The sequence below is a fragment of the Pan paniscus genome, chromosome 1, assembly GCF_029289425.2.
Source record: "Pan paniscus chromosome 1, NHGRI_mPanPan1-v2.0_pri, whole genome shotgun sequence".
Taxonomy (NCBI): domain Eukaryota; kingdom Metazoa; phylum Chordata; class Mammalia; order Primates; family Hominidae; genus Pan; species Pan paniscus.
Window position 1 is genome coordinate 142,585,984 of NC_073249.2, and position 72,089 is coordinate 142,658,072.

General features: G+C 38.8%; 1 protein-coding gene across 1 annotated transcript; it reads right to left on the reverse strand.

Annotated features, from left to right (window-relative positions):
* Positions 1–6,235: 6,235 nt before the first annotated feature.
* On the reverse strand, positions 6,236–58,586 carry SAMD13 (sterile alpha motif domain containing 13). The gene is made up of 4 exons (XM_003805277.3): positions 58,473–58,586; positions 53,738–53,822; positions 31,276–31,387; positions 6,236–7,408 (listed from the first exon to the last, which is right to left on the reverse strand). Exons 1-4 carry the CDS (start codon positions 58,480–58,482, stop codon positions 7,265–7,267), a joined length of 351 nt encoding a protein of 116 aa, XP_003805325.1. The 5' UTR covers positions 58,483–58,586; the 3' UTR covers positions 6,236–7,264.
* Positions 58,587–72,089: the final 13,503 nt, after the last annotated feature.

Consider the following 72,089-nt stretch of genomic DNA (forward strand, 5'->3'; position numbering starts at 1 on the left):
AGAATGTGACAGTGCTGTGAGTTTTAATTGAATGGTGGAGGGGGCCAGTGACACATATAACTCAGATCATTGCATTTTTAGAAAATCATAGAAATTGAGTGCTGAAATAAACCTCTAATTGGACATGTTTATTTTAGTAGCAACTGAAGCAAGAGAGGTTAAGACTTGTACAAAGTCTTGTGGATATGTTAACAGGAGATCTGGGACCAGAACCCAGGTCTTCTGACCCCTAGTGCAGGATTCCCTGCATCCACCATTGTGGATGCATAGCTCCACAGTTTTCCTTTTTAACTATGTGTGGATTAGACCAATGTTAACTTACTTTGCATTCTGTATACACACCATACGGAAGGCTGATCAATAACCTGCAGACATTCTGGTGGCAAGAAGTCACCTTAGCATTAAAAATTCACAATAGAAATTTGCCCAAATAGACAATTTAGCAGACTAGTGTCAACCTAATTGGCTCAAATTAATGAATGCAGCTCCACTCAGGTTTTTTCAATTTTATTAAAATTTTTTTCTGTTTGTTTATGACCCACGTATACCTTCATTAAAATCACAACAGTATCAGGACCTCCCTTTCATTAGTCTCACAAAACCATTTTGAATGTCATTGAACACTCATTTTGGATTGGGGACAGGATCCATTTGAAATTCACCAATGCCTCAAACCAACTTCTGTAAGTCTTTGGGGACCAATAAAAATGTATATGCATTTTGCTTAGCACATTTCCCTTAACTCAACATAACAATTTTTCAGGGAGCTTAAATGATGCAAGTTTTTTTTTTTTTTTTTTTTTTTTTTTTTTTTTTTTTTTTGGTTTATGTGGCCTTTTGAAAACAAAGCATCTAGAACCAACCAATATCCATTTTCATCCACTTATAAAAATAATTTTGTTTTTTAGCAGTATTAGGATGCACCCAATCAGCAGTATTTAGGTTCAGCGTACATTAATTCTGTGACAGTACTGAGCTTGAAATGGAATGAGATCATAGTAATAAAACTGTATTTTTAATGCACTTTTAATGTAATACAAACAACTATACAGTGTACTCTCATTCAGTCCTCCATCACCTTATGAGACTGGTACTATAGAAGAACTGCCGGCTTCTTCAAAGTATCCACCCTCCTGTCCTTGTTTATCTGGATACTTGGCTTCCTGAAATAAAGACTACAGTTCCAACCTCCCCTACAGCTAGGTATCACCAAATGACTAAGTTCTTGTTAAAGGGATGTCAGGGAAAGAGATAAGCACAGTTTCTCATATGAGGTGTCCTTCTTTATCTCTTTTTCTTGGCTGGAATGCAGTTGTGATAACTGAAGCCCAAGCAGCCATGTTGGACTACATAGGGAACTATGTGTTGAGGATGGTGGAGCCACACAAGAGGAATGAGACCCAACCATTATGTAGCAGCCCTGCCATCCCTGAACTGCTTACCTTCAACTCATATGCATCATAGAGAATTTCTATCTTAAGTCACTGTTGTTTTTATCAACTAAAACTAACCCTGAATGATACACTTGAGCTACATTGTCCTAACTGAGGTGTGCAGTAAGTATGAAATACACACTGGATTTCAGAGGCAAATGAAAAGATTTTATAAAGTATATGATCAATAATTTTTGCATTGATTATATATTAAAACTATAATATTTGGATAAATTGGCTTAAAATTGTATTATTTAAATTATTTTTTCCTGGGTCACCTTTCCAAATGTGATGACTGGAAAATTTTAATTTAAATAAATGGCTCACATTCTGTTTATTTTGGGCACTGCTAGGCTGGTGCTGCTCCACTCTGTTTCTGCATCTGCACTAGAGAATAGATGAAGTTCCTGAGGCTAAGAGGAGCCATAGGACTTACCCAAGTTCCCATGTCAAGTAAACGTCAGGACTGGATTCAAGCTCAAGTCTATCTGGTGCAACCTCAGTGACTTCACCCACTACCTACTGTGTATCTCAACTGGTGTCGTTGGGTTCAGGTATAGCAGACAGAATACTATCCCAAACACTAATTATTATAGGCAGAAACTGCTGGTGGCTTGGAGTTTTACTGACTTTCACTCAAAATGTGCTTATAATCTGATGAATTCTATAGTATTATTCCCAAATCACATATTCCCCAGCACATAAAAATAGAATGTAATCATTGAAAAAGGCTATGAAACACAATTTGCTGAATGCTTCTGCTGAATGCTTCTGCTGCCTTTGATTCAGAAAGAAGACATTTAATTTGGAAAACTTTGCCACAGATATCCAGTGACAGAACTGGAGGCCCTCATGGCAAAACTTTCCTTGGTTGCTTTATCTCACTTTGCTGGAAGCTTAAGGCCTCTAACCCCTCTGACCAAAGATGCCCCATGGATGGTGCCTGGGTAATAACATCAAACATTTTGCAGCATATTTCCCTTTACCTCTGGTTGAGTGAGGCATCCTCTGCAGGTAACGAGTATGTTCAGTAATATTTACACCTTTACTTACCCTTTTCCCACTTCTTTAAAAAAGGTGGTAGTTTGGCTCGTGTACTTGTCCTGTGGAAGAGGGGCACAGTTTCTATTTGGAAATGGCCTGGCATCCCCAGCTTTCTTGATTTCTCCCTGAAGACAGTTGTGGACAGGAACACTCTGACTTAACTGAAGTGCAGGGACATCAACTTGCTTTAGCCACAAGATCCTCCATTATTATGCTCCAGTGCTAGGCTAGACACAATTCTTCCTTGGGGTTCACCACCTCCAAGGGATTCTAAGATGTAAGACAGCCACACTCACCAAATGAACTTGGATGTGATCATTTTAATCTTCTTGCTGTATAGTACTGCCATGACTGGCTAGAAATGGTACCCAGACTCCTTAATTGCCCATGGAGCTACAGCATGAAACTAACGAGCTGTTCATTAATGCATCCATTGCTCGCTCTCTCCTTCCTGTGGCTTCTGTTCCTGGTTTAGAAGCAGAATTAACAAGTTTTCTCCTAAGAGGCATATCTGTCCTGCAGCAGTCAGCTCTTTGAACATTTAACTTCATCTTCCAAATCATTCCAAAAAACACTTAATGGCTCTGGGCCCAGACCTGACCCCTGCAGATCCCATTTACAAGGACTGTCAAAGACAGATGAATCACCACCAGTAAGTCCTTTTTGCATTTGGCTTCCAAATATGGGAGTGGCTGGGCAACTGTGGGTCATTAGACTTTTGCAAATTAAATTCCCCCAAAGATATATTTCACTAATGCAACTGAAGGACAGTGTGTGTCCCTGACTGCAGATGCTAATCTCAGAGGGACAAAAACCTGTATTCGGCCCGTGCGGTGGCTCACGCCTGTAATCCCAGCACTTTGGGAGGCCAAGGCAGGTGGATCACGAGGTCAGGAATTCAAGACCAGCCTGGCCAAGATGGTAAATCCCTGTCTCTAATAAAAATACAAAAATCAGCCGGGTGTGGTAGCGGGTGCCTGTAATCCCAGCTACTCGGGAGGCTGAGGCAGAGAATTGCTTGAACCCGGGAGGCGGAGGTTACAGTGAGCTGAGATCGTGCCACTGCACTCCAGCCTGGGCAACAGAGGGAGACTCCGTCTCAAACAAACAAACAAACAAACAACAACAAAAACAAACAAACAAAAAAACCACCCTGTATTCACGTAGGATATTTGTTGAGGACAGAAAGAAAAGACTGCTACCAATTGGCCTTTTTTTCCTCATATTCATCATGCCCACTAGGTATAAAAAATGATGCTCAAATCTGCTGCACATTCTAATGTGATATGCTAGCTTGTTTTCTTTTCAGTTGAATCTATTTGCAATTTTCAATTCCTGAATGAACTCACTGTTTTTCTGTTTTTTGTTTTAGATCGGGTTGGGTGTGTGTTTGCGGGAGGGTGTCTAAAATTGATGTCTCAATTGCCTTCAGGGGCCCATTAACTTAAGTGTGAAGTTGCTGGTTTTAAGAAATTAGGGAATGGAAGAGTAACAAATTGGAGTTTTCAGCCTCACTAGAAGTGTGTAAATGTGGTTTTTAAAACACACACATACTGCATTGGCCAAAGTAAAACATGTTGGCTTAGATTCCACTGAAAAGTGGCCAGTTTGTGACCTCACCTTTAAATCAATTCATTCAATCTCCTCTGCAGAGTCTGAATCAGAGGTTCAAATGTGGGGGCAGCGGGGAGTAGCAATTACTTTCTTAAATTCCTTCTGATTCTGATATCCTGTCTGCTTCTCTGGTTGAGAATAATCAAATTCAACATTAGCCAATTCTCATATAAACCTTCACCATTAAATATATTGCCATCAGGGCACATCACAGCCATGAAGTGCTTCCCCTCACAGCACATGTGTCTGCTACTCATTGCAGATCTAGATCACATGAATAGAAATCCAGTGTGATTTGAAAAGAAATCAGACGTCTCTGGTTTTCACAGCTGTCTGGAGACAAAGGCTGCCTACCTGCTGAATTTCAAGTACTTCCAGCCTCTCTTTTTGGCCTATTTTGATCACATTGGTTTTCCCCTAAATAGAGGAAGATGAAATCACCTTGAGCTATTGCCAAGGTGTGCAGGCCTGCCTGTCCTAGGCCTTTATGCTGACTGTAGGAAAGGCAGACTATCTTTAAATTGCTAATTTTGCCTGAAAGCTCTTATCAGAGACTGAGGGATGATTTTATACTTTTCTGTTTGCTTTTCAATTCCCCTCACCCCCAAGTACTCATACAGCAGTCCAAATCTGAGGTTTAGTTGACTTAGTTGAACGCGAGTTCAAATCTCGAGAAAAATACCACCAAAGAAACCCTTTTAGTGTCATTTGCTATGAGTGTTTAGTGGTCAGCTGACATCGGTAACAGCAAGTTGTCCCTCAATATCCACTTTCCTTTATCTACAGAATAATGGAACTTTGAATTTTGATTGGGCTCATGGTTTCCAATAAAAACATGAAATATTTCAAGTAATGTGATTGACTTCCAGTCCACAAGATATGAAAGGAAGTAGTATGTACAATTTCCTGGAAGTATCCTTAAAGGAAGGCCTGTTCCTTTCCCCTTTCTTCTCCCCACTGGTTGGAATTCAAATGATGATGGCAAAGAAGCAGCATCTATTTATGAAATGATTCTGGGAATGGATGTCATGCATGGTGGAAAAAAAACATAGGCGGAAACTGTGTTCCTACCATCATGTAGGGCCACACCACCTCTGGTCCCCCTATCTGGACATTTCCATGAGAGGGAAGTAGGTGTCTATCTAGTTTATTAATTGGTGGGGGTGGGAGAGACAGTTTCCATCACTCACAACCAAACCTATTCCAAACGACGACAGAAGGTATCAGGTGGGTGCACAAAAGTTAGGGCTCAGAAATACCTCATACTATCCCTTTGAGGTAGAGACGGGTCAAACATCATCAGATTTTACAGCAGGACACTCCTTCACAGAGGTTTTCATCAAGATCCTCATTCCATCTTCCTTCTGCTTGATCCAGGAATCCCTTCTTTCCTATCCAGGTCTCCAGCAGCTGCAGTTGTCACCTTTTGTCTCCATCACTCCTCACAACACTTAACTATATATTTTGCCTTTTACTTGCGTTTTCTGTCTTAGGTAGACTGTGGGAACTTGGAGATTTAAAAAAAAGTCTCTTTTGTAACCACTTTTCCCAGTTACAGTGAAAACAAAGCATTACTTAAATTTCAGATACTCCGTACGCTCTATAATTGAATTAATTTGGAATGCATTTTTAAACCCACCTACTATCTATACCACTTCCTGTGTTTTTTTTCACTGTCATCTTCAGACTTTCTGTTCTTTCAAGAAATTATCTCCACAGGGGACTGAATTATGATATTCTCTAAAATAGGAACTCTTAACTTGAGGAGGAGGAAGAGGGAAATTATGAGTCCACCAACTCTCTGCAAGTTTTGTGTGTGGAAATGTGAGCTTTTGTCTGCAGAGAAAGTCAGTAGCTTTTATTAGAATTTCAAAAAAATCATGACCCCCACTGGCCTACAGCAAACAAAAAAATCTTTGGCTAAAATAATACCTAAAATTGGGGATGAGAGAAGAAATGAGATCTACTCGAATGATTCACTTTAAAAAGAAGATAAATCCACACATAGATTTGTATAATTTCTACCTCTAAAGTTTTTTCCCCCAAAAATGCTTAATTTTCTTTCCCTGGTTTCCAGGAGACCTTAATCCTTAATCCCAACTGAAGAAGCAACCAAACAGAAAAGATCAAAGATACACTGGCAATAAACTGAAGCAATGCTTTATTGCAACCACAAAGCACCAATTCAACAAGGCGTTGACACACAGAGATTGAACAAATGTCTCTTTGAACAGAGATGTAGCAAGCCCACTTTCTCCAAGCTCTTAAAAACAAGTACTTAACCCAGGAACTGAACAAAGCATAGGACAATTTAAAAAAATTACACCATCATGAAGGAATATATATAAAAATATTCTGTACTAGTAACAAGGCTTTTTGACCTGTAACTCTCAGCAAATTTCTTCAGAAACAAATTATTATAAATAAAACCATGAAGTTAAAAAAAATTCTTTCTTCAGAAACAAAGAACCAATTTAAAAGAAAATCTATGCAGAAAATATCATTACCCCATTTGAAAGCTAGCTGAATATGGATGGATATCCTCAGTACACAACGGAGCTTCTCTTTTCAGAGCTATGATTCTGCTCCTGAAGGGGCCATGATGCATGTTCATTTCAAACACTGCAGCATATCCCAATAAAACCTTAATAAGGTCAAGTGGAGAACCCTCTATAAAAAAGGGTGTCGGCAATTCCGTCCAAGTAACACAAGCTCTAAGGAACAGAGGAATTCAAGGGAGACAGCAATCCCTTTCTTCTTTCTCCCCCTCCCCAAATTTTCTTGTTTTTACTCATCCTAAGTCTGTAACCAAAAGACTGTCATTTAATTAAATTCTTTTTTAAAAGATTTTGGGAAAGCTATCTACAAAGAGATGAGGAAAATCCTTATGATTTCAAAGCCTTTGTGGGGAGGAGTGTCTAATCGTGTCAAAGATCATTCTATTTGACAAAATCCATGAGGAAAACCACCCTGTGCGCATCTTGTCCTTGCTCCTCCTGGCTGATTTCAGGTGAGCTGATGAATTGCCTAGTCTATCCAATAGGATAACGTTTCATTTGATTGAAATTCTTTACATATACACATGTATGTATTCTGTTTACAAAGTTTCATTACATGAAACTAAATTATGTCATTATGTATTTTTTGAGGTCAAAGACCCCAATTTGACTGTACTATGAAGAGTTGTTCTTTAAATGCTTTGTCTGCAGAGGTTTTACATGATATTCGTAGATTTTCAGAGCAGGCCCCAATTTTAACTGAAGTCCTGTCAACACATCATTTCTTGTCATCAATAGCAGGGATTTTCCATCAATTTCCTATAATGGAAGCAGAAGGTAAAGCCAACATGTGAGTCCAAAAGCTCAAGGATAATGAAGACAAAAGGAAGTTCAGAGGTAAAAGTCACACCAATTGTGCCCAAGCTAAAAACATTACATTTGTAGTAGTGCCAAAATGGAAAAAATGCAATCCTCTATTTTTATCTTACATCTTTTAGCTATACTTTGGCATTAAACACAATCTATAGCTGATCTTGCTTTCAAGATCCTATCACAAACATCACATCTTAAAAAAACAGATCGCAAGCTTACTGCATGTACCCTTAAGGATCAAAGATGTTGCTTCTGAAAAGAATAATGACACTTTCCATTTATAAAGTCTATTAAAGTTTATGCAGAATTTTCCATGAACTTAATTTCTAAAACAACTCTGTAAATTAGAACGGGCAGAGATGATCATTTCTATTTTTCAGGCAAGCCAAGGATCAAGCAAGAAGTTCACCCTCTAAGATCAAGAAGTTAGGAAAGGGGTGCATAGAATTTGAACTCTCATATACCTGCAGCCAAAGCCAATGTTCTTTTTATAATCCCCCTCTGCTTCTCTTGATACTTAAATATATGTTTTTTAGAAGGTCCGATGGGGACTAGAGTCTTAGGTTTCCTGGAGTCTTCACAATTGCAACATTGGGCATTAGAAAAATGACTCACCCTCTGGGAGACTTTCCTGCCCTTTAAAGGGGGAACCATCCTGCCTCAACCCAAAAATCAACCTCTCCAAGATAAGTTCCCCTACCACACTCTCTCTCAATGGATCCTGAAACTTCCAAATAAGGTAGTGAGGGGTAGGGCCCTGCCAGCTGAAAATCCCTTCCCTGTTCTGCTCAGAGTCCATTCCCTGCACCCTTAGGCACAGAGTCAGGTACACTGCACTCCAGGTATTCTGGAGAGACTACAAAGCTTTGGGGTGAAATAAAAACAGGCTTCTCACAAAAGAGATGGGGATCCCAAATATACAAAGTGGTTTGAAACTTTTGGAAAGGAAGCACTGAGAAGAATGCTGAATGCCACATTATTTTTGTTATTGTTTGCTATGGGGACCTTACGTCTCTTAAGAACCTGAGCTGGTTCCTAGGTGACTTGGATTCAAGAGTTAAACCAGCTGTGCATGGTCGGTGAGTCACGACATTTCTGTGCATGGTTATACCCACATACTTCTGTAACTACCTCCTCCACTGACCGACAGACATGGGGACACCGTGTGTAGCTGCAACTACGTAAAACGGACTCCCTCCCACACCATCCCCAGGGCGGCTCCTCCAACTCTCATGTGCCTTGCTTGCCAGGCTGGGAAGAAAATGTGCTTTGAGTTCCTGAGAGTGTGGGAGAAATAGCAGCAGGCTAGGCGGCTGAAGAAACACCCACTTTGTGACCTTAGGCAAGTCCCTTCTCTTCTCTTTCCTCCTTGGCGGGGTTTCTGACAAGATTCTGTGAGAAACCGCTCTTGCAAATGCTCCCTGAGCTATGAGTTATACAATCACTTGTCATTATCCCTTCCATCATTCTCGACAGGACCAGGTCCTCATTTTACTTGTCAACCACCTAATATGAACCAGAGCAGAACAAGGAATTACTTCTACCTGGTCTATGGTGGTTTTGAGTTTGGGAAATCTTTATTCTGTCAGCTACCAGAACACAAAATGTCTCACATTAATTTGTGAGAGACTATAACATTAAAAAGCAGCTGATTCATAGTACAAAGAACAGAAAATTCCTTAAGGACACAGGAATTGACTCGATAATCCTAAAGTACTTTGCTTCCTATTTAGGCAAGTAGTAATCCTAGAGATTGCTGATTAGTGAAACCTGCATGTCTGAGAGTTGGGAGAGGAGCCTCTGGCCCCTGGAAACCACAGTAGCCGTGCTGAAGACACTGTGAGGTCAGAGACCAAATTAGATGTAACCTTAAAGCTCACGCTGTGTCTTGCACACGGGCTGGGAATGTTTTACTGAACGGTAAAGCCCTCCTACCCTCCATCTTTCCTCGGCTGTTGTGTGCTCACACTTCACTTACTACATGTTTTAAACAGGCATCAGGAAGAGATGACACTGCTTTCATTTCTATACACCAAGAAAACTTCCTCGACTAACTCAAAGTGAATTTTTAAAAAATCTTTGCTGGCAAAAAGTCCTTTGACAACTCAGCATTTCTGTCAAAAGCCAAGTATGCCTGTGAAAAATGCTGAAATTTGGATTTTACTTAAGACAAAATGGAAAAATCATGTTTCATGCTCCAATCTGATTTTCCCTTTGTTCAGTAGACACACTGCAGTTCACCTCAGACCAGGGTTGGTAAAAGAAAGCTCCATCTGGAAATCCTCATTTTAGAAATGTTGAAATAAATATAGTTAATTCATACATACAACCAAACATTCCTCTTAAACCCTGACTAGAGCAGCTCAAAGGAATGACAGTGGAATAGAGAATAATGGAAATGAAGCTTACGGTCAGGCAAACCGCAATCTGAATCCTGTCTCCACAAACTGCTATGTGACCCTGGGTAGGGGACTTAACTGCCCTGAGTCTCAATTTCCTCACCTTAAGATGGAAATAAACCAGTAAAGGACTTTAGGGATTAGAAATGTTGGATGCAAAGCACCGCACACAGTGCCTGACATGTAGGAGGTTCTCAGTGACTACTAAGTGGAAATGGATAGGCTTCGAAAGAAATGGGATGTGTTCTGATTCCAAATCCACCTTCTGCTTCCTTTCTGCCAGTGTGGTCCCCTTTGCCAGGAAGATGTAGGCATGTTCCTATTTAGGCTCAGAAAATTTACTGAGATTAAAGAGTTCAAAGACTACATAAAACATTCATTTCATAAAAACTGTACACACAGGAAAGTTCCTTGATTAAGAAAGCTAATAATTTGATACATAACGTCCATGGGATGCAAGTGAAATCCAAATTCTACCAACAGCATGCTGTGCTACAATGAGCTTGGGACTGGAAACTGAAGACAGGTTCTTGCAGACTCTATCAGTAACTTTCCATAAGGAACAACTCCTCTGGATCCCAGTCTGTGTATTAATATAAATGAAGTGGTTGGAGTGTGACCAATTCCAGCTAAACAAAACAAAACCAAGACTTTGCATGTACATCATGATGAAGTCCAAAACAAAAAGATATTTCACATCTTTGGAATTGTGTGTTAACTGATAATCATCTGTTAGTGTCAGTAAAACTTTGACATTGATTGTGTCTTTATGTAAAATTAACCTTCAGGTTCCCGTTGGGCAATAAACAATGTTTACATACTTATTAAGTTCCAGCAAGTACTCATGCATGGAAGTAAAGTTCCGAGATGATAGGTTTAAATTTCCAATGAGGGCAAGAATCTAGATTTAAAAATAAATGAGTAGGATTCATAGATATTATAGCTCACTAGCTAAGCATGTGCTTTAGACTAAGACACTACTTTATTGCTTATTAATGGGGCCTGGGGCACATTACTGAATTTTTCTAAGCCTCATTTTCTTATCTATGTGATGGGGGAAAGTAACTACTATGTTTCACTGCTGCAAGTATTATTGAGATAACTTTTGTGAAGTAGAATTCCTGACATGCACTGATCACTCAATAAATGCTAGTTATTGAAAAAAGCATATAAAAGCTGAGTATGGTGGTACATGCCTGTAGTCCCAGCTACTTGAGAGGCTGAGGTGGGAGGATTGCTTGAGCCCAGGAATTCAAGGCCAGCCTGGGCAACATAGTGAGACCCTATCTCTAAAAAATTTAAATTAAAAAATATGTATAAATTTTAAAAGCATATAAAGATCTCAACCCATTTACTTTTCACTCATTCTCTCTGCCAGCATTAATCTATACTAGGTAACTCTGAATTGAAGCTATTTGTGATATGGTCCATGGGAAATGTATAGGAAGAAAGAATAGGTGGGCACAGAAGTAGCAAAGAGAAAAGAGCCTAGGAAAAGACAAAGAGCAGCCATCAAGACAGGCAACTAGGCAATTGCAAGGTAGGGCAGGAAAAAAACATTGAAGAGAAGTCAATGGAATTTATGAAGGTCGGGCTCTGCGCTGACTGGGAAGGCCATATTTGTGGTGGTGGCCTCTACTGTCCCAGATGGTGCATAAGGGAAAGGAGGCTCAATTTAGAATCAGAAGACTGGGGATGGATGCTCTGCCTGCTACTTACTAGGTTCTTACGCAACATCTGGCACATTCCCCTCCTCTGTGAAATGAGAGGTTTGAACTAAGCTGACCTCTGTCCATCCCAGTTCAAAACATTCTCAAACACCAATTCAGTCTTTCATAAGCATCAGAACACCCCAGCCTCATATGAAAATCTCCCTGTTAAAGAACACAGCAGCAACTTCTTACCAATGATGTGGAGGAATCTCATGAAACAGTCTTTTTCTGCTTCATTCTTCCCCCTCACATCTTCTAGCACTTTCTTTGTAACAACTCTCTTGCCATTTACTGTCTGGCTACAAGTGGTGACCAGTCTGAAGTTTCTCAGTCCGCTGCTTACAAAGGGTTCAAATGTCTCAGAGGTAGAGGTACTTGCTCTGGAGCCCAGAGATACAAAAGTGGAAAATCCTGTGTCCAATATGGGAGCCACATCAAAGATGGAGGAGTGGAATCTCCTGGCTTTACCCACAAGGCCAAGGGAAAAATCATCACCTGAGAATCCTGAGAATGCATAGTTCCTCCTCCAAATGTTTTTTGTCTCTGCCATCTCCTCTGTTTCCCTTTTGGTTCGGTTCCTTCTGGACTTGTCATACTCATTTCATTTCGTGGCATCGGACAAGACCTCATAGGCCTCTTGCTACTTGTTTGAATTTCTCCTCAGATGCCTCTTTGTTCCCTGGGTTCTTGTCTGGGTGTACCTGCAGAGCCAACTGGTGATAAGCCTTCTTAATATCAGGGGAGGAAGCATTTTGAGGCACACCTAGTACTTTGTAGTAATTCACCATGTTTCTTTAAACAGCCTTTCTGCACCAAGACAGGGTTTATTTTTGGAAGAATTTCCATATAAGGTTGGAAAGGAAGATGGTGAACTATTCAAGTTTACACCAAGCCCTTTTGAATACTATCACAAGGCTCTTGGGATGAAGTATCTTCTGGAGAGAAGTTCCTCTTTGTTGTATGGATCCTTCACATGCCTCCACTCCCACCCACCTTCTGTCAGCAGCTCCTTGTGGGTGGAGTGACTATGAGCTCAACATTCTCAGCCAATGACTCTCAGCTGATGGCTGTGCTTGCCTTGCCTTCCTATTGGTGGGAAATTTAGCGTGGATAATATACACTGTGGGGAGGCTTCACCTTATTTAAAAATAAACACTGAGCAGCTTATTCAGAGAGAAGCTGTTTGTGTGGCTCAAAAGTCTTTATTTCATTTGTTGAAGTAACAGTCACAAGCAAAATGGCTTTTGCACTTAAATCGGACACAAAATCCATTTTGGCTCACTGTAAGGGCTAACGCTTTCAGTGACTTCATGAGTATTTCCTAGTGCTATTTAATATTTTCTGCTGGCACAAGGTAGGTGATAAAGGGTCTGTATTACAAAAAAAAAAGCCAAAAAAACAAAAAACAAAAACCTGAAACACATTTCTGATGAAGGAAAATAAGTAAGGCCCATTTTATCAAATAAGAAAACTGGGTCACAGAGATGAAACTAGGCAGGCTTTTCAAAATAGTAGGTTTACAAAATATAACTAGAATGGAAGACCTCCCATATATTGTCAAATAAGTCTTCTTCAGCTGATTAAAAATTTTTTTAATTTAAATTTAAATTTTATTTTAAGTACATGTGCAGGATGTGCAGGATGTGCAGGTTTGTTACATAGGTAAATGTGTGCCATGGTGGTTTGTTGCACTATCAACCTATCACCTAGGTATTAAGCCCAGCATGCATTAGCTATTTTTCCTAATGCTCTCCTTCTCCCCAACCCACCCCTGACAGGCCCCAGTGTGTGTTGTTCCCCTCCCTGTGTCCATGTGTTCTCATTCTTCAGCTCCCACTTACAAGTAAGAACATGCAGTGTTTGGTTTTCTGTTCTTGCATTAGTTTGCTGAGGATAATGGCTTCCAGCTCCATCCATGTCCCTGCAAATGACATGGTTTCATTCCTTTTCAGGGCTTCACAGCATTCCATGGTGTCTATGTACCACGTTTTCTTTATCCAGTCTATCACTGATGGGCATTTGGGTTAATTCCATGTCTTTGCTATTGTGAATAGTGCTGCAATGAACAGACATGTGCATGTATCTTCATGATAGAATGATTTATATTCCTTTGGGTATATACCCAGTAATGGGACTGCTGAATCAAATGGTATTCCTGATTCTAGATCTTTGAGGAATTGCCACACTGTCTTCCAAAATGGTTGAACTAATTTACATTCACACCAACAGTGTAAAAGCATTCCTATTTCTCCACAACCTTGCCAGCATCTGTTGTTTCTTGACTGTTTAATAATTGCCACTCTGACTGGTGTAAGATGGTATCTCATTGTGGTTTTGATTTGCATTTACCTAATAATCTGTGATGTTGAGTTTTTTTCATGTTTCTTGGCTGCACTAATGTCTTCTTCTGAGAAGTGTTTTTTCATGTCCTTTGCCCAGTTTGTAATGGGTTTGTTTGTTTTTTTCTTGTAAATTTGTTTAAATTCCTTGTAGATTCTGGATATTAGACCTTTGTCAGATGGAGAGATTGTAAAATTTTTCTCCCACACTATAGGTTACCTGTTCACTCTGATGATAGTTTCTTTTGCGGTACAGAAGCTCTTTTGTTTAATTAGATCCCATTTGTCAATTTTTGCTTTTGTTGCAATTGCTTTTGATGTTTTTGTCATGAAATCTTTGTCCATGCCTATGTCCTGAATAGTATTGCCTAGATTTTCTTCTAGGGTTTTTATAGTTTGGGGTTTTACATTTAAGGTTTTAATCCATCTTGAGTTAATTTTGTATAAGGTGTAAGGAAGGGGTCTAGTTTCAGTTTTCTGCATGTGGCTAGCCAGTTCTCCCAGCACCACTTATTAAATAGAGAATCCTTTCCCCATTGCTTGTTTTTGTCAGGTTTGTCAAAGTTCCGATGATTGTAGATGTGTGGTCTTATTTCTGAGTTCTCCATTCTGTTCCATTGGTCTAGGTGTCTGTTTTTATACCAATACCATGCTGTTTTGGTTACTGTGGCCTTACAGTATAGTTTTAAGTCTGGTAGCATGATGCCTCCAACTTTGTTCTTTTTGCTTAGGATTGTTTTGGCTATATGAGCTTTTCTTGAGGTTGTTCTTCCATCTGAATTTTAAAATAGTTTCTTGTAATTCTGTGAAGGGTCTTTCAATGTTAGCCTTTTCAAAATTTATCTTTGGACTTAAGAACTAAACTAAGCAGCAGCATCAAAACAACAAATGCTTTTAAAAAGGGAGCTGCTGGTTGCTCTTTTTGCAGGATACACAACTACAGATTTCCCAGGCTTCTTTGAAACTTAGTGTGGCCATGTGACTAAGCTCTGGCCAATGAGATGGGAAAGGATGATGCATGCCTCTCTCAGGCCCATAAAACTACCTGCACAGTCTTACTCTTTTTCCTTATGCTAACTTATGTCAATGCCCATATTATCTTGAAAGCTATTTAACTGATAACAAGGCCGCCTTCACCTGGGTCTTTGAATGACAGTGAAGCAGAAAATCCCCACCAGCTACCTTGGACTATCTGTATGAGCAAGAAATAAAATTCTGCTATAATTAAGCCATTATATACTACTGGTCATATCTGTTGGTCTACTTTAATACACCAACCATTTCTACAATTTCCCCTTCCTTTTACAACCTCTTCTTATCATGTCATCAACCAAAAGAGTCCTATCTCTGCAACACTGAAAGCCCAATATCCTGATCTGTCTCTCACTCCTCACTCTCATTAAACCCATTTTTTTTTTATGTCAACTCCACTTTCTCCAGGGTTATCAGTCCCTTTCTGACTCCTCTTTCGTACCAAGTCTGAACCCAATGATTGACCAGGGAGCTATTCTTTTATTAGCCCTCTATAAAGTAGCCCTCTTAAGCCATTAGCTTTTTGCAGTGTCCATCCCACAAACCCCCCATCCAGGATGAGTCCAGCAATCCAGCTTCTCTAACTCCTCTACCTAGTGCAGCTGGAGAAAAAAATCAAGGAACCATGAAGAGGAAACACATCACATTTGCAGTGTACCAATCTCAGCTGGCCAGTAGAATACCTCAACTGTTCTTTTGTTATCCTTGGTCATCGCCCTCTCCCATTACCCTTGGTGGCCATTCTTAACCTTCACTGCTGTCCTCCAGTTCCTTATTAAATCTCTACCAGTCCCCATCTACCCCAAGCAGAGGAGCTTGACTCTTGTTTAGCAAAGGAAATAGAGGCTGTAAGGAATTCCGTTAATGTCCATGAAGACAAAGTGTATTAGTTAGGGTTCTCCAGAGAAACAGAACCAATGAGATACTGGTTAGATATGACCAACTTGCATGCTGGGAAAACAGGAAAGCTAGTGGTATAATTCAGTCCAAGTCTGAAAGACTGAGAATGGGAGGGTGAGGTGGGGCTGATGATATAAGTCCAGTCAGAGTCTGAAGGCCTGAGAACCAGAAGCTCTGATTTCCAAGGGCAGGATATGATGGCTGTCTCTGGTCAAACAGAGTGATTTACCCTTTCTCCACATTTTTGTTCTATTAGGGCCATCATGGGATGAGGTGATGTTCACCCACATCCGTTAGGGCCATCTTCTTTATCCAGCCTACTGATTCAAATACTACTCTCCTTCACCAACACTCCCACAGACACCCCCAGAAATAATGCTTTACCAGCCATCTGGGCATCTCTTAGCCCAGTCAAGATGACACATTAACCATCACATAAGGACAATCTTATTTATATCTGTACACAACTTCACCTATGCTCCCAACTCAGAGGAAGAGAACCCTGTCTTGCTTGGTTCTAATTACTTAATATTTTTTAAAATAAAATACTTGAATATTTTATTTACCAAATTGAATCATGACATATATTATGGCTGGCATTACATTTTTAAAACTTTATTGGGATAAAATTCATATAACATGAAATATGCCATTTTGACCATTTTTAAGTATATGGTCACATTGATTACATTTATAGTGCTATGCAATTATTGCCGCTATCTATTTTAAAAACACTTCCACCATCTCAAAAAGAAATTATCCACACATTACTTAATAACTCCCAACTCCCCCAAACCTCTGGTAACTTTTAATCTACGTTGTATCTCTATGAATTTGCCTATTTTAGATATTTCATGTAAGTGGAATTATGCAATATTTGTCTGGCTTATTTCATTTAACATGTTTTCAATGTTTATCCATGTCGTAGCACATATCAGAACTTCATTCCTTTTTATGGTTGAATAATATTCCATTATATGTATACAGCACATTTTAAAAATCAATTCATCTGTTCATGGACACTCGGGATATTTCCACCTTTGGTTATTGTGAACAATGCTGTAATAACCACAGCACAAGTACAAGTATCTGTTTAATTCCCTCTTTTCAATTCTTTTGGGTGGAATTGCTGGGTCCTACAGTAAAGCTATGCTTAAGTTTTTGAGAATCTACCAAATTATTTTCCACAACAGATGCACCATTTTATAGTTCTACCAGCAATGTACAAAGAAATTTCTCCACATCCTTGCTCCTCCGTATTCTTTTGATCTCATCCCTTTCTATAACCTCAGGGAGTTTGCTTCACTTAACTTTCCTCAATTTATTTCAATTTTAATCTATCCAATTCTTTTAGCTACTTTCCTGGATGTGAGTAAGTCTGGATGTCTCCTCTCTTAGAAGAGAACTCTCTTGCCTACATGACTCTCCAGTTGCTGCTTCTCCCTTACTGGTCTGCCTCCCACTCACTCCTCAACTTGGAGAGAAAGTTCCTCCCCAGCTGATGTGTGTGCACCCTGACATGCTGCTGTGGCTGCTGGCATGCATGAGCAAGCACAGATCCCGTTGCCACTGCCCCAGTGAAACTCTGTGGCCAGCAACCCCCATTGGAGTGTTGTGGCCAGCAGACAGGGAATACCTCGACCCCTTCAGTAAAGCAGGTTGCTAACCACAAGGGGCCAGAGAACAAAGCTGTGGCCCGGTACCAACCCCCTAGAGTTACAGCATGCAGCCCAGAAGTGCCAAGCTGAGCCTTGTCCCCCTAAAATCTTGCAGAAATGAAGCCAATCACCTTATACCACAATCAAAGCCTGAAGGGCATTAAAGAAGATAAAGGCAAAAAAAAAACACATCCAAAGGACAGCAATTTCAAAGACTGAAGAAGAATGAGCCCACAGAGATGAAAAAATAAAAAAATAAACAACACAAAAAACAAAAAACAAAACAAAACAAAAAAACCTAGTGCAATAACTCTGGCAACTCAAAAAGTCAGAGTGTCTTCTTATCTCCAAATGACTGTACTAGTTCCCCAATAATTGTTCTTAACCAGACTGAAATGGCTGAAATGACAGACATATAAGTCAGAATATAGATAGGCATGAAGATCATTGAGGTTCAAGAGAAAGTTAAAGCAAAATCCAAGGAATCTAAGGTATATATGGGAGCTGAAAGATGAAATGGTCATTTTAAGAAGAATCAAACTGATCTGGCAGAGCTGAAAAACTTACTTCAAGAGTTTCATAATACAATCTCAGCAGAATAGATCAAGCTGAGGAAAGATTCTCAGAGCTTGAAGACTGGCTGATATGGTTTGGCTGTGATCCCACCCAAATCTCATCTTGAATTCCCACATGTTGTGGGAGGGGCCCAGTGGGAGGTAATTTAATCATGGGGGCAGGTCTTTCCCATGCTACTCTCAGGATAGTGAATAAGTCTCAGGAGATCTAATGGTTTTAAAAAGAGGAGTTCCCAGCCGGGCACGGTGGCTCATGCCTGTAATCCCAGCACTTTGGGAGGCCAAGGCAGGTGGATCACCTGAGGTCAGGAGTTTGAGACCAGCCTGGCTAATGTGGTGAAACCCTGTCTCTACTAAAAATACAAAAATTAGCTGGGTATGATGGCAGGCACATGTAATCCTAGTTACTGAGGAAGCTGAGGCAGGGGAATCACTTGAACCCGGGAGGCGGAGGTTGGAGTGAGCTGAGATCACACCATTGCACTCCAGCCTGGGTGACAGAGTGAGACTCCATCTTAAAAAAAAAAAAAAAAAAAGAGAGATGAGTTCCCCTGTACCAGCTGTCTCTCTTTTTGCCTGCTGCCATCCACATAAGATGTGACTTGCCCCTCCTTGCCTTCCTCCATGGTTGTGAGGCCTCCCCAGCCATGTGGAACTGTAAGTCCAATTAAACCTCTTTTCTTTGGTACATTGCTCAGTCTTGGATATGTCTTTATCAGCAGTGTGAAATAGACTACTACAGTAGGTTGGTACCAGTAGAGTGGGGCATTGCTGAAAAGATACACAAAAATGTGGAAGTGACTTTGAAACTGGGTAACAGGCAGAGGTTGGAGGGCTCAGAAGAAGACAGGAAAATGTGGGAAAGTTTGAAACTTCCTAGAGACTTGTTGAATGACTTTGACAAAAATGCTGATAGTGATATGAACAATAAGGTATAGGCTGAGGTGGTCTCAGATGGAGATGAGGAACTTGTTGGGAACTAGAGCAAAGGTGACTCTTGTTATATTTTAGCAAAGAGACTGGTGGCATTTTGCCCCTGCCCTAGAGATTTGTGGAACTTTGAACTTCGGAGAGATGATTTAGGGTATCTGGTAAAAGAAATTTCTAAGTAGCAAAGCCTTCAAGAGATGACTTGGGTGTTGTTAAAGGCATTCAGTTTTATAAGGGAAACAGAGCAAAAAAGTTCAGAAAATTTGCACCCTGACAATGTGATAGAAATGAAAATCCCATTTTCTGAGGACAGACTCAAGCCAGTTGCAGAAATCTGCAGAAGTAATGAACAGCCAAATGTTAATCCCTAAGACAATGGGGAAAATGTCTCCAGGGCATGTCAGAGGTCTTCATGGCAGGAGGGCCTAGGAGGAAAAGATGGTTTTGTGGGCCAGACCCAGGGTCCTCATGCTATGTGCAGCATAGGGACTGGTGCCCTGTGTCCCAGCCACTCCAGCCATGGCTGAAAGGGACCAATGTAGAGCTTGGGTTGTGGCTTCAGAGGGTGCAAGCCTCAAGCTTTGGCAGCTTCCATGTGGTGTTGAACCTGCGAGTGCAGAGAAGTGAAGAATTGAGGTTTGGGAATCTCTGCCTAGATTTCAGAAGATGTATGGAAATGCCTGGATGTCCAGGCAGAAGTTTGCTGCAAGGGTGGGGCTTTCATGGAGAATCTCTGCTAGGGCAGTGTGGAGGGAAATGTGGGGTGGGAGCTCCCATATAGAGTCCCTACTGAGGCACCACCTAGTGGAGCTGAGAGAAGAGGGCCACCATCCTCCAGACCCCAGAATGGTAGATCCACTGACAGCTTGCACCGTACACCCAGAAAAGCCACAGACACTCAATACCAGCCCATGAAAGCAGCCAGGAGGGAGGCTGTACCCTGCAGAGCCACAGGGGCAGAGCTGTCCAAGACCATGGGAACCCACCTCTTGCATCAGCATGACCTGGATTTGAGACATGGAGTCAAAGGAGATCATTTTGGAGCTTAAAGATTTGACTGCCCTGCTGGATTTTGAACTTGCTTGGGGGCCTGTAGCCCCTTTGTTTTGGCCAATTTCTCCCATTTGGAATGGCTGTATTTATGTAATGCCTGTACCCCCACTGTATCTAGGAAGTAACTAACTGCTTTTGATTTTACAGGCTCATAGGTAGAAGAGACTTGCCTTGTCTCAGATGAGACTTTGGACTGTGGACTTTTGAGTTAATGCTGAAATGAGTTAAGACTTTGGGGGACTGTTGGGAAGGCATGATTGGTTTTGAAATGTGAGGATGTGAGATTTGGGAGGGGCCAGGGGTGCAGTGATATGGTTTGGCTGTGTCCCCACCCAAATCTCATCTTGAATTCCCACATGTTGTTGGAGGGACCCAGTGGGAGGTAACTGAATCATGAGGGCAGGTCTTTCTCATGCTCTTCTCATGATAGTGAATAAGTCTCAGGAGATCTGATGGTTTTAAAAAGAGGAGTTCCCCTCAAAAGCTCTCTCTCTTTTTGCCTGCTGCCATCCACATAAGATGTGACTTGCTCCTGGTTGCCTTCTGCCATGATTGTGAGGCCTCCCTCCCCAGCCATGTGGGACTGTAAGTCCAATTAAACCTTTTCTTTTGTAAACTGCCCAGTCTCAGCAATTTACATGTCTTTATCAGCAGTGTGAAAATGGACCAATACACTGGCTCTCTCAAATAACTCAGTCAGACAAAAATAAAGAAAAAAATTTAAAAAGAATGAACAAAACTGTTAAGAAATATGGGATTATGTAAAGAGACCAAATCTACAACTCACTGGTGTCCCTGAAAGAGAGGGCAAGAAAGCAAGCAACTTCGAAAATACATTTGAGGATATTGTCCATGAAAGTTTCCCCAACCTTGCTAGAGAGGGCAACAGTGAAATTCAGGACATGCAGACAGCCCTTGTGAGATACTATACAAAATGACCATCCCCTAGTCACATAGTCATCAGATTCACCAAGGTTGAAATGAAATTAAAAATGTAAAAGGCAGATAAAGACAAGGGGCAAGTCACCTACAAATGGAACCCCATCAGGCTAACAGCAGACTTTTCAGCAGAAACCCTGCAAGCCAGAAGATATTGGGGGCCTACATTCAGCATTCTTAAAGAAAAGAAATTACAACTAAGAATTTCATATCCAGCCAAACTAAGTTTCCTAAGTGAAGGAGAAATAAGATCCTTTTCAGACAAGCAAATGCTAAGGGAATTAGTTACCACTAGATCTGCCTTTCGAGAAGTCCTTAAGGGAGTGCTAAATAAGGAGAGGAAAGGCCATTACTGACTGCCACAAAAACACACTTAAGTACATAGACCAACTGACACTATAAGTCAACTACACAATCAAGTCTGCCTAATAACCCCCTAAAAATACAATGACAGAATCAAACCCATACATATCAATAGTAACCTTGAATGGAAACAGAGTAAATGTCTCAATTAAAAGTCACAGAGTGGCAAGTTGGATAAAGAAGCAAGACCCAACTGTATGCTGCCCTCAAGAGGTCCATCTTACATGTAATGACACACACAGGCTCAAAGTAAAGGGATGATGAAAAATCTACCTAACAAATGGAGAACAGAAAAAAAGCAGGGTTTGCTATTCTAATTTCAGACAAAACAGACTTTAAACCAACAACGATTAAAAAAAAAAGACAAGCGCATTACACGATGGTAAAGGGCTCAATTCAACAAGAAGATGTAACTATCCTAAGTATATATGCACCCAAAACAGGAGCACCCAGATTCATAAGATGAGTTCTTAGAGACCTAAGAAGTGACTTAGATGACTACAACATAATAGTGGGAGACTTCAACATCCTACTACCAGTTTAGACAGACCATCAAGGCAGACAACTAAGATATTTGGGACTTGAACTTAACACTTGACTAAATGGGTCTAAAAGACATCTACAGAACTCTCCACCTCTAAGATGGCAGAATATATATTCTTCTCATCTGCACATGCGATATACTCTAAAACCGACCACACAATTAGCATAAAACAATTCTCAGAAAATTAAAAAAAAATGGGAAATTATACCAACTGTACTCTCAAACCACAGCACAATAAAAATATATATCAGTAAGAGGAAGGTCACTCAAAACTGTACAGGAAATTAACCTGCTCCTGAATGAGTTTTGGGTAAACAAGGAGATTAAAGGATAAACCAAGAAATTATGTGAAACTACCGAGAACAAAAATACAACATACCAGAATCTCTGGGACACAGCTAAAGCAGTGTTAAGAGGAAAGTTTATACTGCTAAGTGCCCACATCAAAAAGTTATAAAGATCTCAAATTAACCAACCTAACATTACATATAGAGGAACTAGAAAAACAAGAGCAAACCAACCCCAAGGCTACCAGAAGACAAGAAATAACTAAAATCTGAGCTGAACCGAATGAAACTGAGACATGAAAAACCATATAAAAGATGAACAAATTGAGGGGTTGGTCCTTTGAAAGAATAAATGACATATATAGACCATTAGCTAGACTAATAAAGAAGAAAGGAATGAATATCCAAATAAATACGATCAGAAATGACAAAGGGGACATTACCATCAACCCCATAGAAATATTTTTTTAAAAACCCTCAGAGACTATTACAAACACCTGTATGCATACAAACTAGAAAACCTAGTTGAAATGGATAAATTCCTGGAAACACAGCCTCCCAAGTTTGAACAAGGAAGAAACTGAAGCCCTAAACAAACCAATAATGAGTTCTGAAATTGAATCAGGAATAAAAAGCCTACCAACCAGAAGCAGCCCAGGACCAGAAGGATTTACAGCTGAATTCTACCAGATGTATAAAGAAGAGCTGGTACCATTCCTACTGAAACTATTCCCAAAAATTTAGGAGGAGGGACTCCTCCTTAACTCATTCTATGAGGCCAGAATCATTTTGATACCAGAACCTGGCAGAGATACAACAAAAAAAGAAAACTTCAGGCCAATATCCTTGATGAACATTGATGCAAAAATCCTCAACAAAATACTAGCAAACTGAATCCAGCAGCATATCAAAAAGCTAATCTACCACAATCAAGTAGGCTTTATCCCTGGGAAGCAAGGTTGGTTCAACATATGCAGATCAATATATGTGATTCATCACACAAACGGACCCAAAACCCCAAGCCACAAGATCATCTCAATAGATGCAGAGAAGGCTTTCAATAAAATTCAACATCCCTTCATGTTAAAAATCCTTAACAAACTAGGCATCAAAGGTAAATACCTCAAAAGAATAAGAATCCAAATAAGAAGAAAGGAACTCAAACTATTCTTGTTTGCAGATGATATGATTCTATACCTAGAAAACCCCATAGTCTCTGACCAGAAGCTGCTTGAGCTGATAAACAACTTCAACAAAGTTTCAGTATACAAAATCAACGTGCAAAAATCACTAGCATTCCTAACAACACCCATACACTGATAGGACCTAAGCTGACAGCCAAATCAGGAATGCAATCCCATTCACAATTGCCACAAAAAGAATAAAATACCTAGAGATACAGCTAACCGGGGAGGTGAAAGATCTTTACAATGAGAATTATAAAACACTACTGAAAGAAATCAGAGATGACACAAACAAATGGAACAACATTCCATGCTCTTGGATAAAAAGAATCGATATCATTAAAATGGCCATACTGCCCAAAACAATTTACAGATTCAATGCTATTTCTATAAAACCACCAATGACATTCTTCACAGAACTGGAGAAAACTATTCTAACGTTCATATGGAACCAAAAAAGAGCCCAAACAGCCAAGGGAGTCCTAAGCAAAAAGAAGCTGGAGGAATCACATTGCCTGACTTCAAACTGCACTACAAGGCTACAGTAACCAAAATAGCATGGTACACATAGACCAATGTAACAGACTAGAGAGTACAGAAATAAAGCTGTACATCTACAACCATCTGAGCTTTGACAAAGTCGACAAAAACAAGTGATGGGGAAAGGACTTCCTATACAACAAATGGTGCTGGGATAACTGGCTAGCCATATGCAGAAGATTGAAACTGGACCCATTACTTACACCATATATAAAAATCAATTCAAGATAGTTTAGAGACTTAAATGTAAAGCCTAAAAGTATAAAAATCCTGGAAGATAAACTAGGAAATACCATTCTGGACATAGGCCCTGGCAAAGATTTCATGATAAAGACGCCAAAAGCAATTGCAACAAAAACAAAAATTGACAGATAGGACCTAATTAAACTAAAGAGTTTCTGCATAGCAAAATAACCATCAACAGGGCAAACAAACAACCTACAAAATGGGAGAAAATATTTGTAAACTATGAGTCCAACAAAGGTTTAATATTCAGAATCTATAAGAAACTTAAATCAACAAGCAAGAAAACAAACAACCCATTACATATTGGGCAAAGGACATGAACAGACACGTCACAAAAGAAGTCATAAATATGTCTAATAAGCATATGAAAAAATGCTCAACATCGTTGATCATTAGAGAAATGCAAATCAAAACAACGAGACACCATCTTGCACTAGTTAGAATGGCTATTATTAAAAAATAATAAAAACAGATGCTGGTGAGGTTGCTTAGAAAAGGGAGTACTTATACAGCAGTAGTGGTGGGAATGTAAATTAGTTCAGCCATTGTGGAGAGAAGTTTGGTGATTTCTCAAAGAACTTAAAACAGAACTACCATTCAACCTGGCAATCCCATTACTGGGTATATTCCCAAAAGAATGTAAGTTGTTCTACCATAAAGACACATGCACCTGTATGTTCACTGCAGTACTATTTGCAATAGGAAAGATATGAAATCAACCTAAGTGCCTATCAACAGTAGACCGGATAAAGAAAATGTGGCACATATACACCATGGAATACTATGTAGCCATTAAAAAAGAATAAGATCATGTCCTGTGCAGCAACATGGATGGAGCTGGAGGTCATTATCCTATGTGAACTAATGCAGGAACAGAAAACCAAACACCTTATGTTCTCATAAGTGGGAGCTAATCATTGAGCACATATGGACATGAAGAAAGGAACAATAGACACTGGGGCCTACTTGAGGGTGGAGGGTGGGAGGAGGGTAGACTGAAAAACTGCCTATTGGATACTATGCTTGTTACTTGGGTGATGAAATAATCTGTACCTCAAACCCCCGTGACACAAAATTTACCTATATAACAAACCTGCACCTGTACCCATGAATCTAAAATAAAAGTTTAAAAACTTCAACAAGTTTTTTCCTTATCAGTTTTCAATTTTCTTGGCTGCTTTCTTATTGCTAGCATTACCCACTTATTTGAGATTTCACCTCTTTTCTAAATTTTCATGGGTTGAAAGGACACATCAGCAGAGACTGAGTTGCCACTTCCCCTGTTCATTATGCTACAAAATATTTTAAGCATTTCAGTAACCTTCAATTGTTAAAAATTATCAGGCATCAAAGCACCTCAAATATTTTCAATACTTGGTATTATTAGATGCTGATGAAGTAAATCAAGTTATTCTCAATTTGTGAGGTTTTAATTGGTCTAATTCAAAGCCAGATTTGCCATGAAAGCTAATGATGTTTAAGTTTCACCTTAACAAGTTTGTATCCATAATTTTGTAATTTTTTTTTTTTAACCAAGGAGGGCTGTTAGAATTGCATAAACTTTAGGCTCCACAGAACCTGGATTTGTCTCTGTTCTAATTAGAAATCTCCATCTAGAATCACTACAAGTGAATTCGATTTGGCCGTGATTAGAACACTATGCTCAGGGTTGCTCTGACTGGCATCCCCACCCTACAATTCCATTTTGAGGTAGTTAGTATTACTTGGCAATATGTAGCCATAAGAAATTTTATTTATTTTTTATTAAGCCAGTGACTTCAGAAACTTATCAAAAGTTAGCAATAAGTCATCTGTAAAGAGATGTCAATCTTTGCATTTCAAATGAATGACTTAAGCAACCAGTTGGGCATTTTAGAGTAAAGATACTATTCTTATTCATGTGGTTTGAGAAAAATGAAGAGATAAGAGAGTAAAATTAATTTGTCACCTTGAGTTGCATATTATTTTGTCATGATTATCTCAGAGATACATATTGTTCTAGAAATAAAACCACGAATGTTTCTTGTAAGTTTGAGAAATCTGAAAAATATGAACTATATGACATTGATTGAATGGCAGATCTGTCTTCCATCTTCTTCTTATATATTCTAAGTATGTGAGTCAAACAGACAAAGACATAGAAATGAAGTGACTACACCACAACAGGCAGAGCTGTCTTTGTGACTTGCAATTAGGGTCCAATTTGAGTGGTGAAGTTACTGTACTAGATTGCCATAGTTCCTTAAATGGCAACTAAAAGCACTGCCCACAGTTGGCTTTACAACAGAGAATGCTGCTCATTTAGCCTTCAGAGTCTGACAAAGCAAACTTTATCCTAAATGTTCTCTGTGAGGAAGGGAAGGATGTTTTTGAACAAGATTCGTTAAAATAGTGTCTTAAAAACCAAAGCTCTTAGCAAAGTAAAATTCTTGAGGTACCTTTGACTCTTGAAAGCTAAGCAGCCCATACCCATGGACAAGTGCCATTAAAAACAAAAAATCTATTCACAAAAGTTCAACTGCGTCTCAAGTGGTTTTGTGCCGTGTTGTGCACTGAAAGCATACTTCTTGAGGACCAGTTTTAAGATTACATATTTTGACTCTTAAAGCAGGAGCTTGAGCAGTATTCTGTTTGTTTAACTCAGTATTAACTTTATAGAAATCTGAGTCCTAGAAAGGCAAATTCTCCAGGACCATCCACTAACCATGAGAAAACTGGAAGAAAACATATCAGAAGTCATGACTTTCACTCATTCCCTTCACCACAGCCTAAAATGTTTGTCTGCTAGAAGGTGCTTGGGAAAATAGCCCCCACACCACAGTGTCTGTGGGAAAGAGAGATGGTACTGACAAGGCTGTAATCACTACCTTCTCCAGGGCTCCCACTGCCTCCTGCTCTCATAGGCCAGTGAACCCTTTGGATTGCTAGCTGAATGAGTGCAGTACGCCAGACTCCCTACATGGTGAGCAACTGCAACCCTGATGACACAGACCACATGCCAACCCAAGGAGTAGCGACATCACTGTCCAAAACATACATGCTATTGACACTGGGTTATTTGTGATGGGCTAGGCAGGGACTTAGGCCTTCATTCTTGATGATTCTTTTGACTTGTAATTGCTACTAACACAGAAGACTCAAAAGACGATTGCCAGAAGAAAATTTGATGAAGATAATTGCAGCAGATGAAAACTTAATGGAGATCATTGTTCTGTGGCAGTGGGGTGCCTGCACAGGGAAAAGGAGGTTAGGCAAACACCACCACCTTAATCCAGCTGCTTCTCCATACCACAGGAACACAGGACAAATCTTGCCCTCTGATAAATCTTGCTCAATGGCCTGACATCTTCCAAGAGGTCATGCTGCGAGAAAGCCACATCCAAGTCTAGTTGCCACAGCCATACAGTTTCCAATACTGTGCTATGAGACCATACCACAAAGATAGATACTGTCCTGGAAGTCAGGCCATCTGATGGTGGACATGTTTGCCATCAATACCAGTATTTTAGTCAGTTCAGGCTGCTGGGACAAGATACCATAGATTGGGCAGCATAGACAACAGATATTTCTCACAGTTCTAGAAGCTGGAGGTCCAAGACCAGGGTGCCAGCATGGTTGGGTTCTTGGTGAGGGCTCTCTTGCTGGCTTGTAGAAGGCTGTCTTCTTGCTGTATCCTTACACCTGAGAGTAAGCTCTCTGGTGTCTTGTTCTCTTCTTATAAGAGCATTGATCTCATCATGGGGGTTCCATCCTCATGACCTCATCTAAACCTAATTACCTCCCAAAGATCCCACCTCCTAATATCCTCACTGTGGGTTAGGTTTTCAACATAAGAGTTTTGGGGGGACATAAACATTCAGCTCATAGTAGCCATGAAACAATAAGCTCCCCACATCACTGGCAACCGTGCTGCCCTTTCTGGACTTGCCCTTTTCAAAAGTGGTTTAGGGGATGCTCTCCATCCCTGTCCTGCTTCTGTCAAGTGGAAGGGCAAAGCTTTCCTGAGGAGAGTTTAAGGAGGCAGTTGTTCTAATTGTTTCTCAGCACTGTGACCTTGCATGTACCCGCATGTACCTTGGAAGGGCCATGTGCTTGGGCTGGAGAAGGCCTGCATTTTCTAATCAGGATGATGAGTGGGTGCTAACCAACTAGGTTCATTGCCAGGAAGACTCCAGAGGTAAAATGCTGATGCCCTCTGTAGTGTGATGATGGAAGAGGCAGGTTAACATGGTAGAGGATCCAATCCTCAGTCCTCATGAATATCACAGCAGCGACTTATCTTACCATCCTAAGCCTGGCCAGTGATTCCCTTCCTGCCCTCCAGTCCTTTAATGGGAAAAGGAGAAACGATATTTGAATCACTGCCAGAGAAAAATTCAAGGCAGACTCTTCCCTGACCCAATCACCCTTCCATGAGAATGAAGAAACTCAAGCTTCTGGACCATGCTTGCAAAACTCTGATCCTTTGAGAATTCATTTCTCAGGCTTCCGAGTTGGCAGGTTGAACATAGTAGCAAGACGATGCTCACTTCTCCCTTGAAGGATTTCTGAATGAAATGCTTTAGAAGAGTTTATTCCCATTATGGTTCCCAGTGTCCATGGGGACAGAATGAGATCATCCATGGGAGAAAGTGCCTGCTCGTGGGCCAGGCTCAGAGCTGGCAGTCCCATTTCTGAGGTAAGTCACAGAACCTGGAAGGTCCAGAGACCACCGTGTGCCCCCAGTCTGGGATGTCTGCCTCCAAGGAGTCTGAGCAAAAGCTCAACCTGCAAAGGGCTTTTGGTCAGCTGGGAATCTGGCCAAGAGACCTTTCAGCTAAGTATTTTTTTGTTAACCATTTACAATACTATCTAAATTTAATTTTAGAAGAGTGCTATTCAATTGCTGTGACACAAATGGACATTGTACCAGTGAAAAACAAAATAAAATATGTTCCAGCTGATCAGCGGCCTTCCACTTTCCAACCTGAGCAGTTTTTTCCATCACAATTCATAAAAGTTTTTCAAACATAAAGAAAACTCATCAGAGTTTTATAGTAAATACCCATATTCTGAACACCTAGATGCTACAATTAACATTTCCTGTACTTGCTTTACCACATATATGTCCACATAGTCACCCTTCTATTTAATTGCCAATGCATATGTTTGATGCATTTTAAATTGACTTGTATATATCAGTATACTTTCCCCTAAACACTTCTGTTTTTATACCACTGTTTAGGTGTTTTTCATAGTTCTTTTCTTTTTGAAGTAAAATGTATATGTTCTGTAATGCACAAACCTGAATCATTTGCATATGCCCGTGTATAAGCAAGCAGTGACCCATGCATACCTGTAACCCAAGCCTGTATCAAGATACAGAATGTTACCATCACCCAGAAATTTCCCTCATACTCCTTCCCAGTCGTTTTCCACCCCCACCCAGCCAGAGGCAACCCCTGTTCTGATTGTTTTTTTACCACTGATTGATTTTCCTGTTCTGAAACCTTATCTAAATGGAACCATTCAGTATGAACTCAAGTTACGTAAGGTTTCTCTCAATCAGTAATATGTTTTTGAGACTCATGCAAATGGCTGCACATAACAGTAGTTCATTCCTTTTTATTACTGTGGAGTATTCCACTGTATGAATACATCACAGTTTGTGTATTCATTCTCCTATTGATGTACACCTAGGCTTCAAATTTTTGACCATTGTGATAAAGCTAGTAAGAACAATTTTGTACAAATCTTTTTACAGACATGTGTTTTCATTTCCCTTGGGTAAATACCCAGGAGTAAAACTGCTGCATCAAGGGGTAGATGTCTGAATGTTGATTTCACAGTCTCACCAACAACAAAAGAGTTCCAGTTGCTCCACATCCTCGTGAATGTTTAATATTATCAACCTTTCTCATTTTAGCTCTTCTGGTAGGTATGAAGAAATTTAAGCTGCTATTTTAGCAAGTTTTCCAAATTAGGAAAAAAATACTTATGTACAAAGATCAAGTCTGAAGTAAATATAGGTTGAAGGAAATCTAGAAATTGGCGTGTGCAATTTTAGAAAAGTTTACCTTATCCAAACTCAGGCCATACAGCTAATAGTTTGAGAGAATGAACAATGGCTGAAGGGATATGGAACAAGCAGCCAGACACATTTTTCAGTTTTTAATTCTCCCTACAATATTATGATATTAGAAAAGAAAATGTAATGCTTAGAAAACTGCAGACTTCGTTGGTAGAGAAATAGGAACTCTGTGTTTACCCACAGAACTGGCCTGGTGTGAACCACACTGTGTTGCCCCCACTTGCCTCCTCAGGTCAAAGCCCCTTGAAGACCAACCCTGCAAACCTAGCACAGCCTGCAACATGGAGCTATGAATCACCTAGACAATTGGGATGGACTCCTGCCACTTTCTCCCTCTTTCTGATACCATCCCTGGACCTGAGGAAAAGGAAATCCCATTTTTTGAGCATCAACACTATGCCAGAACCTATCATAGGCACTGTGCATATATTGTCCACTAATCCTCACAACAACATCCCTATAAAGTTATTGACAGTCTGATGTTATAGATATGAAATCAAGACTCAGAGAGACATAGTAACGTGCCTAGGGTCACATAGAGATAGAAGAACCAGGATTCGACTATCAATCCTGTGCTTTTTCCACTCTACCTTGCTAAGCACCCAGAAAGCAAACTGCAAAGGGCTTAATAGTCCATTGGGTGCTGAGGCCAGTAGTAGGAGGTGGTGTATGTCTCTCAGTCAGGTTTGTCCCTGCTTTTCCTTTCTTTTCTGTTTCCTGCTTTCTAGTGTGTTTTCATTGAAGGTAGGGCTGATTCACTCCACCCTTGAGTATGATCAGTCTTTCAGAGGACACAGATGTAAATGAGCTTTAGCCTTCTTCTCCACAGCTGCCACTGTCTCCGGCTTTGAGTTTTCCCCTTGCACAAAGGGATAATTCACCTGGTACATCCATTCTCCTTCCCCGCAGTTTCTCAGAGCCTCACTGATTCCTCCCTGCTCTTTGGTCCTCTTCCTCCTCACTCCCTTCTGCCCACTGTTGGGAAGGGAGGTAACTGTGGGTTCATCACATGTTCATCACGTGTTTCTCTAGACCAAGTTACCTGTTCCTGAAAAGCACTAGCTTGCTCCTCAAATCCCACGGTTCGGAAATAATTGACGACATCCATCACAGCCCAGTCTGCAGGATCAGGTGGTCTCCCATTTTCCATGGAACTGCAAAACACAAATCCAGACAGTTGTCATGGCAGTGCCTGCACAAGGGTGTGGCCAGGCTCACAAATGGGTCTTCCGGGGCAGGCCTTTCATGTTTTTTGGGTTCAGATGATGATTACTCTCACTGGCTTAGTCACTGCTAAGAAACCATTTGACATTTAATGTAAATTATTTCCTCTGGTTTTAATCCAGAGACATTGAGAGTGGTCCAGTGACTGCTGGCAGCCCAGAGTATGATATTCATACTTCTGAGTTCAGAACACCTGGCCTTTTACGATATGACCTCAACATACCTCTCTCTCTTCCTGTCTTCCTAACACCTTCCCTAGCCCCATCCCCACACATCTAGGGATAAAGCCCTTCCACAATAGGCCAAGTCCTTTCATAGATCTGAACCTCTGCACATTCTGTCCCAGCCACTTACAATGGCCCCACACCTGTCTCTATTGGACAAAACTCTACCATTTCTACCAATACAAAACTACCTCCTCTTTGAAGCATTTTTTCTGGCTCTTCCAACGGTGTGTTTTAGTCATAACCTCCTTTGACTTCTAGAACTTCATTCAAACTCCCATTGTAGCACCTTCCACGCTGAATTATACCCTCTGTTTATTGAACAGTCTCTCCCACTAGAGTGGGAGATGCAGGTTGGAGAAATGCATTTGAGGCCGGACCACTTCTCATTTTATTATTCCTAGTATCAAGTGTGTACTTAGGAACTTAACCCATATTGTTCAAATAAATAAACAGATGACAAGATAACAATCAAGCATTTGTCTGAGAGGGTCTATGGGTAATGCTCCTCATTGGATTCAGAGAGGAGGGAAAGGAGAAGTAGAATAAAGAAAGAATGGTAATGATCTGCAGTTACTGGGACTCTGCCTCATTTCTGCGTTGGGAGTATTTGTCTGGCTTTCTCTATACCTCATCCAAGATGATTTTCCCAGAGTGTACATCCAATCACATAGCCTAACTTTGCTTTGGAGGTCCCTCAGGACAAAGCCTCTCCTCTCTCCAACTAGGAATACACTGGAGAGCAAAACAGACACCACCCTTATTCTTACGGGCCTTACAGTCCTGTGGGGAGTGGACACTGATCAATAATCATACAAGTAAATGTACAGCGGCAAGTTATGCTAAATGCTAAGAAGGACAAGCATCATTTACTATGATAGTTAAAGGGATAGGGGAAGCTTTCCCGTGGGAGTTTCTTTTCAGGTACGATCTAAAAGACAGCCAGAAATTAACTGTATGAAGAAGTCATAAGAAGAATATTCCAGGCCCTGTGGCAGAAACACATACAGCCAAGGGAGCCATGCAGGTCTTGGAGGCCACACTGAGGATTCTGGATTTTTGCTAAGAGCAATGAGGAGCTGTTGAATGGTCCTATGTAAAGGGGGCGACCTGATCAGATTCACATTTTGAAAAAGAGGATGCTGGAGAGGAGCCAGTGGGGAAGAAGCCAATGAGAAGTCTATTGCAGTCATGCAACCCAGAGATCATGCGTAGACTAGGGTGGTGTATGTGAAAAACAAGAGGAGTGTGTGGATTTAAAAGATAGTTAATGAATAAAATCAGTGTAACTTAGTGCTAGACCAGACATAGAGAATGGAGGGAGTAGAAGTGTCATGGAATTGGATGGATGGTGGTAACATCCATCCAGCTAAACATGCTAAATTTGGTGTACTGTCTATATCCAAGTGGAGATTTAATGTGGGCTATAAGTCTAGAGCACAAAGCAGAAGAGTGGGCTAGGTACACCTGTGGGAGACAGAGGCATTTAGACAGTAACTGAAATCTTGAGAGAGGAGGAGAAGAGAGCTGGGCCTAGAACTAAGCTTGAGAGGTTCAATATTTAGTGGAAGTTGAAAACATCCAGGTTACTTTTAGTGGAAACAAAATTGGCTAGATTTGAGGAGATTTCTGAAGGTCTTTAAAGGTCTAAGAGTCAAGGATCCAGCCACCTCATCCCCCAGCATAATGTTTTGCCCATAGCAGGAACCTAAAATATTTGATTTAAGAAAACCAAACCAACTTCTGTACTAGTTAAAGGGAGTCACTGATCGATGGCACATGTGATCGTTCATTTCTCAACAGCACCTAATTTAAAAACACCTAAAGCCAATACTCTAAATGTCTTCTCTTTTGGGCTTAAAGATGGTGAATCTATAACCACTGCATGCCTGTATACACACATACCCATATGCACACATGCACACACACAATCTTCCTACCATTTAACAGGCAATATACATCGAGAAGAAAACTATTTTTCACCCTAATGTTACTAAATATTAACTATGTGTTTTTAAATCAATAGTAAATTTTAAAAAAATTATCTATGTGCTGGAATTTTCCATACACTAGCAACATAAGCAATCAGCAACTGGCACTGAGGACCCTCTTCAAGCTACCATTTTCCTTCCCTCTCTCTTAAGGTGTCCTTGAAGAATGTTCAGAAAGGAGTTCATTGTTCCAACAAATCTTTTCAGTTTTCTAGTTAGCTCACTTCTGGTAGTGAACACAGAGTCCCATCGAACACACTTTTAAGTGCCCCCAGAAAACATCTGAATTCAATCTCCCTGTGGTTGACTTCAGTTAGTTGCCTTTCCTCACCAAGAATAGTTATCAGACCTTCACATGTACCCCCAAACCTAAAATAAAACATTTTAAAAAGAATATTCCATTGTAATAACAAAATAAGCTACATTGTAATTTTAAGATGGGAGGCTTTCCTGATTTTTATTCTGGTGGGATATAACATCATGACTTCCATAATTTTGAAATATTCTTGAGTACAGCAATGCCACAGAGAAGAAAGACTTGTAAAACTGCTGGCAGTGTACCATGAATAGCAGCAACATGGAACGGGGCACTCTTTCATATGGAGGGTAAGGGAATTCACCCAAAAGAAACAAGGGGTTAGAAACCAACAAATACATTTAATGATTGATCTACCTAAGTTTAAAAGCCTGATAGCCCCCCAAAGCCAAAATAACCTGGAAAAAAATCACATTAGACTATTGATATCCTGAGAAGAAAAACCTATCTTCATCTTTGTAGCACCAGCAACTAGCACAGTCTGACTGGTGCACAGTTGATACACAGCAAAGTATTACAATGGACTAACAACCAGAGAGCACTTACAACTTAAAATCTGTTTTTCACACGTTACTCAGTATCAGCCTCCCACCTCTTTGTGAACTGGCTACTGTAACCAGCTTTTGGGAAACGAAGGCTCAGAAAGGTTAAGAAACACACCCCAAATAGCATGGTAGATAAAGCTAGGATTGGATTCCGGATATGCTTGCCTCCAAGTCTCTGCTTTTTTTCCACTATACTTATTCATTGACACAACAGATATTTATTAAAAGCCTGTCTTCTCAGTATTGTGCTAGATGCAGGGTTACAAGGACAGGGAATGCATAGTCCCTGCCCTCAAGGAGCCGGCAATCTGGTGAGGGAAACCAGATGTGGAAACAGCTAGCTCTGAGGCATATTCGAATCGAGGGGTGAACAAAGTGCTGTTGAGGACGTATTTACCTAAGGGAGGGCTGGTTAGTTCAGCCTGCCTAGAACACTTGAAGATTTTCAATGGCAGTTTAAAAAGGCATTTATTGCCCTCAACACTCTCTGAGCGGGGCCCCAGAGTGGGGATGGCTTGCAGAGGCACGTCTCCACAGGCACAAACCATCACTTCTACGTTGCTCGTGTTAATGCACGATGGATGATTTCACTGGGCTCTTCCAGTGGTTTCAGCAACAGTTTTAAGGAGAAAGCTGGTGATGATCCAAAATAACATAACAAGGGTAAGCCAAGTGGAAGGGTGTGCGGGGCAGGAGCCAGAGTGCCAAAGCCAGATAACATTTGACATGGGAAGATACTGGAAGATAGATTTAAGCAGCACTATTCTCTGCTAGGAATACAATATGTCTCCCCAAGGACTGATATTTTGTCCAAATTGAGACACTTAGCTTTAGGTATTTCTTTATAAATGGTCCATTCTCGCCACATCTTTTCTTATGACCTATGCATATCAAATTCCAGAGGGAATTTAAATGTCACTGTTTAAAATACCTGCCAGGTAGTGGTTCCATTGTGGCTGCTAATTTTGCATTGATAAAATGAAATGGCAAATACAAAAGTGCCCCTTTCATTTGATATTTATTATTCACTAACGTCATAGCAAAATGTTTCTTAGAATATAATACATGTTAATATGATAAATGTATGAGTATTTTCCAGGCACAGAATCTTTAATATATATATTTTTATATAGCTTTATTATTAAAAATTAGCAAGAAATCTCAGCACTTAATCAAATTATCAATGTTTCCATTTAGCCCAGTCACCTTTTAGTCCTTGTGCATATGGTTAGGTACATCAAGTATTGATAAAAATTATATCATGGGTGAATAATTCACACTAGGAAATGATTATACCCTAATTAAACAATCACCTGATTTTTAATGAGAGTTAAAGAGACACAACCACGGGGACAGAAATGCAATAATAACAAATTTGGCAGATACAAGCAGATCAATTGAGCCTTTATGATGAGGTTTTCATGTTGGCACATCATAATTTTAAGTTCTGGCAGCAAAAGTCTCCATTTCCCTTTGTAAGAAGGCAGGCAGAAAATAGTCGAAACTGTTTTTCTAAATCTAGCATCTGTACATTTTATGGTATTTATGACATTATGGGTGCTGAGAGTTGGTCAGGCCAAAAGGATACTCTGGGTAAATGCAATCCACATGTAATATCACAACTCCATTATATTCATCAATTGTATTTCCACTTCAAAGTTCAGAGCAAGTTACTTTAGACACTGGTTAACATATTATGATGATATATTTGTCACATTACTTTTTTTATAAAGCTAATTCTGAATGTTACTTATTTTTACACTCAGCAGTGCACTCTAACTTTGTGCTGCCTAGATATTTATAACTTATTTTCAAAATGAAATTAACCTATTCTTTGCTCATGTCTTAAAACAGCCTCTGGCTAAAAGCAATTTAATTCTGATTCTAATAAATTAATATTGATCTCTTTGCCTATGACAAACCTGAGGATGAAGCAACTAAACGAGCATTAGCGTTATTTCCGTTCCTTTCTCCCTCTCCCTTCATGCTAACAAGCAGGGATCTGGCTAAATGGCAGGCCCAAAAAGAGAAAGGATGATTCAAAGATTCTGGACAGAACATTTTTCATTTTTAAATATTCAGATAAATAAGAGTTGACTGACTTAGCTGCATCACATCAAAATGATGAAAGCACTGAAAAGGCAAATAATTCATCAAACCTTCTATATATTCCAAATTCTTTAGCTTAGAGTTCAGATGCTTGATTCAAACCTAACTGGGCAACATCCTACACTTTCCCATACCCGTGGCTTTGCTTATGTCAGTCAAACCCTTTCTGTTCAACTTCCAGGGATTAGTCCTGCTCATTATAAAGAAACCAGTTTAATTTCTCCTTAATTAATTTTAACCTGTCTACTATGAGCCAGGCACTTAATAAGCATTGGAAACTCATAGTCTAATGAAGACGATAATCTCGGGTCAGTTGTGGGATGAAGAAGGTCATGATGTTTGTTTCCTGCTCTATTCCAAAAAGTGGTTAAGGAAAGGGGGAAATAGATGGTTGAAAGAAGGATGGAAAGTCAACATGGCAATATGAGTCAGGCTGTGCTAGGTGTGTGGATGAAAGGCTTTGGAGCCCTGGGTCACCAGTAAGACTAGGAGCAGGCACTCCAGACAGATGGAGCATCTTCCTGCACAATTTCTTTCCTCCATATAGGTATCTTCCCTCAGGCAAATGGCTTTCCTCTGAAATCATACAGCATTCTGTCCTTGGCATACCTCTGCCTGGAATGTCTTCCCAACCCATCTTTCTGAAAACAAAGGATCTTATAAACAGCCTCCTTTCCTTTTCCTCTTTCTATTTGTACATTCTAGTACAAATAAAATCCTCTAGTGTAAATAACAATGCTCTTTTTTTTTTTTTTTCCTGTCACCCAGGCTGGAGCGAAGTGGCGGGATCTCAGCTCATTGCAGCCTCTGCCTCCCGGGTTCAAGCGATTCTCCTGCCTCAGCTTCCCGAGTAGCTGGGACTACAGCTACAGCATGCCACCATGCCTGACTAATTTTTAATATTTTTTGTATTTTTAGTAGAAATGGGGTTTCGCCATGTTGGCCAGGGTGGTCTTGACTTCTGACCTCAGATCCACCTGCCTTGGCCTCCCAAAGTGCTGGGATTACAGGTGTGAGCCACTGCGCCTGGCCAAGAACACTCCTTTCAAGCAGACTCAATGAATACTTTTTGTTTCATTCTTTAATGATGAAACTAATGTTTCATCATTACTATCAGATACAATTCATGCCAAACACAAACATAAACATTTCTTATCCTAATCATTAATACTAAACACAACAGTCTAAAGACTACCTGAAGAACTTTTCCTTCCTGCTCTGAGCCACAGCACAATGGTCTCTGTTCCAAAGGATTTGGGTATGGCTTCACTGCTTAGAGAAACTTGGTTTTCCTTCTGTAGGGATCTCAGTAGCAAGAAAGAAACTATATAAGAAACAGCAGTCCTTGAGGGCTGACAATGTATAAAAGATATATAGTCAATGTCTGTGAATTTTGCTGGCAATGATTGAAACTCCTTTTGTTTTCATATTTAAAATACGATGTTTTAATATGTTTAACTGACTGTATAGTTTTATACACTTTACTCCTGAAATGTACACATCAAGGCAGTTATTTGCAATGGAAAAATCAGTATAACTCAAAATAATAAACAGACTCAATTCTTAACCCATTATCATTTAATTGAAGGGAATAATCAAAGACTTATTTATCATGAGACCATATATCAGAATGAACAGATAACTATAACATATCAAGGAATGAATTTTAGTTTCAGTAAGAAAAATAAAATAGTGCCATTTACAAGTATCACTATTAATTCCCGTATATTATCAATATTCAAGAAACCATTCAACAAAGAAACAGTGAACTTGAACAACACTGTAGACCAAGTGAACCCAACAGACATATAAGGAACATTCAACCTAACAACTGCAGAATATACATTTCTTTTCAAGCATACATGGAACATTATCCAGGATAGATCACATATTAGGTTACAAAACAATTTTTAACAAATATAAAAATAATGAAATTATACCAAATATCTTTTTTGATTGCAATGGAATGAAACTAGAAATCAATGGCAGCAGGAAAACTGAAAAATTCACAAATACATAGAAATTAAACAACACATTTTTGAATAACCAATAGGTCAAATAAATCAAAAGTGAAATTGGAAAGTATCTTGAGACAAATAAAAACAAAAACACAACATATCAAAACTTATGAAATGAAACAGAAGCAGTATTAAGAGGGAAGTTTATAGTCACAAATACCTACATTAAAAAAAGAAAGATATAAAACAACCTAACTTTCTACCTTAAGAAATTGGACAAAGGAATAAAATAGAGAATAGAAAAACAGTAAGATAAAATCAACTCAGACTTGGGCTTTTGAAAAGATAAACAAAACTGACAAACCTTTAGCTAGGCTAAGAGAAAAGAGAGTGAAGACTCAAATAAATAAAACCAGAAATGAAAAAGACATTACAACTGATACTACAGAAGTGAAAAAGGTCATACAGACTACCATAAATAGTTACAGGTCTACCAACTGGATAGTCTAGAAGAAATAGGTCCCTAGAAGCATACAACCCACCAGACTGAATCATGAAGAAATAGAAAATCCAAGCAGACCTATCTAGTAAGGAGATTAAATCAGTAGTAGAAAATCTTCCATAAAAGAAAAGCCCGGGATTAGATGGCTTCATTGGAGAATTTTACCAAACATTTAAGGAAGAATTAATGCCAATCCTCAAACTTTTCCAAATAATTGAAGAGGAGGGAACATTTCTGAACTTTTTTTATGAGGTCAGTATTACCCTCATACCAAGCCAGATAAAGACACACAAGAAAAGAAAATTATAGGCCAATATCCCTGATTGAACATAGATGTAAAAATCCTCAACAAAATACCAGCAAACCGAATTCAACAGTATGTTAAAAAGATCATTCACCATGACCTAGTGGGATTTATTCCTAGGATGGTTCAACATACAAAAATCAATTAATGTGACATATCACATTTACAGAATGAAGGATAAAAATCACACGATCGTCTAAGATAAAAGAAGTGTTTGATAAAATTCAAAATCCTTTCATGATAAAAAAAAACTCAACAAAGTAGGGATAGAGGGAAATTACCTTAACCTAATAAAGGCTATCTATGAAAAGACTATAGCTAACATCATACTCAAAGGTGAAAAACTGAAAACTTTTCCATTAAGATCAGGAACGAGGCAAGGATGCCCATTCTTGCCACTTCTGTTCAACATAGGACTGGAAATCCTAGCCAGAGCAATTAGGCAAGACAAAGAAATAAATAGCCTCCAAATTGAAAAGGAAAAAGTAAAACTGTCCTTACATTTACAGATGATATGATCTTATATAGAGAAAACCCTAAAGATTCCACAAAAAAAACCTGTGAGAATGAATAAACAAATTCAGCAAAGTTGCAGGATACAAAAATCAACATAGAAAAATCAGTTGCATTTCTATACAATGATAATGAACTATCTGCAAAGGAAATTAGGAAAACAATCCCATTTACAATAACGTCATACTTAGGAATAGTCTTAACTAAGGAAGTGAAAGACATACATACTAAAAACTATGAAACATTGATGAAAGTAATTAAAGAAGACACAAACAAATGCAAAGACATCTCAAGTTCATGGATGGAAGATTTAATATTGTTATAATTTCCATATGACCCAAAGCAATCCACAGATTCAACGCAATCCCCATCAAAATCCTAATGATATTTTTATAGAAATAGAAAAAAAATTCTAATATTCATATTGAACCAGAAAAGATCTTGACTAGCCAAAACAATTTGAAAAAGAACAGTGTTGGAGGCAACACACTTCCTGATTTCAAAATATATTACAAAGCAACAGTAATTTAAACAGTATGGCAATGGCATAAAGACTGACATATAGATCAATGGAACAGAACAGAGAGCCCAGAAATACATCCATGGATATATGGTCAAATGATCTTTGACTGGAATGCCAAGAACACAAAATGGGGAAAGATGAGTCTCTTCAACTAATGGTGTTGGGAAAACTGGATATCCACATGCAAAAGAATAAAACTGGATTATCTTTTACCATACACAAAATATCAACTCAAGATGGATTAAAGACTTAAACATAAGACTTGAAACTGTAAAATTTCTAGAAGAAATCACAGAGGGAAAGCTTCAAGACATTAGTTTTGGCAATAGTTTCATGGATATGACACCAAAAGCATAGGCAACAAAAGCAAAAATAAACAAGCAGGGCTAAATAAAACTGAAAAGCTTCTATACAGCCAGGGAAATATTCAATAGAGTAAAAAGGAAACCTATGGAATGAGAGAAAATACTTGCAAACTATATATCTGATAAGAGGTTACTTTCTAAAATATATAAGGAATGCTTACAATTCTATAGCAAAAAAACTAATAACTCAATTGAAAAAATGGTCGAAGGACATAATAGATATCTCTGAAAAGAAGACACACAAATAGCCAATATATATATATGAAAAGAGGTTCAAAATCACCAATGATCAAGGAAATGCAAATCAATGCCACAATGAGATATCATCTCATACCTCTTAGGATACTATTATCAAAACAACAATGACAAATGTTGGCAAGGATGTGAATAAATCATAACCTTTGTATACTGTGGTAGAAATGGTAGAAATGCAGAATGGGGAAGCTGCTATGGAACTGTAGATTCCTCAAGAAATTAAAGATAGAACTACTATGTGATATAGCAATCCCACTTCAGAGTATTTATCCAAAGGAATTGAAATCAGGAGCTCAAAGAGATATTAGTACTCCCATATTCACTGCAATGCTATTCACCAAGATATGGAAACAACTGAAACATCCGTTGACAGATTAATGAATTTTAAAAATAAAATGTACTAGATGGGCTTGGTGGCTCATGCCAATAATTCCAACTACTTGGGAGGCTGAAATGGGAGGATCCCTTGAACCAGGAATTTGAGACCAGCCTGGGCAACATAGGGAGACCCACCGCAAAAAAGAAATGCTGTATATACATACAATGAGATATTATTTAACCTTAAAAAAGAAGGAAATCCTTACATTTTCAACAAAATGAATGAACCTTGAGAACATTGTGCTAAGTGAAATAACCAAGTCAAAGAAGGACAAATATTGCATGATTCCACTTATATGAGGTATCTAAAATAAACTCATAGAAGCAAAGAATAGAATGGTGGTTGGCAGAGTCTGAAGGAAGGCGGAAAGGGGGAGTTGATAATCAACAGGTATAAAATTTCTGCCTGGAAGATGGATACGTTTTAGCGATATGCTGTACAACATTGTGCCTACAGATAATAATACTGTATCGTACACTTAAAAAAATCTGTTGAGTGTAGAACTCATAGTAAATGTTCTTACCACGTTAAAAAAGAAAGAGAAGAAAAAGAAAGAAGGAAGGAAAGAAAAAGAAAGAGAGAGAAGGAGAGAAAGAGAGAGAGAGGGAGGGAGGGACGGACGGAGGGAGGGAGGGAAGGAAGGAAGGAAGGAAGGAAAAGAAGAACCATAGCACACTCTAACTTATCATACGTATCTGGAAAACGGTTTACAACTTCAGATCCTGGCTAGAAAGGTCACTTTTCAGGTTTGAATTATTGGCTCAGTTTGTTTCTTTCTTTTCATTTTCTGACAGACTGTTAAGAGATATTTAATAATTAGCCACTTACAATGTCTTGGGAGCTAATAGTTTCCCTGGCTTTTAGGATACAACATCTTACCATCATGATCACTGCCGCGCCCCCTCCCACCCCTTTCCACATTGCTGTTTTTTTGGGAAGAAGAGCATTCCAGGAACCATCACACACATCACTGCATTCAGGTAGGGTGAGGGCAGTGAGGCTGTGGGGACAGGGAAGAGTGGACAGAACAGACAAGATTGGGCCTGATGGAGAGATCACCCAGAAACTACCTAGCAAGCTAAATAAAATCCCCTCATTGTTTTCAAAGAAGATACATCTGAGGCTTGATAATTATTTATGCTCTATACTACAAGAGGACAGGCTTAGGAGTAAATAAACAAATGCTGAAGTCAGTGATCATGCACATAGTTACTTCAATCAGTTTCCCATTCCTTTTTTTCATGAGAAGCCAGACCAGGCTTCCAGGCAAACAATCAAGTACCCTGTGAGGTTTTTTATTCATTTCTAGATGTGACTGCTTCCCAAGGAGATGGAGACCTGACTGATCTGTAGATTGCTGTACATGTATGCACGGTTGGATTTTTTTTAATGAGCTAAGTAATAGTAGCCATTGTTTTATTATTGTTATATGAAAAGTTCTCTTTTCTACAATGTTTTATACAAGTTCTTTTAATTCTACAATGAAGTCAGAGTTTTGAAACTCTAGCAATACCATAATAATTTCTAAGTCTACCTTAATATTTTACTTCTGTCATTCACTTTCTAATCCTCTAATTCACATGAGCAAAAATGGTAATTTCTTTAACATAATACATAGCTTAACAGGTATACAGTTAGGTTTCAGAGAGGGCTATTTCAAAAGTAATTATTTTAGTTAGTTCAAAACCTTACAACATTCATTACCAAGAAAAAAAAGCATCACATTACTAATTATGACAGGAATGTTAGTTCCAAAATTATTTTTATGCCTTTGCTTCAAAATGAAACAACACACTGAACACAAAGGCAGAGGAATATGGTGAAGACACATGTGCAAGAAAAGAAGTGGCATTAATAAGAAATGGCTTGCTTTGAAAGTCCTTGCTAAACTTCATCACTGGGAACTTTCTACTGCAGTAGGTCTTCTCCACTGAGGGGCTCGGGGGCATGGTGGTGGTAGGGAAATAAACTGCTTCCTGTTGAAAAGGAACTTACTACATGCATCTGTCATGTGGGAACATCGGTTCCTTCTCCCATCCCAGGATAAAATGAAATAGGGGGAAAAAGACATTTTTCATCTGAAAAAGGCAGTGAGAAAGACTAAGCAAATGGGGGAAAAAAAATTGAATTCTCATGATTTGAATATATATGCACATACATCTTAAATACATGGATTTAAAAAAATTTAGTCAAAATTCTAACATGAATCTAACATGGCCAAACACAGATCAATGGTAAGAGTGTGTCACGTACCAAAGTTTATAATTCATCCCAAATCTGTGCATCTGAAATCCACAAAAAAGAGAATACTATGATCCCATTTGTTCAATAAAAGCTTATTTGTATGTGTGTTTTGAATATATATATATACATTTTTGTGTATGCTCCCATATATATGTACATTCTTTAGTACATGTGAATATATGTATATATTCTTGTGTTATGTATACATGTGGATACATAGAGTATGTGCACAAAAACTGTCAAAAAGGATATATCAACTATTCAGATGGCTCCATCTTAGTTATTTAGGTAGCTATTTTTAATAATGAAATAAATACTCATGAACCTACTAGGCAAAATAAAATCTGGAATCTTAATAATAATCATGTCTATCTATATGATTCAGAGCTCCCCATTCATGCTCTCCCCACCTGAGTTAATCATCACCGTCAATCTTATGTTCATATAACCTTTCCCCGATGCAAGAATTTATTTTGGGTATATAACTGTGCTTTTCAATATGGTAGCAGCTAGTACCATGTGTCTACTGAGCATTTAAAGTTTGATTGAGGAACTAAGTTTTAAATTTAATTTAGTTTAAATGTAAACACTTGAAGTGGTATAAAATATGTTTATGTTAAACACAATTCCATTGTTTTGTTTTGCCTACATTTTACTTGAACTGTTCCATCCTATAGGGTACTATTGTTGAAGTTCTCATGGCAGGTTCATGTGTCCTCTCTGGTAGTACAACCCCCGTTTGATTTGTGTCAGAGATTGATTCAGTTCAAATTAATTTTTTCCTATTCACCCAGGTAACACTGTAATATGTTTGTTGAATGCTTATGGACAGCAGGAGTTATGAGGATCCCTTTGTATATTGTAATTGGAAATTAAATTGACATTTTTGTTATCTTAATTATTATATAATTAAATATTTTTAGTTAAAAATAAGCATAGAAAAATTTTAAAATCTAAAAAGAGCAGAATTGAGAGGAGATGCAGAAACTAGTAACACACAACAAAGAAAAAAGGGACCGAAAGAAGGTATGTTGGAAATTTCATGAATAGCAATTGCAATTTGTTAGAACATAGCAAGAGAAAAAAATGCTGTTTGTTGTGTAAAAAAAGGTAAAGATAATATGATTTAAAACAGAATCTGAGCTTATAACTTTGCTTAGCTATAAATGGCTTGGATCTTTACATAGACAAAAAAACAATTTTTCAATGGACATATGGTTGTTTCAGTTATAGAAGTTTTGCTAGAATATTATCAGAAAAGACTAGAGAGGTATGTCACAAAAAGTAAAAGATTTTCCTATCAAGCCACCAAACAATTGCCTGAAGAATACAAGGTCTTTCTAACAAAACCTAAGACCAACTGATTCAAAATGTAAAAGCCATTAAAACTTTAGTTTTAGATGAAAGTACAACATAAAGACACTGCCTAATTAATGCTTGAGGTATGTTGTATCTCAAAAGACTTCCTAATTCATAAAGAAATGTCTATTTACAATTTGAAAAACTAAATTCATGGTTTAGATATTTTCGAATCTTTTATCTCTGTCAAAGAATTTTAGCTAGATATACAAAAATTAAATTCTATCCAGATGGATGGTGCTTCAGCAATGCTAGTTTTTAAAAAGATCTGAATTTTAAGAATTGGAATTTATTGTAATTTTAAAACAAAAAGACCAGTGTTTTCTTACTGCTTCATTCCACTGTATGGTATCTATGTTCCGTTTTCTGAAGCAGACTCTTGAAAAGTGTTACAGATACTACTGTTGAATTGTTCAGCATATATTTGCAAATGCTATGGATCAATCCCAGTTAATGGAACTGTTAAAAGAAATAGAAGACAATGAATGTAATAATCTGTGTTCTTTGCCAATGCTCGTTGATTAAGTAATGGAAAAGATTTACAAAGATTTGCTGTATTGTTCAAGATTTTACTGAAACAGAAGGAATGCTTGTCAAATATTAATTTTTTTTCTTTTTCTTTTCTTTTCTTTTCTTTTTTTTTTTTTTTTAGACAGTCTCACTCTGTTGCCCAGGCTGGAGTGCAGTGGCACGATCTCAGCTCAACGTAACCTCTGCCTCCTGGGTTCAAGCGATTCTCCTGCCTCAGCCTCCCAAGTAGTTGGGATTGCAGGTGCCCACTACCATGCCTGGCTAATTTTTGTATTTTTAGTAGAGATGGGATTTCACCATGTTGGCCAGGCTGGTCTCAAACTCCTGACCTCAAGTGATCTGCCTGCCTCGGCCTCCCAAAGTGCTGGGATTACAGGCATGGGCCACTGTGCCTGGCCAAATATTCAAAAATTAAAGACAAAAACGACTGAGTAACTTTGATATCACACCGCATATGAAACAGCTAAATTTGAAGTTCCAAGGAAATGAAAAGCTGACTTGTGACCTAGCTAAAGAGGAACAAAATTTTAGGCTAAAATTGCAACTTTTCAGAGTGCAATACAATATACAATAATAATTTCATACATTTTCTAACATGAATAAACTTCAAGAAAATTTGCAGATTTATTGAAATTGATAAGCTTATTGTTGCTTATCAATTTATGCAAAACCCCTTTGAATTCAATGTTGGTAATATTGACATGTGTTAGCAAATTGATTTAACTTGAACAGACATAGTTTTGAAATCAATATGCTTTTGCTTCCAAGTTGAATCAAGACAAATCAGTTGTCAATGTGGATGTAAAAATTACAAGAAAATAATTTCTTACAGAATTCAGTTATCGGAAAACTTTTAAATATGTTTGGAATTATTTGGGTATGTGATCCTACCTTTTGAACTGTAGATTTTAGGAAATACAAATGCAGATTAAATATGCCCAATGAAAATTTTATGTCCAAAATGAGAGATCCTGTAAGTCAAGCTTGTCCAACCTGTGGCCCATGGGTTCCATGCAGCCCAGGATGGCTTTGACTGTGGCCCAACACAAATTCGTGAAGTTTCTTAAAACATTATGAGATTTTTTATTTTCTCATCAGCTATTGTTAGTGGTAGTGTATTTCATCTGTGGCCAAAGACAATTCTTCTTCCAATGTGGCCCAGAGAAGCCGAAAGTTTGAACCCCCCTACTATAAGTGTAAAGTACACAACAGATTTAGGAAATTTAGCACAAAAATGTAAAATATTTCATTGATGATGTCATGTTGATTACATGTTTAAGTGATATAATGAGTTAAATAAAATATATTATTAAAATTCATTTTACCTATTTAAATATGACCACTAGAAAACTGAAAATTACATATGCGGCTCAGATTTTATTTCTGTTGGACAGCACTGACTGATACATATATCCAGAAATTGAATTGTTAATTTATAAAATATTCGATTGTTTAACACTAGAAAAAATACCAAACCCTTCTGCAAAGCTGCCCTATCAGTTAATATTCCTACTAGCATTGTATCCTATCCATATCTCGCTAATGATTAGAATTGCCGCATTTTAAATTTTTTGCCAAGTGAATGGGTACGTCATTATAATCTTAACTTGCATTTTCTTGGTCACTAACGGTACTACACACCTCTTCATATGTTAATTGGCCATATATATTTCCTCTTCTGTGAAATGTTTGCTCATGTTTTGGACATTTTTCTTTGGTATTTTTCTGTTTGTGCTTTTCTTATGTATTGGTTATTACTATTGAAGACTCTGAATATAAAATTAAATATAAGATTCACTTACTCTTCCATTTCAGAATGTGTTCAAGTAGAATCTAGGCCTTGGTGATTGTCATGCCAAAATCATACTGACCCATAATATACAGAATAACAGAGATCTGAACAAGGGTCCACATCAGAGATCTAAGAATTTTGTGGGTCAAGGCTGGGAGACTTTAGAAGGAATAAATGAATTTGAGGAGAGGAGTCCAGCATGACATTTGTTTAAAATTCTCAAGGTAGCATTTATCACAGTCATTTAGGTCAACAAGTTTGAAATGAGAAGACCTGACATATGCGTCTCAATTATCCTTTTCCTCCTCTTGCAGCAACGACACAAGTACCAGGATCCAGCCTTGAAATAAGCCTGCCTCAAGACTCCTTAAAACCAAACTCATTCCAGTTTATGGGACTGAGTGAGGATAGTTATAAAACAAAAATTGTATGAAGAAAAAATAGTTATCTTGGAGTCAGAAGAGCCGGGTTCAAACTTCAGATTTGCCACTTTCTCATGTCATTTTTAAGTATTCACTTCTCTGAGCTTCTGTTTACTTACTTGAAAAAAAGTTTGCAATATATATAGTTTATCACTGCTGTTTCACTCTGCAATTTATAACTGTTTCCTTTTGATTCCTCACAACAACTCTATATTTTATATTTAAGAGAACTGAGGCAGAGAGAAATTAAGAGATTTATTTATTCAATATTATTCTACTATTTAAGAAACAAAAGCAAGGTCAAACCCAAGTGCTCTTAACTTGAGACTTGCCATTGCAATGTCATGCTTAATTCCCCCTGGTCTCCAAATTTGGGTTAGGAGTTGCTTCTTTCCTAAAGGAAGAAAAATTTTCTTTCTCAACTAATAAACTGGCTTTTTTTTAATTAAAAAATTTTCAGATTTACAGAAAAGTTGCAAGAATAGTACAAAAATCCCGTATGCTTTTTGCCCAGATTCTCCAAAATGTTAATATTTTACCTCTCTTCTTCTCTGCCCTTCTCTTCTATGATATATAAAGAAAGAAAGCAGAAGCTTCAAATTGGAATATTTAAAATTCCATGATCTTTAAAGAGTTTTAAGAAGAAATAACCAGTACAAATATGTAAACTTCTTTCTGATGCCCAGAAGCAACCCTGTCACACATTACTCAGGTAAGAGTTAGCCTGTGGTTCTCAATTGAGGAAAATTTTTCCCCTCAGGGAACATTTGGCAATGTCTGGAGACATTTTTGATTGTCAAGGCTGGAGAGGGGTAATGCTGGCATATCATTGGTAAAAGGTGGGGATGCTGAGAAACATCCTACAATGTATAGGGGCAGCCCCCTCCACAACATAGCCTTAAGACTACGTGTTATCCCTTTCTGGAGTCTGCATTATAATCTAACTCTGCCCTGTCCAGTGCTAGCCACTAGGAACCTGTGGCTATATAAATTAAATGGAACTTCTACTTCCAGTCAAGATGGAGTAATGGGGGCCATATTTACTCTTCTAACTAAAACAATAATTTAAAAAAAAAGATGAAATATATGAGGCAATGGTACACAAGACGTTGGTCATTGGGACAGTAATCCTTGAGAGATGGGTAAGCCATTCCACTCACTGCCTGAAGAAGGCTTTTAGGCTGTGCAAAAGTCAGTCCTGAAGAGGAGAGAGTTACAAAAAAAGAGAACTCTGGAGGTCTGCAGAGGGTTCCCTTCAAGTGTTTGGCAGAGTCCTGATCAGCACCTGCATATGAGGAAACTACCTGAGGCAGGGGAACAAACCTTGAAGGTTTAGAGGGAATGAGTCTTGGAGACGATGCAGGGATGGATATAGTGCCTTTTTCACCTGCCAGAGATGAAAATCTCAATTCAGGAGCATAAAAAAGGGTCTTAAAATATAAAAAAGGGTCTTATCACAGTAAAAGGGGAAAAAATACCCTCAGTCTAAATGCGGCTCTGTTCCTAATAAAACTTAAAGGCAAGACTTAAAAGGATCAAACTATTTCTAGTGACTTAATAGCATCCCAGGGCAAAGATCAAGCATATTTACAGAAATACAAAAACAGCCAGCACCCAACAAGGTAAAATTCACAATGTCTGTCATTCAACCAAAAATTACCAGGCAACCAAAGATGCAGAAAAATATGACCATGCAAGAAAATTCAGTTAATTGAAACTGACTGAGAAACAATACAAATAATATGGGACAAGGAGATTGAGAGAGTTATTAAGGCCATATTCTACATGTTCAAGAAGCTAGAGGAAGGATTGGATATGTTAAGTTGTGCCATGGAAGATACTCTTAAAAAGATCCACATTGAACTGCTAGAGATGAAAGCTACATTGTCTGAAATGAAAAATGCATTGGTGGAATTGACAGCAGATTCAACATTTTAAAAGAAATGATTAGTGAACACGAATGCAAAGCAATAGAAGCTATCAAAAACGAAACACAGAGAAAATGACTTTTAAAATGAACCAATCATCAATGAATTATGGGACAATATCAAGTGGTCAAATCCACATAAAATTGGAGTCCCCAAAGACAAAGGGAGAGAGACCAAAAGTATTTGAAAACGAATGGTTGACAATTTTCCAAACTTGATGAAAACTAGGCCCAGGCACAGATCTTAGAAACCAAACAAACACAAAGCACAAGAAACATGAAGGAAACCACACCAAGTCTCATAACCAAATTGCTTAAGACACCAATGATAAAGAGAATATCTTAAAAGTATACAGAAAAAAAGACACATATATACAGAAGAACATAGATATGAAAAAGATGAGGAACAAAAAGATGCCTGTTTTCACTTTTTTCTTTACTTTTTCTTATTTTATTTTATTATTATTATTATTATTATTTTGAGACGGAGTCTCACTGTCACCCAGGCTGGAGTGCAGTGGCACAATCTTGGCTCATTTCAACCTCTGCTTCCCCAGTTCAAGGGATTCTCCTGCCTCAGCCTCCTGAGTAGCTGGGATTACAGGCATGTACTACCACGCCTGGCTAATTTCTCTCTCTCTCTCTCTTTTTTTTTTTTTTTTTTTGGTATTTTTAGTAGAGATGGGGTTTCACATGTTGGCCAGACTAGTCTCGAACTCTTGATCTCAAGTGATCTGCCCACTTTGGCCTCCCAAAGTACTGGGATTACAGGTGTGAGCCACCATACCCAGCTCACCACTTTTTTCAACTTTTCACTGAAGGTTCTACTCAGTGTAATAAAGGAGAAAGAAATACAAGGCATTCAGACTGGGAAGGAAGAATTAAAACTGTCTTTATTCACAAGACATAATTGTCTATGTTACAAAATGTGGTGTAATCTACTAAAAAGCTACTAGAAGTCATAAGTGAGTTTAGCAAGGTTGTGGCATATAACATCAATATAAAAAATCAATTGTATTTGTATATGTTAAGATAATTGAAAATTCAAATTAAAAAAGCAATACCACTTAAAATAGCATCCAAAACATGAAATATTAGGGATGCAATTGGCAAAAAGGTGCAAGATCTTCACAGTGAAAACTATACAACATTGCTGAGAGAAATTAAAGAAGACCTAAGCAAATGGAGAAAAATACTGTGTTCATTTGTTGGAAGACACAATATTGTTAAAATACCAACTCTCTTCAAATTGATATATAATTCAATGCAATGCCAATCAAAATGTCAACAGATTTTCAAAAAAAATTTGGTGGAAACTGACAAGCTAATTCTAAAATTCATATGGAAATGTACAGAGGCAAAACAACCTTGAAAAAAACAAAGTTGGATTGCTAACACTACCTGATTTCAAGTTATATTTATCAAAACAGTGTTATATTGGCATAAATATATGCAAAAAGATCAATGGAATAGAATAGAGAGCCCAGAAATAAGCCTGCACATATGTGATCAATTATTTTTCAGCAAAGTTGCAGAAGTGTTTGAACAGAGGTGGAAAGATTGGATATCCATAGCACCACTACCACCACCACACAAAGCACTTCAACCCTTCAAACCCTTATCTCACACTACAAACAAAAATTAACTCAAAAACCATAGTCCTAAACCCTGAAACCTAAAATTGTGAAACTTCTAAAAGAAAACAGAGGAGACAATAATTGTAACCTTGCATTAGGCCAAGATTTCTTAAATATGACACCAAAAGCACTATCCATAAAAGAAAAAAATTGATAAACTAGACTTCATTAAAATTTAAAAACTTTGATACTTTGAAAGATGCTATGGAGAGAATGAAATGATAGGTCACACACTTAAAGAAAATATTTTCAAATAATATATATGATAAAGGACATATTCATAATACATAAAAACTCTCTATACAATAAATATGAAAAAACCCAATACAAATATGGGCAAAAGATTTGAACAATACTTCATCTAGGAAGATACATGAATGGCAAATAAGCACAGGAAAAGATGCTCAACATCATTAGTCATTAGGGAAATAAAACTGAAAACATAAAACACCTGATATAATGTCTAATATGAAAGTGATTGATCACACTAAGCTCATGAGCATGTGGAACAACTGGAACATGCCACACACTGCTAGTGAAAATGAAAATGGGACAACCAGTTTAGAAAACAGTTTGGCAGTTTCTTAAAAAGTTAAACAGACACCCACCATAGAGCCCAACCAATTCCATTCCTAAGTAATTATGAAAGAGAAATGAAAGCATATGTCCACACAGAGACCTGCACGCAAATGATCAAAGCAGCTTTATTTATAATACCTAAGAAACAGAAACAATTCAAATGTCTATCATCATTTGGATGGTAGTAAACAAATTGTTGTAGATCCAAACAGTGAAATATTACTCAGTAATTAAAAAGTAATGATATATTGATATACACAATAACATGGATAAATCCCAAATTAATTATGCTGAGTGACAGAAACTATATGTGTGTGTGTGGGGGCGGGGGATGTATACACATTCATTTATATAAAATTCTAGAAGAAGCAAACTAATTTATAATGACAGCATAACAGTGGTTGCCAGGGGATATGGGGGCAGAAAAGGACAGGAGGGAGAGATTACAAAAGGTCGTAAGGAAATTTTGGAAGTGATGGAAATATTCATCATCTTAATTGTGGCAGTAGTTTCAAGAGGGGATAAAAATATCAAAACTTACTTTACACACATGCAATTTATTATGCAAAGATTATACTTCAGTAAAGCTGCTAATTTTAAAACTAATTACAATTAAGTAAAATTAAAAGTTCAGTTTCTTACTTAAACTAGTCACATTTCATATTCTTAGTAGCCACATGTGGCTAGTGGCTACCATTTTAGACAGCACAAATACAGAACATTTCCATCATTGTTGAAAGTACTGTTGGATAACACTGATCTAACTCACACATAAAACAGCATCTGTTTCTTTCATTTCTCCTCCACCTACCTACCCCAAACTTTAGGGATGGTAATCAGCATGGCAGTATGGCACTGATATATAAATTACCCGAGAACTTTAAAAAACAGATTTTATTAAGTTAGTTTTAATGTAACTTTGCTGTGAAGCAAAATATACCTTCTATTCATAAACATATAGCACACTGTTTCCTCATTTAGATATCACAGCTTCTATGGATTATATTTAATTAGTTTCCTCCAAAGCTCAAGTTGACGGCAATTTTAAACTAAATGATATGGAAAGAAATGAAACAGATAACTCCCTCTTGGAACTCACTTTCTCCTTGTAATCAAAGTACTTATTGCTTTGCTATAACTCCTAAGTGAGAATATACATTTTTCATATACTCATAAATATCAAAATATTATGTTACATGTGCAATTGAATTTTCCCATTTAAAATAATCAAATATATAACTCTTACATGACACATATAAACACAAGTTTCAAATGTGAGAACAGACATTAAAATAAACACCATGTATGCACAGAAATGTTTCACATTCATTAAACAGTTCATAAAATTAGGACAGAGGAGTTGTTAAACTATATTCTTACTGAAGCTTTTTCCCTTCCTGCACTATAGCTCTTAGTTTTCAGAGTTAGAGGTGATTGTATTTAAAAAAAAAAATTTGAACTCTGTTTTCTGCCCCCATTCTGTGTTGTCTATGGAAGAGTCTCTGCTTGGAGTTTTTGTTTCAATATACAGAATGCAGGGCTGAAATCCTCAACCATCCTTGTTCCAAAGCCTGATACACAAACCTTTCATATATATTTTGATGTCTGAGTCATCTCTGTCTTAGAAATGGAATACAGAAAAAGGTAACTGGGGTAGGGGGGAGAAGGGAGGCTGCTGGCCAGTGTAGACAAACCAAGGCGACCCCCAAACTGTGTATTGTAGTAGATAAGCAAGAAGTACGAAAATAGAAACCAAGTCCCTCTGTTGTTTGCAGAAGCAGAACTCAGAAGCCAGCTTCACTTACTTTTTTACACCGACAGAGCCATTTTCCTTGTTTTCCATGTCAACAGATAGCATGGGAAGGCTGCAGGGTTCCTTTACTTCAGCAACTAATCAATAAGGGAGAAAAGCTTGTGTTTAATTCTTAGAAAGTGAGAGAAGAATATATATTCTGAATCGGAAACATAATGGTCCCTTTTACAGCTTCACACCAGTTCACGTATGTTTGTTTAAATCTCCAGTTCCCTCGGCGATTGGAGAGATGTGATTAAACCTAAAGAACTGGAGGAGACGGATTGGGGTGCTTTCATCTGTACTGGCACTCCCTGCCTTGACAATAAGCATTTGCAAATGAAATTGAATCCTCGTTGAAAACAAGTGCTGTGTGAACTGGCACAGCTTCTTCTGGGTGCCTAGCTCTCACTTAAGACACTGCAACTCATAAATGAGTCAAAGTAGAGAAAAACAATCCCCCTTTTCCTGCCCCCCTCCCATTATGGGCTTTGATTTGTTTTTTCTTATTGTGTTTGGTTTTTTTTTTGTCCACTCCCCCTTGCTCCTAGATTTTTTCATTGCAATGCAGAAGGACACTTAAAGCTTTTGTCAGCAAGTATTCCCCTACCTCACATTCTCAACGAAAGCCTCAAAAACCCGTCTGTGAGATGGCCATGCTGTGGTAAAGCAGGAAGCTCACAAAAAATGCCAGATAGCCCTTAGCACAGAAAGGTGGTGCTGGTGTGTGTGTGTGTGTGTGTGTGTGTGTGTGTGTGTGTGTGTGTGTGTATGTGTAAGAAAGAGTAGGTAGCTCATTAGATTTATGAAGAATCATCAAAACATTTAAGGAGATACTGTAGCATCCATCACTCTGTCTTTTTGTTTAGTAGGATGAGGGCTGTGGAAAATTAAAAGCCTTCCACAATTAATATGCAATTAGCAAAATGAAAAAGCTACGAACAAAACTGCTTTAAGAAAAAAAAAAAAAAAGGAAGAAACAGTCCTGAAACGTGTTTGCTCTTATTCAGCTGAAGCCATAAATTAAATACATTTCCACTCAAATCACTTTATACTTCGGCACTCCTTCTCTAGGGATTACTCTGACATGGCAAGTGCATCATTTAGTATATTCGCAAGATTTTATCACTGTTAGAGAAGTAGATGATTAACAAATAACACTGTAAGTGTGGGATAATTTTCACTCCTGAAACACACACATACACACAAACTTCCAGCTGCAAACCACTTAGATCATTGATAGAGAAATCCAACATTTAATATATATATATAGATATTAGCATACATTCACACACCGTTAGAGAGTAGACAGGAAGATAGTGCTGCTGCTCCATGCTAACAGAATATGATTTCACTTCAGTTGGAAACTGTTACACATTCACCATTTTCTAAGCATCTCAGAAAACAAAACAAAACAAAACAAAACACTCACAATGATACTCTGCAACACCACACTACATTGTCTTATTATTATTACTATTATTTTCTTTTTTGTGGAAGAGTAAAAAGAAAACCTACCTATAAGCAACTAAAAAATATCATTTTTTATAGGCTTATCAAGAACAGCCAAAGAAACCCCAATGTTTTCTTTCACAAAGTAGGCTGGCAAAGGAATTCAATAAGGAGGTACAATTTGACACAGTGAAATAAAACCAGGCTGGCTCTCAGCCAACATGACGTTAGGAATCACACACAAGCTGCACCAACTGCCTTCTGGTTCATGGCTGACTTTTTAAAGCTACAGTGTGCCTGTTCACTTTTGCTAACTACCTTCAGCACAATTAGTGCAAGAAATGAGTCAGGAGTCCAAAACCTGCAGAATTCTCCCTGCACCTGTCTTGTACAAAGAAAAACAAGCTGTCTCAATAGCTTCTTATTTTCTCCCTCCCCTTCACTGTTGCTGCATGATAGGTCTTAGCTGTTGTTCTGAGCATGAATGTCATGGTTCAAACTATTTCTTTTTCTCCCCAGAGGCAAAAATAAGAGTGAGAAGCCAGTGCTTATGGGCTATAACCAGAGAACACTCGGAAGCTGCAGTCCCATGTTACTCTTTTTTTCCTAATAGAGATTCATGGACAAAGTTCCCAGGGCTGGCTTTTAAGTAATCTCTTTGTGAGAATAAGGAAAGCACTGCCCAGCAGCAAATCCTTTTACTTCATTATGCAGGAAGTAACATATTTCGGAAAGGATGCAAAATAGATGACCAGATCTCCTGAAAACGCCCACATTCTTTTATTTTGGCATTTATCCTGCCAAATGAAGCCAGCAAAAATTCAAACTGAAACAAACAAAACCTTATTCTACAAAACGAAAACAATTAGTTCTGGGAGGTTTAATTTTAACTGTTTATCCCAGTTGGACAAAAAGCATAATTCAAGAAATTTAACCAACACTTACAATCTATGAGTACCCGGTACTATATTAGTTACATATGAATAGAAAGACATTATGCCCACCCCAAAATTCATAGTCTCTCCCGCCATCATCCTAAATACCAAATCAGAAAACTGGGAGGTGGAGCAGAGAGGCTGGGCAAGATCTTTTGTTTAAGTTACCCTGGTCATTCTCACAGTTCCCTTGCTTGGCTTAAACCACTTTTCCAGGAGAATAATCTCATCCCATTAATGTTCTGCACATACACAGAAAACATACATGGTTGCCTCTTCATTGAAATAAACATCAATCAACATTTGGACACTTTTAGGTCAAGATGGTCAACAAAACCACTCAAGACAGGGCACAGAACACAGGTTCCCCAGAAAGATCCTGGAAAAAGTTATCACTTGCTGTAATATCCTGTAGAATTCAGGTAGACTCTGAGGAAAAAGCTGCCTGCCTCCCTTTTTAAAAATAATCTTTTAGGACATTAGGAGATTAACTTTGATCTAAATTTGGAACCTGAATTTCAAGGTCAAAAAATTTGTTCTTTACTTATTCCAGGAATTATATTAGAAATTTTCGACTTCCTTGAAGATCACTGCCAAGAAAGATTTCAAATATTTGCCATTGCTCCCTTGAAAAGGCAAACAATAGTAATCTAGGAACCAATTAAATATTTTTGAGCAGTATTTTTTGAGCATGGGTCAGGCATGTGGATCTTTCACCAGTGCTGATCTCAAAATGATGGACTCTTATGTAGATAAAGAGCCCTTTCACTAACAGATTCCTTAATGCTTTTGGACTTGATCTGAAATTCCTGAACTATTCTCCCAGTAAATCCAAATTGGAAGCGAGTTGGACTGGGAGTTCTGTGTCCTGGGGAGCTGGGGTTGTCCTGACAGTGCTGCTCAGAACAAAAGCATGTTCAGCTCTCCACTCTTGGCGGGGAAAAGGCAAATAAACTGTAGTTACACCCAGCTCTTCCTTAGACACAGCCACAGGAGAAAGGATTCTGTGAAGTTTTTCCAAGCATCTCTTCCTGCATATACAAAGGGACATCCCCTCCCATCTGGCCTGCTGTGATCAAAAGTTTGCCTGTTACACAAGAGTAAAGTTTCAGAAAGTGTTGTAGGAAGTTAATCCCGTTTTATAAAAAGTGAGCCACAAAGACACTCTAAATTATGACAACAGGAGGTTTCACTTACCAGCTAGTTTCTAACTTTGGTAGTAAACTGACACTTGTGAATATATATATATATATATATATATATATATGTACACTAGTACTCACACACTCCCTCCAACAAACTGTTTGACATCAATCCTCTGCTGATAAAAAGTTGTGTGTGTAGTATGTAGCATAAAGTATGTGAGTGTGATGTGTGCACTATGTGGTGTACTTTGTGTGTGGGTGTGGTACGTATGTGGGGGTGTGTGTGTATGTGGTGTGTGGGGGTGAGGGGGAGAGGCAACCAAACAAGACCTTCCGATCCAGCACATTATGGGATATGCTGAAATAACTTTAGAGATCCTGAAATCTCCAAATTATATGCTGAAATAACTTTGGTGTCAGTATTCTGGAGCAGAACTGTCGACCCACTTGGGAATGGGCTCAGATAGGGAGAGGGGAGGCGGTTAGGAAGGGCGGGAAGCTGTTGACTTTGATTGGCTTCTTTTCTAGATCAGCATTCGTCCCCCAGGCAGAAAGGACTCGCCTAGGGAGCCAGCGCGGTCCCAAAGGAGCCGCCGGCCCTGCCTCCCGGGATCCGACCCCCGGCGCGGCCAGCCTGAAGTCGCCCGAGGGCAGGGCCGACCTCACCGCGCCGGGAATGGCGTCTCAGGGGCAAGTGAGAACTGGCCTGAGAAGGGGACGGTAGGGGCAGAAGACGCCAGGCTGCCTCTTGGACCAGCAGCGCCGGCCCAGAGCCACACAACTCTCTGTGGCACTGGCGACAAAGCGGGGAAAGTTTCTGGCTAAGACTTTCACGGAGAGGCAGTTCGCTGGCGTTTAGTGTGGGGGCTCCCCGGGGAAGCCGGTCTTTGGAAAGTGGAGGGTGGAGGTGTGGCGCTCTCAGGGTACCCCGCCGAGTCGTGCCACCACCCCGTCCCGCTCCCCGAGCACTGCCAGCAGCCCCAGGCGAGCCCGGGCTCTCCGTGGGGCAGGGCACCCTTCTGCCCCTACTCCACTCCACAGTGAGAGCCCACGTCCGTGGGTGCAACGAGCTGCAGGAGCACCGGACACACGGCCAAGATGTGTTTTTGGGAGGGCAGAGCGGTTTTCATTGCGGCATTCTTCGTTTCCTTTCATCCTGGAGAGAGGAGAGGGCGGACGCCTTCCCACGCCCTGGGCGCACAGGCAGATCACTTACCTCCCCGCATGGCCGCACCGGGAGGTTTGCCCCGCGCGGAGCTCGGCGGCCGCCACGCGCAAAGCCCCGGTGCAGCCGGCCGGACGCGCGCGGCACGCCGGGAGTTGTAGTCCACTGCCGGTCGGCGGGGGTCGGAGGGGCGGGGGCCCCCAGGAATGGGGAAGGCCAGGACTAGAAGGGACAAGATCTGGGCAGGACAAGGGAGGATATTTGCAAAAACTTAAAACTTCCAGGGAGATGGGGGGGAGGGGAACCCTTCTAGAGAGATTTTTAAAGTGAGGTTTTTTTAGGTTAATGCCATTTTCTTCCTGTCTTACTCGCTTATGACAACCCCAATGAAGTTTTAAGCTGGACTCTGGCAGTAATGTTAAGTAGAGATTTTCTCGGCCAACTTCATATTATTTAGGGTTCTATTCTTCCTTTACCTTGAACACAGATGTGCCATTCTCTGCTTGGATGCACACAGAATATTCTTGCTCACAGAATAACTCAGTTGAAGCCCTGAGCATGTAAAAGGAGGGTGAGTAGTTAGTTGCACCTTACACATGCAGGGTGCTTTATAGCTCTCTTTACAAAGCACTTTGTACTTGATTGATTCATTATATAAGAACCGTAAAGCAACTCTGAGAGTTAGTCAGAGAAAAGCTAAAGATGCAGGGAGTTTTTTGTTTGTTTGTTTGTTCGTTTGTTTGTTTTTTGAGACGGGGTCTTGCTCTGTCGCCCAGGCTGGAGTGCAGTAGCGCGATCTCGGCTCAATGCAGGGATTTTTGTGTATCTGCATCTGCAGAGGTTGTTGGAGCCATCCTGTCTATTCGTTTCTTTCTCCAGCCTCTCTTAGCAGCTGGGAAGAGAGAGTGGAGAGAAAGAGGGATCAGGACAGATGTGGACACGGCAGAAGAAGAGGAGCCTGCTGTGACGGACTTCCTTGAAATGACAAACAAGTAAATATTTAAGGGAATAAGTAAAACCAAAAGAAGGACTCATGGGTTGGAAGAATGGAAGGAGAAGGAAAAGGCAGATGGGATAGGGATAGACATTGAAGATTGCAAACAGGCTAGTAGCAAAGAAAGCAAAAACAAACAGGGTTTTTAGAAGCCAGATAAACCTTGGATTCCTGGTGTTGTCACTTCTGAGCTATCTCTGTTACCTTAGGTAAGTTCTTTAACCTCCCCAAACCTCTTTTGCCTCATCTGTAAAATTAAAAAAAAAAAAAGTTCTGACTTTATCATGTGGCTGTGCCTATTAAAAAGAGACAGGAAGCACATAGTATAGTGCTGTGCATATGCTAGGCAATTAATGTTATCTACTATTATTATCTGCAGAAATTCTCTTTGTGTTAGTATCAAAAAATAAATTGGAGTGGAAGTACCAGTTAGGAGGCTGTGACAATACTCTAAGCTACTGGCAATGATAGCTTGAACTACATTGACAGAAAGGCAACTATGTTGCCATATGAGATAGCGAAAACAGAGTACAATCAATTGGATGTGGGGAAGGAAGAACAAGAATCAAATTGGTTGTTATTTCTAGATTAAGTAGATGATGTTGTCATTTTCATAAATAGATACAACTGATGGAAAAACAGGTTTTGGAGGAAGATGACCACTGGCTTTCCTCATTTTATTGTGCTTTGCTTTATTGCAGTTCACAGACAATGTGTTTTTGTTGTTGTTGTTGTTGTTGTTGTTGTTTATTTTACAAATTGACAGTTTTTGGTAACCCTGTGTTGAACAAGTCTATTAGTGCAATTTTTCCAGCAGTATGTGCTCACTTCATGTCTCTGTGTCACATTTTGGGCATTCTCATAATATTTGAAAGTTTTTCATTTTTATTGAATCTGTTGTGGTGATCTGTGATCACTGATCTTTGATGTTACGATTGTAATTGTTTTAGGCTGCCACAGACCATGCCCATTAATCTATAAATGTTGTGTGTGTTCTGACTGCTCCACTTACCAGCTGTTCCCCTCCTCTCTCCCTCTCCTGCTCCTCCCTATTCCCTGAGACACAACAATATTGAAATTCGGCCAATTAATACCCTTACCATGGCCTCTAAGTGTTCAAGTGAAAGGAAGAGTCATACTTCTCTCACTTCAAATCAAAAGCTAGAAATGATAAACTTAGTGAGGAAGGCATGTCAGAAATCCAGATAAGCAAAAGTTAGACGTCTGGTGCCAAACAGTTAGCCAAATTGTGAATGCAAACAAAAAGTTCTTGAAGGAAATTAAAAATGCTATTCTAACGCATACCTGAATGATAAGAAAGTGAAACAGTCTTATTCCTGATATGGAGAAAGTTTTAGCGGTCTGCATAGAGGATCAAACCAGCCCCAGCATTCCTTTAAGCCAAAGCCTAATCCAGAGCAAGGCCCTAACTCAAGGGTGGAGAGGTAAGGAAACTGTAGAAAAGTTTGAAGCTAGCAGAGTTTGATTTCTTAAACGAGGTTTAAGAAAAGAAGTATAACAATGAAGTACAAGGTGAAGAAGCAAGTGCTGATGGAGCAGCTGTAACACGTTATCCGGAAGATCTAGCAAAGGTAGATGGAGGTGGCTACAATAATCAGCAGTTTATCAATGTAGACTTAATAGCCTTCTATTGGAAGAAGATGCCATGTAAGATTTTTCTAGCCAGAGAAAAGTCAAAGCCTAACTTCAAAGCTTCAAAGGACAGGCTTATTAGGGGCTAATGCACCCAGTGATCTTAAGTTGAAGCCAATTTTCATTTACCATTATGAAAATTCTAGGGCCCTCAAGAATTATGCTAAATTGACTTTACTTGTGCTTTATAGATGAGACAAAAAGGCCTGGGTGACAGCATATCTGTTTACAACATGATTTTCTGAAAATTTTAAGCCTACTGTTGAGAACTACTCACAAAAAATATTACTACTCCTTTCAAAATATTAGTGCTCATTGACAATGCACCTGTTCAGCCAAGAACTCTGATGGAGATGTACAAGAAGGTGAATGTTGTTTTCATGCCAGCTAGTAAAACATCCATTCTGTAGCCCATGGATCAGGCAGCAAATCTGACTCTCAATTCTTATTATTTAAGAAATCCTTTTTATAAATCTATAGCTTCCATAGATAATGATTCCTCTGATGGAGCTGGGCATCATAATTGAAAGCCTTCTGGAAAGGATTCATCATCTTATATGCCATTAAGAACGTTCATAATTCATGAGAGGAGGTCAAAATATAACATGAACATGAGTTTGGAAGAAGCTGATTCCAAGCCTCATGGATAACTTTGAGGGGTTCAAGACTTCAGTGGATGAAGTCCCTGCAGATGTGATAGAAATAGCAAGAGAAATAGAATTGGAAGTGGTGCATGAAGATATGACTGAATTGCTGCAATCTCATGATCAAACTTGAATGGATGAGGAGGTGCTTCTTATGATTGAGCAAATAAAGTGGTTTCTTGAGATGGAAACTATTCCTGGTGAATATGCTATGAACATTGTTCAAGTGACAACAGAGAATTTAGAATATTTCATAAACATAGCTGATAAAGCAGCATCAGGGTTTTAGAAGATTGACTGCAATTCTGAAAGAAGTTTTACTGTGGTTAAAATGCTGTTCAATAGCATCACATGCTACAGGGAAATCTTTCATTAAGAGTCAATTGATGTGGCAAACTTTACTGTTATCTTAAGAAATTGCCACAGCCACGCCAACCATCAGCAACTGACTACCCTAATCAGTTACCAGCCATCAACATTGAAGCAAGACCCTCCACCAGCAAACAGATTACAACTTGCTAAAGGCTTTAAGATCATTAGCATTTTTTAAGCAATAAAGTATTTTTAAATTAAGATATGCACTTTGTAAAAGATATAATGCCATTGCATACTGAATATACTACAATATAGTGTAAACATTTATATGCACTGGGAAACAAAAAAATGTGTGTGACTTGCTTAATTGCAGTGGTCTAGAACTGAGCCCACAATGTTCCCGAGGGGCCTGCAGTTTGATTTTGGACATGCATAACTTAAGGGTTTATCTGTGTGAATGACCAAGTGGAAGTTGGAAATGTGGATTTGGATTTTTCATGTAGAAATGGGACTTTGAGAGTCAATTACTTAGGAGAGGAAGTTGAAGAGCATGTGAAGAGGAAAAAGGGAGGACAGCAGGCATGGGCATGGGGAGGTGGGAAGTCAGATAATAATACCAGGCAGGAATTGGTTAAGGAGGAAAGGAAAGCTGCAGGGGTGTAGTGACATGGGGTGCAAGGGAGGATGGAGAGATGAGGAGCAGCTTCTTAACAGGTCAAATGCTCTAGAGAGGTAGCCAATGACAACAGAAAAGAGGCCTCTGGATTTATAGATCAAGAAACTATTGGGATTGAACTGCTTCCAGGGGTTTTTTTTGGAAATTTACCAGAGTGATTTTGCTTGTCCCAGTGATTGGGGAGTGTATTAGTGCGTTTTCACACTGCTATAAAGAAATACCCAAGACTGAGTAATTTATAAAAAGGTTTAATCGACTCACAGTTCCACATGGCTGGGGAGGCCTCAGGAAACTTACAATCATGGAGGTAGGGGAAGCAGGCACTCTCTTCACAAGGTGGCAGGAAAGAGAGAAGTGCTGTGAAGGAGGAACTTCCAAACAGTTATAAAACCATAAGATCTCATGAGAACTCACTCACTATCATGAGAAGAGCCTGGGTGAAACTGCCTGCATGACCCAATCACCTGCCTCCCTTGACACATGGAGATTACAATTTGAGATGAGATTTGGGTGGAGACACAGAGCCAAACCATATGAGGGAGTGGGGCACTACTGGAATATAGTTGGTGGGGTCAAAGATTCTAGACATCTTCCATTGACCAGGACAGTCACGCAGAGCGAAGAATTGTCCTGCATCCTGTGTGACTTAGTTGTCCCACTGCTCAGCTCATTTATGTAGGTGAAAAATCTGTTTATAATTATCTGAGCCTAGAATCTATTTTATAGATAAACATAAACTGTTTTCCACACAGTTTTAAGTTATATCAAATTTTCCTGGAATGTTGTAAATTGGATGGCAATATCATTTACGGAATTTGAATCACCAATACAGTTCATTTTCTGGCTGTCTCTTTCATGGTGATTCTGCATATGGAACAAGTATCTGACTACTTTATTGTGTCTTTTAGCTTAGGGATGCTTGAGCAGTTGCATGTTGGATCATGCAGTTTTATTATTATTATTGTTATTTTTTTTTTTGAGACAAAGTCTCACTCTTGTCATCCAGGCTGGAGTGCAATAACACTATCTCAGTTCATTGCAACCTCTGCCTCCTGAGTTCAGCAGTTCTCCTGCCTCAGCCTCCCGAGTAGCTGGGATTACGGGTGCCTGCCACCACGCCCACCTAATTTTTGTATTTTGAGTAGAGACGGGGTTTCACCATGTTGGCCAGGCTGGTCTTGAACTCCTGACCTCAGGCAAATCACCTGCCTTGGCCTCCCAAAGTGCTGGGATTCCAGGTGTGAGCCACCGCGTCTGGTGGATCATGCAGTATTTTATGGTAAATTACTTTATTTTGTACTTTATATTATAGTTAAGGTATTGCTTTAATTTTAGAAAATTACATAGGTAGGTAGCTTATGGCTTCTACTTCACAATGGTAAAAAGCATATTGTTTCATATTTGTTATGAAAAGGGATCATTAAGATTGACAAGATGGAGAACTATTTATTCCTTCAGTCAATAAACATCTCTGGAGTCCCTACTCATTCTGGGTACTTGAGATACATCAATATATGAAACATAAAAAGTTTATTGCCCTTTTAGAGTTAATATTGTAATGTGGGAGAGGCAGATGATAAATAATAAACATAAACAAAATGAGTAAATTCTCTATTAGAAAGTTATAAATGCTGTGAAAAATAAAAGGAGGATAAAGGCAGTTGGGAGTGCAGGAGAGGGTGTGGGTTGAAATGTTAAATATAGTGATCAGGGTAAACTTCATTGAGAAGGTGATAATCAAGGAAAGATCTGGAGTTGCTAAGAGAATGGCCTTGTGGATTTCTGAGAAAAGAAATAGCAAGGATGCCAGTGTGGCTGGATATGGGCAGGGGTCAAGTAGAAGCAGGACAGGAAAACCCCGGGGCTGGAAACAAATAATGTAGGGCTTGTGGGCATTGCAAGAAATTTCAGCTTTCACTCTGAATGAAATGGACAGCTGTTGGAGAGTTCAGAGCGGAAGAGTGACATGGTCAGGCATAGGTTTAAAGGATTATTCTGGCTGCTCTATCAAGGATAAATCTTAACAGGCAATGGTGGAAGCAGACTAGGCAAGATGCTATTGTAGTAATCCAGGCAAGAAATACTAGTGGCTTGAATTAGAGTGGTAGCAACGAAAAGTGGTGGTGTGGATGTGGAAAAGAAATCAAGAATTCTATAGGGCATGTTGGAAGAGTTTCAGGGGTTTGGGAGGGACGGAAGATGGAGATACATTAAAGTATGTTCAGGGCCTTATAGGAATGGGACTTGGGGGATGACCTAGTAGTCTGGGACTTCTTGTGGTGACTCACATAAACAGGGATAAAGGGTATAATGAAATCAGTCCCAGAGAAGGCAAGAAATAAAATGGTGAAGAGGTTGTGAGTGTGGGGGGTATTGATGAATGTTTGAGTTTCCTGACTCTGTGGATGGAGCTGAGAATCAGGTGGACTCTTGATCCACGTTGATGGAATGTCAAAGGCCTGGGGAGAGGAGGACTCAGTTCCTAGGCCAATGCTTATTCATCACTCCTGTCAGGAGCAGGCTGACTTGTTCAGAGTGAGTAGTCCTCTCTACCTCTGCTCTTGACCTTTTTGATGGACTTAGCCCTTTTGATGCAGTTGAGGATTGGGGCAAGCTGGTAATTACTCTAAGCACAAAGGCCCAGAAACAATGATGATTCAATAAAGTATATTCTAGAACACAGACTGAGGTAGACATAAAATTCTGGAAATGGAGAAATTTTGAGAAATTTGGCAAATGGGGAATTTTGGCAAAGAAGGGCAGGAGAAAGTTTGGTCCTTAATGTGGAAGGATGCTCTAAGATTGGGGATAGCAGACAACTGTGTTTGTACAGTGAAGTGAAGAAGCCACTAGATGCAGAAATGTGAAATTTCAGAACAGAGGGTGTAACTGATGTAATATTTTCCTAGAGAAGAAGGAACTATTGATTGTTGATCTTTGGAAGAAAAGTGGCATAGTTTCTTCCTATAAGAAAAGAAAGAGGCCAGGCGCAGTGGCTCATGCCTGTAATCCCAGCACTTTAGGAGACTGAGGCAGGCAGATCACTTGAGGCCAGGAGTTCGAGAACAGCCTGGCCAACGTGGTGAAACCCTGTCTCTACTAAAATACAAAAATTAGCCGGGCGTGGTGGCGGGCACCTGTAATCCCAGCTACTCAGGAGGCTGAGGCAGGAGAATTGCTTGAACCCAGGAGGTAGAGGTTACAGTGAGCTGGGATCATGCCATTGCACTCCAGCCTGGGCAACAGAGCGAGACTCCAACTCAAAAAAAATAAAAAAAGAAAAGAAAGAAAGCAAATGGAATGATTTAGTAATATTGAGGGAAATTCTAAAGAGAAAAGGGGGTATAACATTATTTAAAGATTATTTTTATTTATTGTGAAAATACACTGTATGATAAAAAAAATTAAAGCAATCAGAAACTCAAAATAGAAAGTGAAAATTCCCAATAAACCCATTCCTAAAATAATCCCTGTTAAATGGTATATATTGTCTAAATTTTTATCCTGTGCTTGTGACTTCTTTTTGTAAATGTTACATGAGGTATTAATCCATTCTTTCATTGCTGTAAAGAAATACCTGAGACTGAGTAATTTATAAAGGAAAGAGGTTTAATTGGCCCACGGTTCTGCAGGCTTTTTGGAAGCAAAGCATGATGCTGGCATCTGCCTGGCTTCTGGGGATGCCTCTGGAAGTAAAATCACAGCAGAAGGCAAAGGAGCAGCAGGCACCTCACATCGCCAGAGCAGAAGCAAGAGAGAGTGGGTGCCACACTTTTAAACAGCTAGATCTCACCAGGACTCATTCACTATTGTGAGGACAGTACCAAGGGGATGATGTAAAACTATTAATGAGAAATCCACTCCCATGATTCAATCACCTATCACCAGGCCCCACCTCCAACATTGAGGATTACAATTCAACATGAGATTTGGGCAGGGAAACACATCCAAACCATATCGTGTGATTACCTAAAATATGAGTATTTTTTCTTTGCAGGCTCTCAGGTTAAATAATAAATAAAAATTTGTTGAGCTTCTATTACATAACAGATATTATTGCATCAATCTTTTCGATAATTGTTATTCACATCTTCCATATAATATCTAATTTTTCTTGATTATTCAAGAATAAAAAGAAATTTGTTAAAGCCTCCTAACATTTATCTTGTTGTTTTCTCTTATTTCTTTAAGTTTTGCTTTATGTATTTTAATGCTGTTATTTGATACATAAGCATTTATACTAGTAATTTATTTATTGTGAGCTGTGTCATTTGCCATTACAAAGTGACTTTCTTTGTTCCATGTAATGCTTTTTAATAGCTTATTCTATCCCACTTGAAATTATTTGAATTAGATATGTTTAACCTTATCTCGATCATGTGTTTATTTTTTGAATTCACATTGTTCTTTTTTTCTCTTTGGCTTTACAATCTGTACTTTCTTTGCGTTTTGTCTTGGTGTTATTTTTATCTTCCTCTATATTTTAGTATCAAAGATTAACAAAGCTGGACTCTAAAGTGGCAAGGACAGACTTTAATCAGTAAGTAATAGAGACAATCTACAATAGAGTAATCAGAGAATAGAGATAAGCATCCAGCATGAACTGAACTCTGATTTGTACAGAGATGACCAACTAAAATAGGAGTAGGACAGGGGGTGAATGAGGGCTCAGGAGAGTCAGAGAAGTGAAACATAACAAAGGGTTCACATCATAAAGTGGTAAGGCCAGCTGTTTCTGGTAGGTGATAGTTACAAACACTAGGATTCTATCTTCCTACAGACTGGGAGACAGGGGCCCTATTCTTCTTGATTATATTTCAAATAAATGGCTTTTGGGTCCTTGAGAAAGACACCCCTGAGTTGTAGGAGATACATGTACATCTCAGAGAGACAGAGGAAGGAGTCACAGTTGCAAGCCCTTTTTAGTAAATGTTCCAAGAAAGGGTGGTCAGGGCATACTGCCAGGTGTTGGCTCAAACAAATAGTAAGTTATTTGGCATTCTTGAGCTTTCTTAGTGAGGCACTTTAAAAGGAGCTAATGTCAACCTAGTGATGTGGCCTTGAAATGGCGGAGGAGAGAAAGTTCTTAAAAAAAAAAAAAAAAAGAAAGTATGTTAGTTTTTGTACAAGTCTTTATAGGCCAAGACTGATACCTTACCAAGAAGAGGGCTTAGAGGAGAAGGGCTAGTCTGGTCAAGGAAAATATTTGTCATTAGTTATTTATTGCTGTGTAACAAACTACCCCAAAACTTAGCAGCATCTAACAACACACACTTATTATCTCACACTTTCTGTGGGTCAGGAGTCCTGGTGTGGCTTAGTTGAATCCTCTGCTTCAGGGTCTCTCACACGGCTGCAATCAAGGTAATGGACAGGGCTCTTCTCTCCTGAAGGCTAGATTTGGGGAGGATCTGCTTTCTTACCTATATGGTTGAAGGCAGGATTTGGTTCCTTATGGGCTGCTCAACTGAAGTCCTCAGTTTTTGTCACATGGGCTTCTCCATAGGGTAGCTCACAACATGGCAGCTGGCTTTATCAAAACAAGTGATATGTGGGGAAAAGTCAGAGTAAGAGTGTAAGCAAGACAGAAGTCCTAGCCTTCTATAGCCCAACTTCAGAAGGGAAATCCTATCACTTTTGCCACATTCTTTTTGGTAAGGGCAAGTCATTAGGTCTAGACTAACACAAGGGCATGAATGCCAGGAAGTGGGGACAATTGGGAGCTGTTTAAGAAGGCTACCTGCCACACTCTGGAAATTGGGGAGTTGTAAAGTCTGTTTTAAATAATATGCTTACATTTTTATTTTTCAATTAACTTTAGAAATGCAATGATGATGAAATGATGAAATCAGTCTACTTAAATTATCTCTTTTCTCTTCCCACCTCTTAGTTTGGAAAGCGAATATGATTCTTGTTCCAGTCTATTGTCATCAAAATATTATGATTTATATTATGTAATTTTTTAGTATTAAAACAACTATATTTAATTTTATGACTTAAAATGCCAATTACTTAAATATGTGTAGTAGACTTAAAGCTCACAGCTTAACCTTTTGTACACCATGACTTTCTCATTCATGAATTTTATTTTATGGTTACTTATCTGTTTATTGTCTTAATTTTTTTTCCTGACAGATTTTTCAGAGGTGCATAAATGCTATTTTTCTTGAATTCTTGCATATTTGAGAATTTATTTCTGTCATGATTACACATGAAGGTGGTTAGACCAGATAAGTATCGGGGGAACCAGCCCCCAATATTTCAATGTAGGTTCTTTTCTATTTTCCCTAAGTGTCGGCCAGTCTAAGAAATAAAGGGAAAGAGCACAAAAGAGAGAAATTTTAAAGCTGGGTGTCCGGGGGTGACATCACATGTCATCAGGTTCTGTGATGCCCCCAAGCCAAAAAACCAGCAAGTTTTTATTATGGATTTCAAAAGGGGAGCGGGGTACAAATAGAGTATGGGTCACAGAGATCACATGCTTCAAGGGCAATAAAATATCACAAGGCGAATGGGGGCAGAGTGAGATCACAGGATCAGGGAGAAATTAGAATTGCTGATGAAGTTTCATGTCCCACTGGGCACGCATTGTCATTGATAACATCTTATCAGGAGACAAGGTTTGAGAGCAGACAACTGGTCTGACTAAAATTTACTAGGCAGGAATCTCCTAATCCTAATAAGCCTGAGGGCACTGCAGGAGACTGGGGCTTATTTCATCCCTTATCTACAACTGTATAAGCCAGACACTCCCAGAGTGGCCATTTTAGGGACCTCGCCCTAGGAATGCATTCTCTTTCTCAGGGATGTTCCTTGCTGAGAAAAAGAATTCAGACATATTTCTCCTATTCACTTTTGTAAGAAGAGAAATATGACTGTTCTGTCTGGCCCCGCAGGCAGTCAGGCCCAGTGGTTATCTCCCTTGTTCCCTGAAAATCACAGCCATCCTGTTCCTTTTGGATGCCCAGATTTCATATTGTTCAAACACACATGCTCTACAAACAATTTGTGCAGATAACGCAATCATCACAGGATCCTGAGGCGACATACATCCTCAGTTTACAAAGATGACAGCATTAAGAGATTAAAATAAAGACAGGCATAGGAAATTATAAGAGTATTGACTGGGGAAGTGATAAATGTCCAAGAAATCTTCACAATTTATGTTCAGAGATTGCAGTAAAGACAGGCATAAGAAATTATAAAAGTATTAATTTGGAGAATGAATAAATGTCCATGAAATCTTCACAGTTTATATTCTTCTGCCATGGCTTCAGCTGGTCCCTTCATTCAGGGTCCCTGACTTCCTGCAACAGATATGGAATGTTTTTTCTTCCTATGTTTGTTAGCCATTGCTCCATTTTCTTCTAACATTTAACATTGCTTAGAATATGCCTGATTCCTTTGTTTATGAAGATGACCTTTTTCCTTCTGCCTAGATGACTATAGGATTCTATTTCTTTTAGTCCTTAAAGTTCTAGAAAGAAAGCTTTTATGAAATTTGATTGGAATATGGTGAGCCTTTTCAAAATTCAATTTGAAAACTTACTTTAGTTCATAACATTCTTCTATTGTGTAATTTTTTCATTTCCATTTGCTCATTCACATCTTCAAACATAAAAGTCACTCATGTTTTAGTTCTCCATTGTCCACGGTCTACAACTTTCATCTTCTTTCTGATCACCTTCATTCCATGTCATTTTCCACCAAATTCCATGTGATTATTTTCTTCAATAGCTTCCTCTTCATGTCCAATTTTCTGCAGTTTAAATTCTCTTCCTTGGTACTTTTAATGTGATTTTCAGTTATTTAATTTCTTCTCATTTGATTCCTCTGCTTTTCTAGATTTCTCTTATTTTTACTGTTGTATGGGTTCTGTGATTTTTTTTCTAGATTAAAAAAAAACCTACCTAAACTCTTTGAAGGAAGTCGATGAGATCTAGTTGATTTGCTTAAGAATAAAGGGAGTGATTTTCCTGCTTTTCCCTCTGTTTACCTGAGTACCGTTTGAATCATCCACTTATAACGTAAGCTGGAGCACTAATGTTGATGGCTTATAATGTTTGGTTAGTCACTCAGTGATGGATGAGCTGGGTCAGGAGGAAAATTTGCTATGAATGAGGAAGAGACTCAGGAAGAGATTCATACTTTTTTTTTCCCTACTTATTACCCACTTTTTTTCACAAAGCATTGGGAGGGAATTGTAATAATATAAAAAGCAATTTAAAAAACTAACATCAGAAAGAAAATACCAACACAAGAGGAGAAGAAAAAAATGAAGATATGTAGCTGTAGCATCCTACAAAGTTATTAAAATTAACTTACAATGAGATGTTTAAGCTTCCTGACAACCAAATCAAGAAGAAACATGTAATTAGATATATGATTCTCATTGACTCTAAAAGAAAACCTAACAGTTATTCAGGGGGAAAAATTTAACACTTACTTCTAAAAAAAATCAAATTAGGCATGATTCTTAGTGAATTTTATTTAGTGAATTCAATAGTTCCATTCATTAAGTCATTTCTTCTTGCTCTGCTTGGTAAAAGGTGAAAACATGGCATCAAAACACAGCCCAGAGAAAGTCAATTCCTGTATTTCTAAGACAGTAGGATCCAGGCTTATTTGGAAGATAAAATATCTCTGGAAGAACAGATAGTGTTAATGGATTGAATCATTTTCCTCAAAAAGATACAACCCCCAGAACCTCAGAATGTGACCTTATTTGGAAATAGAGTCATAGCATATGTAATTAGTTAAAATTAGTCCATATTGGAGTAGGGTGGACACCAATCCAGCAAGACTGGTGTCCTTGTTTAAAAGGAGAGATAAATAAAAGAATGCCATGTGAAGACAGAGAGACACAGAGAGAAGACAGAAGCAGGAATTGAAGTTGTGCTGCCACAAGGAAAGGAAGACCAGGGGCTACAAGAAGCTAGAAGAGGCAAGGAGACATCTTCCTCGAGAAGCTTCAGAGGGAGTGCTGCCCTGCCAGCCCGTTTATTTCAGAATTCTGGCCTTCAGACTGCGAGAGAATAAATTTCTGTTGTTTTAAGCCACCCAGTTTGTGGTACTTTATTACAGCAGCCTTAGGAAACTAATACAGATAAACTGCATTTCAGTCAACAATGTTTTATAAATGTTAGCTCTCTCAATCAAGATTTGGTATGTGTTGGACAGTAGAAAGTTTGATAAGTGACTAAAGTAAGTTTTATGTGCTGATATTGAGGATAGATCCATATGCTTTAAATTTTAAACCTGCAAATATTGCTAAGGTTGACATCCTTGAGAACATTGGGACACCTGAGGTTCACACTTGGGCTGTTAGTCATCACACTACATGTGGGGAAGGGCCAAGTGTATACTTTAAAACAAGTCCAGGGTTA

Bases quoted from the DNA above. Each gene is read 5' to 3' on its own strand.
- SAMD13 (XM_003805277.3), bottom strand. The intron at 31,388-53,737 runs GTAAGTGAAGCT...TGTGTTTTGCAG, and splicing joins GGCTCTGTCGGTGTAAAAAA to TTCCATGGAAAATGGGAGAC. The intron at 7,409-31,275 runs GTAACTTGGTCT...CTTCCATTATAG, and splicing joins CTAGTGCTTTTCAGGAACAG to GAAATTGATGGAAAATCCCT.